This window comes from Cheilinus undulatus, linkage group 4 (assembly GCF_018320785.1).
Source record: "Cheilinus undulatus linkage group 4, ASM1832078v1, whole genome shotgun sequence".
NCBI lineage: Eukaryota > Metazoa > Chordata > Actinopteri > Labriformes > Labridae > Cheilinus > Cheilinus undulatus.
The window spans coordinates 48231075-48299853 of record NC_054868.1 but is presented as its reverse complement, the minus strand read 5'-3'; the positions used below and the strand labels follow the sequence as shown (position 1 = coordinate 48299853).

The following is a 68779-nucleotide window of genomic DNA, read 5'->3' as shown; positions in this document are numbered from 1 at the left end:
TTTTACTCGACTACAACACTCTTGTACTTTTTCCACCTCTGTTGACTACACAGTAGCACATCGCGAGAGAATGATTGTTATTGTTTTTGATGTGTAAAAATTTTGCACCATGAGTGAAGTTAACCATTAAGTTAGAGTTCCCACCTGTGGATTTAGGGGTTCCTAGAGGTTCACCAAAGCTTTACAGCAGCTCAGTCATAATATGAAATATTTCACACTTTTGAAAGTGTAGTCTAAATGTTGTGGGGACAACAATGACTCTTCTAATTTGTTAAATGTAACTCTAAATGAGTTTGATTAGCACTTTCATGTTGCTGTGTATTTTACTTCCTTATAGAGGAGTGACTTTACCTGAACAACCTGGTTAGAGATCTTTTCTCTTGTTACTGATAAGGAAAATTCACATTTTACTGTAAAGCTCCTCAGTAGCCACTCAATATTTAAGGTAGATTTTAAACTGAATACTTTTTATGTTTACTTGAGTAAATTTAGAGATCAATACTTTTACTATTACTTAAGTAAATTTTGGTGCTGTAGCATTCCAGAATGGTCCTGGCCTTGAGACCGGTCTCAAGACCACATTTTGAATGTCTTGGTCTTGTCTCAGACTCGAGAGCATTGTTACCCGGTCTTGTCTCGGTCTCAGACTGGCTGGACTTGGGATTTTCCATCAAGACAAGTTGTTGGGACCGGCACTAATCTGCTATTCTTCAACTTCATTAATGCCATAATTGGAAGAAGCACTTGCTAAAACAACAAATAGCTACACCTGCAAAAACTCAGACATCAGTCCATCTGATATCTAGTCAGAAATACCTCTGAACACTTACTTTAGGCCTCATTCACCTGACAAATCTAGATAAACACTTTCAGGTATTTAAAATAATTCCAGACTTGTCAGTAGCGTTTAAATACATACAAGGATTTATTTTTTACAGGAAGTTAGTTAAATTTGTGAAGATTTGAGACTTTTGCATTTTGTGCTTTAAAAGAGTTGCAGACCCCTTGTTTTTATCTGTCAGATTTATAAAAAAGAAAACTAAAATTAAAGAGAGAATGCTCTTTAACTGTTCAACTTTGTCATGTTTTTTAAAAGTGATTTTCATGGTCTGGTCTCTGCTTGTCTCCATTTTGAGCTCTAAAAGTCTCGGTCTTTTCTTGGTCTCAGTGCACTCTGGTCTCAGGCAAGTCTTGGTCTTTGATAGTGTGGTCTTGAGTAACCAGAGTAACTGAACTTTTACTTGACTATAAGAGTCATGTACTTTTTGAATGAATGAATGAATGAATGAATGACCTTTTATTGCCATTATACACAAGAACAATGAAATTCTGTGTGGCTTTTTCTTCAGTTAAAAACAAAAAGAGGTAGACAAGAATAAATACAATAACATTAAAACAAGAACAGTGCAAAATATTTACATTAAAGCTCGATAAGTTAAGAAAAAATAGCTAAAAAATAGTGAAAAGCAGCACCTTTTGCATGCATGTTTTTGGCAGCATTGTGAAACAAATAAAGTGACTGAAGTGGAAATAAAGTGACTGAGGCATATGAGCATATTTTTTCAATTCTGAGATGCGGTGTTATTTTATCAGTTCTAGTGCAGAGAGAAGTAGGGTGTAAAAACTGTTCCTGAGTCTGTTGGTCTTTGCTTTTATTGTCCTAAACAGCTTGCCAGAAGGCAGCAGGTTAAACAGGGAGTGTCCAGGGTGTGTGCTGTCTCTAACTATGCTGGCAGCTCTCCCCTCCATCCTGGTGGTGTAAACTGAGTCAAGGTGTGGTAGCTCCATCCCAACAATGCGCTGAGCTGCTCAGCAGTTTCCGGGGGAGTTTGGCCTTCTTTAGTTTTCCGATGAGAAACAGCCTTTGTTCAGCTTTACTGACCAGTTGGGAGGTGTTCATGGTCCATGTTAACTGGTCAGAGATGGTGACTCCAAGGAACCTCAGGTGCTCCACAATTTCCACAGCTTCTCCCTGAATGTGGAGTGGGAGATGTTCCCTGACTCTTTTCCTCCTGAAGTCGATGACCATCTCTTGTTTTTGAGGTGTTAAGGACCAGATCATTGTTTTTACACCACTCAATTAGATGGTTCACTTCCAGCTAGTAGGCAGCTTCATCCTCATGGGAGATCAGACCAACAACTGTGGTGTCGTCTGCGAACTTGATGATTGAGTTTGAGGTGAAGAGAGGAGCGCAGTCTGATGTGAAAAGTGTGTAGAGCATGGGGCTCAACACACAGCCCTGTGGGGTTCAAGATGAGTGTGGAGTAGGTGTACTTGCCGACTCTGACGTGCTGTGGTCGTTCTGTCAGAAAGTACATGATCCACTTGCACAAAGAGGGACTAAGGCCCAGGGTGTTTAGCTTGCCTAGTCATACATGTACTGGCCTGACGTTGGTGCTGCAGTCAACAGACTCATAAACATAAACATAAACAAAGAGAGAGCCGAGCCGCTGCTGCTGTTACTGGCGCCGCCATCTTGCTGCCACATACAGTGCTTAACAAATTTATTAGACCACCCTAACAATAACCAAAGTAAGGTTTATGCCACAGCTGCCCTAAATGAACAGCATTGGTAATTACCAAAATCATTTTTGATGTTTCTGCAATGGTTAATACGCTAAAATATAAGTATTATTGTTGTCCATGAATTTACAAAAATACTGAAAAATAGTAAAGCACATTAATATTTCTTGATTAATATGTCAAATTATAGTTATTTACTTGCATTCCTGAAGAGAAAAATGAGTTTTAGTGGTTGAATGTTATGCTTGATTAATTTCTGACTGCCCAGTGAGCCGGCTCAAATTCGGGTGAATTCAGTTTGAAATCTCTCATTCCTGTTGAAAATGGTTAAATGTGGAGAGCTCGCTGAAAATGAAAGAGTCTGCATTAAAGCACATCATGATGCTGGATGGTCTTTGAGACAACTATGACAGGTGGTCTAATAAATTTGTTAAGCACTGTACATCTAAAGAGAAGCATCTAAGGACCCTGGAGATCCAGCAGGGGCATAAAAAGCCAGTAAATCAGTGACATAGGGATGAACAATGCTGTTTTCACTCCTGGGTAAAATGACCAGCACCATTTTATTGCAGGTTGATGAAGATCAAGGTCGCTATCAGCCAGCATTAGATTAATTACTGGTTAAAAAACAAATTCCTTTGTGTATATATTTTAGGTTCAAAAATCACAATCAAGTACTGTGTAATTATGAACAGCAGATAGACAAAAGCTGTGATTTAGCAAAAATGCTCTCTTGATTTTTATTTGTTACGTTTTCCTATTATCACACAGGCTGAAAAGACATTACAACATACATAGTAATGAGGTTACAAAATCAATCAGTCAAGAAATGCCAACCAAATGTTGAAAGATGTGAAAAAGGAGGAAACTTCATGTAAAGCCAGACTAAACAGGTCTGATGTAAGAGTGTTTATATTCAGTGATAAAGACTCGTCTAAGTTGACATACTTTACTGTTATGAAACAGGTTCTGTTAACAAAGATGGTTCAGGCATTAAATATAAACCTTTTAATGAACAGCAGGCATCAGTGGAATTTTAAATATGTAAAGCATCCATGAATGAAATCACTTCTTATTACTATATTTAAATGTTTAAGTAAAGGGTGAAAGGTGAGAACTGTTCACAGGCACTAAAAACAAGGGAAGGAAGTCTAGATGCTGCACTGAATGTGAAGCATTTTATTCAGTTGATCTCTGTTGTTGATTATCCACACCAAAACTTCAAAATGAAGAAAATACGTATCATATGCTGCTAAAATGAATATTATTAAATTGGTTGGCCTCCAAAGCCCTTTGGCCGCATATTTCAATCAGGAGAGACTTCATTTTCACTGAATTATCAATGTACAAATATAGAAACTAGTAAGAAATGCACAGTGTCTGTGGTGGTTACAGTCTTCTGTGATGTCTTTTTGTATTCTAAGGCGTAGTGAGACTGTGTGCAGGATAGGAAGCCTCACTTACAGAGTCCAGGCACTGGTTGTGGTGGTGAAGAACAATACAAAACATGATGTGGGTTTGGCCATCTGATGATCTGCATCTGTTCACTTAACTGCTGGAACCCAGAAACTGATGATCTGGACAGGAGGTGGCTTGGGTGGAGGAGGGTCACATGTCTACTCACCGTAGAGAGAAGACACTGAGAGAGAGGAGAACCAGACACACAGAGAAAGACAGTCAGACACAGGGCCAACTATAGCATTAAGATACACTATATTGCCAAAAGTATTCACTCACCCATCCAAATAATTGAAATCAGGTGTTCCAATCACTTCCATGGCCACAGGTGTATAAAATCAAGCACCTAGGCATGCAGACTGTTTCTACAAACATTTGTGAAAGAATGGGTCGCTCTTAGGAGCTCAGTGAATTCCAGCGTGGTACTGTGATAGGATGCCACCTGTGCAACAAGTCCAGTTGTGAAATTTTTTCACTCCTAGATATTCCACAGTCAGGTGTCAGTGGTATTATAACAAAGTGGACGTGATTAGGAATGACAGCAACTCAGCCACAAAGTGGTAGGCCACGTAAAATGACGGAGCAGGGTCAGCGGATGCTGAGGCACAAAGTGCGCAGAGGTGGTCAACTTTCTGCAGATTCAATCGCTACAGACCACCAAACTTCATGTGGCCTTCAGATTAGCTCAAGAACAGTGCGTAGAGAGCTTCATAGAATGGGTTTACATAGCTGAGCAGCTGCATCCAAGCCATACATCACCAAGTACAATGCAAAGCGTCAGATGCAGTGGTGTAAAGCACGCCGCCACTGGACTCTAGAGCAGTGGAGACGTGTTCTCTGGAGTGACGAATCACGCTTCTCCATCTGGCAATCTGATGGACGAGTCTGGGTTTGGCGGTTGCCGGAGAACGGTACTTGTCTGACTGCATTGTGCCAAGTGTAAAGTTTGGTGGAGGGGGGGATTATGGAGTGGGGTTGTTTTTCAGGAGCTGGGCTTGGCCCCTTAGTTCCACTGAAAGGAACTCTGAATGCTTCAGCATACCAAGAGATTTTGGAAAATTCCATGCTCCCAACTTTGTAAGAACAGTTTGGGGATGGCCCCGTCCTGTTCCAACATGACTGTGCACCAGTGCACAAAGCAAGGTCCATAAAGACATGGATGAGAGAGTTTGGTGTGGATGAACTTGACTGGCCTGCACAGAGTCCTGACCTAAACCCACTAGAACAACTTTAGGATGAATTAGAGCGGAGACTGAGAGCCAGGCCTTCTGGTCCAACATCAGTGTGTGACCTCACAAATGTGCTTCTGGAAGAATGGTCAAAAATTCCCATAAACACACTCCTAAACCTTGTGGAAAGCCTTCCCAGAAGAGTTGAAGCCATTACAGCTGTAAAGGCTGGGCCGATGTCATATTAAACCCCATGGATTAAGAATGGGATGTCACTAAAGTTCATATGTGAGTCAAGGCAGGTGAGCGAATACTTTTGGCAATATAGTGTATCTGTAACAATAGCTCAACGTTACTGTGCATGTAAATGTCCTAACTGTTTTGTTGTCCATCATCCCACAGCATCTTTTTATCCCCCCAGAGTCCAACAGTGGGAGTCCCCTTTGTGAAATACAAGCAGGTCAGAAAGATTTACAGGACAGCCTGTCCTAAACTTTTGTAGAAATCTTCATGTGTAGAAAATCCTCTGGTAAACCACTGTGCGAGATGTCATTATGCAGCAAGAACACAGAGGATGCTGTGGTTGTGATCAGTTCAAAGGTGCAGCCACAGATTCAAACATCATCAGTCATGATTTTAATGCACGCAGAGCATGTTTATGCACATTCACTGAAGAATCCTCTAGCAGGCAGCACTCTGCTGACACACACTGGTATTTAAACTGTATCCTAACCTGCATCTCCTGTGGCCTTGAGCGAGCGGTTCACTGATAACACCACTGCTGCTGTGGAGAGGATCTGTCCTCTTCACTTTTCTTTATCTCATCCATGAAGCTTTTCCGCTCTCTGACTTTTAAATAAGCGCTTTTGTGTTTCTTTTGTGCAGGATTTCACTTTTAAAATCAAATCCAGGGCGGGACAGAAAACCTTAAACATTCCCAGAAACCCCCTGCTGAGATGGGAGGTCAGTGAACCTAGACCTGGAGAAGAGCCAGGCTTTGCTCTGAATTATCAGGTGAGGACGAGAGAGGCCAATGCTAAGATAAGGGATGCTGCTGATAAGCTGCAAATGCTTTTCCCTCATTAAGATAAAAGCATATGCAGCAGAGGAAGAGCACACTTTTGTTTGGGAATAGTTAAGACTTAATGGTGAAGACTGTAAGCGGCTGGACATCAGAGAAAGAAAGAGGGCCTGCTGTTATTTGTGGCTCGATGAATGAAGAATAAAAACAATATGGGAGTGTAGAGCAGACGAGGGGGAGAGGTTAATGAATAACTGAGAAGGAATGAGAAACATTAGTTACTACTGCATGTGGAAACAGATACTGGAGTCAGCTCTGAGTGTACATGGAGAGGTCATGTGATCCTCTCATGGAGGCAGAGAAGCCCAGCTCTTTGCATTCTTGTTCAGCTCCTCTGGTTTTATGTCTGTAGATGGAGAAAAAAAGTTCAATCATATGTGGACTTATCCACAGAAAAAAATATCAGCTAGCAAATCCCATTTAAGCATATTGATTTATTAAAACAAACAAATAAATAAAACAGGTCAATCCACATAGGTGGTAACCAAGATCATCACCTTCTCTACAGTGTTCAGCAGCAGGACGCTTCTTGCCCTTCAGCAGGGGAGTGGCACAGGGGAAAAGGGTACTGATTACCCGGGCCTACAGGAGGGAGGGGCCCTTGAGAAGTCTGCAATGAGAAGTGTATTTTGATTAATTTTTTTCTCAGTAATTAGTGACATTATTAAATCAAAAGTGACTAAAGCAGTGATCCTGAATTCCCATTTAAGCTGACTTGTGCAGATAAATGCCACTTATTTCCTATTTTGCCATTCTTTGATGCTTTTTGCCCATTTAAGTCACTTTTCATTCATTTCTTGCCATGTTTTTGCCACTGCTGGACCATTTTTGCCACCTTTAACTTATTTTTTGGGCACTTCCCACCCATTTGTGCCACTTTCTGCCCTTGTTTTTGCCATTTTTCTCCAAGTATTTGCTGCTTTAAGCCCATTTTTGCCAATTTTTGTTGGTCACTTCTTTCCCATTTTTTAAAACCTTTATCCTGCTTTTTGCAATTTTTTGCCCCTTTTTGCCTTTTTTGCCACATTCTTGTCCATTTAAGCTGCCTTTTGGTATTAAATGCCACTTTTTGCCCATTTTTCCCACCTATTTTCTGTTTTTTGCCCAGTTTAGTCACTTTTCACTCTTTTTTTTTTTGCCACATTTTGCCACTTTGGGACCATTTTTGACACTTATAACTCATTTTTTCGGTCACTTCCCACCCATTTGTGCCACTTTCGGCCATTTTTGCCATTTTTCTCCCAGCATTTGCTGCTTTAAGCTCATTTTTGCCACTTTTTTTGGTCACTTCTTGCCCATTTTTAAAACTTTTATTCTGCTTTTTGCAATTTTTTGCACCTTTTTGCCTTTTTTGCCACGTTCTTGCCTGTTCAAGCTGCCTTTTGATATTAAATGCCACTTTTTGCCCATTTTCCCGCCTTTTTTCTGATTTTTGCCCAGTTAAGTCACTTTTCACTCTTTTTGCCACGTTTTTGCCACTTTGGGACCATTTTTGACACCATTAACTAAGTTTTTGGTCACTTCCGACCCATTTTTGCCACTTTCTGCACTTTTATGCCACTTTTTTTCCCATTTTTGCCACTTTTTTTCTCAGTGTTTGCCTCTTTTAGCCCATTTTTGCTACCTTTAGCCTATCTTAATTGCTACTTTTCACCACTTAGATTGTGGCTCTTGCAAATGCATTTTTTTAACAATTTGGCTCTTTGCCTTGAGCAGGGTTGAGTATCACTCGACTTTGAGATTTTCCTTAATGAAAAGTGCATTATAAATAAAATGTGTTATTATTATTGTTAAATGAATTGGTCAGCAGACTGAAATCTGCATAAACTGAGTACAATACAATTCTGCTTCTCCCTTAAAAATGTCCAAACGGTATCATCCAGCACTGCAAAATATTGCAAGTAAATTTCATTTAACCATAGTAAAAATGTTGCTCACAAATGGGGACATTATGTTTCAAAAAAACATTAAAATGCATAGATATTTGTAAAAAAAGACTCAACATATGTTGCTTGTCTCACTGGTTAAGGGGGACCCTGTGTAAATTCTTTCTGGGGGCCTAAAATCCCTAGCTACGCCCCTGCCCATCAGGAGCAGGTTCCCTGACTGTGACTCCACATGAAAGCCATAAATAGTGAAGCAAAGACTTCAGCTAGCAAAGCCTAACAACATAGTGAGCCTAAATTATACAATAACAAATCAATACCGTCACAGAAGTGCTTGACAGTGATTCCAGAGACTCTCACAAGCACATCACCGCAGACTTGGCCTCGCACACCGAGCAATGGGTTCATAGAATCAGAGCTTGCAGACAAAAAGCTTGGTCCCCCTGGTCTTTCTTTACTCTTGTGAGACCTGGATGATGATTAATGGCCGAAGATGCTGGCTACACTCCTTTGTGATGTCACCCCCCTTTGGTGCATTTTTAGATATCTTTTGCAAGGCTGTGTGTGTAATGCTAACATGCTCAGCAGAGCGTGTGATGGGAAGGTTCAGCTGCTGGATACAGGAGGGACAGTTGTGCTTCTACAGGGATCTGAGCCTGAGCCAGGCCCAGCTCTCAGCATAGTGTCTGCCTGGGACCTGGTGGGTTGGACCAGGACTCGGGGATGGCCGAGTGCATTTCGGAGTTGGTCAGCTGGGAGGATACCTGGAGAGATGGGGCATTTGCTTGGTAGCCATTAGGAGGCTGGAGCAGTGCAGGGCCAAGGTCGACGTATATTACACAAAGTACAAGCTCGGTGAAAGCACATAAAAACTTGTTATAACAGTAATAATTTGGGATGCACAATTTGATATCTTACAAACATTCACAATGCCAACATTTCCTCATCCTTTATATCTGATACTGATATCAATGCCAACACATAACAGGGCTGTCAAAAGATACTTTTTTAAAAATTACAATTAATTACAAACTTTCTGTAGTTAATCACACCCTTTTCATAGTATTTTAGAATTGCACTTAACCATAGAAAAAGGATTTTGTGGTGGACTGAAAATGAAATAAGAGAACATTTAAAAGGGTCCAGATGACTTCTGACATGTCCACTGAGCTGTCTGTGAGTTTTTTAAGGTGAAATGAGACATTGAGGAGTAGTGGTGGACTTCTTTTACATCAGTGGTTCCCAACCTGGGGTCCGGGACCCCCTAGGGGGCGCCTAAGATTTTAGGAGGGGTGCGAGGTTTAGTTTTTGCTCCGAGGTTGTCAAAATTAGATTCGCAAATATTAAGTAAATCATGTTAGAGCACGTAATGAACAGTTTATACAACAGTCTTTTGGTAAGAAAAACCTGTGAAGAGCAGCTTCCTCAGGGTTTTGTCAGTGAAACAATTAAATAGATGTTGGTTTTTTGGCGACAATATGACAATATTATTTTCTGGTAGGGGCTTGAAGGGATCAACCCAATCAAGCCCCATCCGATTAAAATTATAATCAGTTGCAGAGGGATAGTCTACACCTTTTCACGACCCGATCAGAGTGGAAATTCTTCCATGTAAACACCTTCACCCGATTGATCTGACACGTTCTTTCTGCACATGCTCTTCATCTTGATGTAACTGCGTGGTGACGTATTGTCGGGAGCCATCCTCGCCAGGAGAAATGAGGCACTAGACTCAAACGCCGGTAGTGGAGAAGCCAAGACCCAGGGGGATGTTGGCCTCAATGGGGGACAGAGAAATAATGAAGCAGTGGGGCTATATACCACTGGAAACCAATAACAACCATATATCATGTGACCTGTGTATCACATGATTTATGGTTGCTAGTGGTAACTGTTGACGCAGTGGCACATATAAACACCCGATCGGATAGATCACACACAATGTAAATGGTTGACCCAAAACATTTATTCAGGTTGATTTCAATCAGATTGGAATAAGTGTCCATGTAAACGTGACTACTGTCTGTAGGGAGTGGCTGATGTGCCCTAAACAAAATGTGTTGAAAGTGATAGTAAAGCATGTGATTCACTGCGAAAAAAAAATAGTGACCTAATTTTGGACCTTAGTTAATCGCAATTAACTTGATTATGACAGCCCTAATATGAATGTAACTTAGCAAAGCAAATGGATAGGCCAGATTCATGTCTGTCATGAGGCAGATCCATTTTGCAAAGCTCAAATCTGGACAGATTTTGCCAGGTTTAAGATCGGACGGACCAGTCAGCATCATCCGAGAACAAATTAAGTAACTGTAATGTTTAAAACGCTATCTTGTATGGGTATGAATAGGGTGTGCCTTGAGATTTTGGCTGGATCTGAGGTGTGCCTTGGGCAAAAAAGGTTGAAATCCACTGCTGTAAACAATGGCAACCGATGTAGTGATTTGCTTGGATCTAGCTGTAGTATTGCAGAACTGGGCATCTTTCAACAAGAAAAGCAAAGAACCACAGTGAAAGCTTTTGTTGGCAGGGAAGATGTTTTTGCTCTTCTACCTACAGGGTGTGGCATGAATTTGTGGTTATTTCAGGGGGGGTTTAGTTGACCTACAAGCCAGTATACAATGGTTGCCAGTGGAGCGAGTTGTTTGGATGTAGCTACAGCTGCAGTTTTAATCAGAACTGGACAACCGACTTTACCAAAAGATGAGCAAAGAACTGCACTGAAAGCTTTTCTTGGCTGAATAAAAACAACATTTTTTGCTCTTCTTCTAATCTTCTTCAGCAAGTTTGATTTCAGTCAAGAACACTCTTGTCATGCACTTTAACCATTTTATTGCAAAATGGAAGTACAGTTTTACTTGGCGGAGAAGGCGCTGCATAAAAGATGCTCCCTGAGTTTGTCAAGCTGCTTGACTTTGCGGGAAGTGCATTGCTCGAAATCCCCATATGGATACACCGATGACAATGCATACTGAATACAATAAAGTTAGCTCAAAAGCAATTAATCCATAGTAGCATGAATCTCAATATGAGGCTGCAACACGCTTTATGCTATGAAGGAGGAGGCTGGGGTGGAGGAGGTGAATTAATCAATGCAAGCAGGGGATCAGTGAGAAATACATCATATTTAAATGGGCTGCTGTGTTGAGAGAGAAAGCTGTGATTGGCTGTTGGAGCTGGGAGGTTCCACTGATAGTAAACAACAACACTGCATCGAGTTTACTCTGGAGCTGTGTATGCCCTCTTTATCATATGTTTCGTCGTTCCGATTGGCCTGTCAAGAATGAGGATTTAAAATTTACCTCCCCAAAATACACAATGGATGGCTGTTCAGATTGAAGTGAGACATTTTCTGTTCCACAGATTTGTAAAGCAGTCCAACTGGAATGTCAGATGGTAAAAATGTAGTTCAGACCTAAAAGTTAAGTCCTTAAAAACACACTTTAAAGTTTAAGTTATGAGGGTTAACAAAGAAAAGAACTTCAGCTGATTCAAGCCTGTTGGTCCTGCTTAAAAATAGACTTATTTGTGGTTATATATCAGCTGAAATTTTCATATCTGCTGGTACCAGTAATGAACTTTTTATGCAAATATCTGATACTGATGTCAAGCCTAGATATTCTAGTATTAACACAGTCAAAAGTTCGGGTTAAGGCCATGGATGGTGAGTAGAGACATTAACACTGTTGCTGTTTGTTGCTATGAGGGGAATACACAGGATGTATCTGAGCTGTGCTCACACAAACACTTCGTTGTTGTTCCTGGATATGCTGTTAAACAATACACAAAATTGCCGGTTGTTAAAACAGATCTACGATCTGAATGACACTGATGTGTTCTGGTGGAGTTGAGGGGAACTCCACGTTTGGATGATTCTTTGTGGATTCGTCACTAAGAGTTGCCCTGATCACATTTCATGGATCAAGTACTTTTCCAGAGCTGCACTTTATATGGCTTTTTCCACATAAATGAATCAATAGCTGTGAAATAAATCCAATTTTCAGCTATTTTATGTTTACATTACTGCACATTGTCTGGGCTACACCAAAAATCCATGTTGTCTCTTAAGTCTAACAGGCATGACTTCAGGAAAGGCTGCTTCTACTCAGATACTTTTCTTGGGAAGTGTGATGTCAGAAAAATGTGTGCATGTCAGTGATGGGGGGATGAAGGAGATTTAAAAACACAGATGCCAGCAGCTTGTTCTGCTCATGCACGGTTTCCCCTCCTCGTGTACATAGACTAAGAGCTGCTGCAGCTTTCCTGTTAATGGCATTAAGAGCGGTCGGGGGTGGAAATCAGTGATGAAGGCAATCATTGGGACATCAAGGCTCCCTCCGAAAAAAATTAAGGCCAGATGACAGTAAACAGCTCCACATGGGATTTATGCACACGCAAACACTTAGAGCCACAATCCAGACTCAAACGCGTTGCACAAGACCCCACATGGTTCTGACAAACACCAAACTGCTGCACGCTTGCTGACACACTCTGCTGCTCACACGCAACTCTCCCTCATGTTCTGGATCTGTGTTTTATGGTGCACATGGCGGCCTGTGGGAGGGGATCTGGCTGTTGTGAGGATGTTGGCTGAGTTTTCCCGCTCAGTGTCTGCAGTTTAACCGCACTCTGGTGAAAACGTTCACGCCCTCCTCACTAAATCACTGCAGCTCTTCCTCCGTTGTGTTAGGATGCACGCAGCATTTCCTTTTCCTTCTTTCTCTGCTTCCTCTTCCTTTTGTCTGCTTTCAAAATGCAGCACACTTATTAGAGCATAGCCTGTTGGCCGTGCATTGTTGTTTTATTACTACTTGGTGACCCACTGATTGCAGAAACAGCACCAGGATATGCAATTTACTGTTTGTGTTGAGGAAATACCAAAAAGGATAGCAGGAGGGGTCAGGAACCTATGAGTGAAAAAACTTGTCATTGAAGATTTGTCTTTAATGCCAATATACAACCTTAATTCCAAAAAAGTTGGGACACAGTGTAAAATGTAGGTAAAAACCCAAATCACAAACACATATTCTATTCACAATAGAACATAAATAACACATCAGATGTTGAAACAAAGATGCTGGAGTTTTGGTTGAGGAATGTTGTCCCATTCTTGCCAATTAAAAATGTTTTCTATTGGTGAAAGGTCTGCACTGCATGCAGGCCACTTCAGCACCCATCTTCTATTGTGAAATCCTGCTGTTGTGACAGATCTGGTTTGTGGTTTAGCAATGTCTTACGGGAATCCACAACTGAGTGCGAGTTCACAGGTTGACAGGGGGCGGGTCAAAGAGTGCCTGTCATTCTACAACAGAAGTGGTCTAAGTGATTGTAGTGGTCTTTTGCTTGTAAAAAAAAAAAAAAGGAAAATAAGAAACATTTGTTGATTGGATTATGGATGGCAAAAATGGCAAAAAATAGGTAGAAAGTGGCAATAGTTGGTTAAAAGTGGCAAAATTGGTTAAAAGTGGTGCAAATGGTTTAAAGTGGCAAAAATTGGTGTAAAAATAGTGAAATGCAGTTAAAATTGGCAACAATAGGCATGAAAAGTGGAAAAAATGCATTAACAGGCAAAAACAGGCAGAAAAAGTTGTTGAAGGTGTTGAAAAAGTGGAAAAAATGGGTATCAAGAGGTGGTAAGGGGCAAAAATGGGTAAACAGGGCAGAAAGCAAGCAGAAAAGTAGTGCAAGGGGTTTTAAGAATGTCAAAATGGCTTAAAAGTGACTAAATTGGCAGAAATTGCATTGAATGGGAAAGTAGCAAAAATGTGTTAAAAGAGTCAAAATAGGTCAAAAGTGGCATAAACAGGCAGGAAAAGTTGTACAAAGTGTTTTGAAAAAGGGTTAAAGTGGTAAAAATGGTTGAAAAATATACTGAAATGCATTTTAATGGGTCAAAAGAAGATAAAATGGGTAAAAAGTGTGCAAAATTGATGAAAAATTGCCAAATAAAGTGCCGAACATGCAGAAATAAGAGGGTAAAAGCAGTTGAAAAGTGGCAAGTTGGCAAGTTTATTATTTTATTTAGCCACTTGCCAAGTGGTACAAAGAGAAATTTTAACATCAGAACCCAATTAAAGCTCGAGACAACTCCAAAAATAGGGTAACTGTAATTCAGGATACTAGCCCCAATGTTACTGATCCAACACACATACATTGAAACTGTCAATACATCACAACAGGACCCATTCTCTTGGTTTGTCAGGGGCCCAGCCACTTCTGTGGGTAGACTTGCTCCAGTGTTGAGAAATGAAGGCAAAGTGCAGAAAAAATAAAGAGACCTCAGTTAGAGCCCACATTAAAATGCTCACTTTTGCAGTAAAAATAAACAATTTAACAGCTTGGAACACAATCTTTTCTGTAGGGATGGGGAGAGTTTTCTAAAAGCCATGCATTTTGTTTTAACATTCAATATTTCACAAGTCGTGAGAACAACAATGACCTGTGACTTTGGAAGCTCAAAGCTGCAGCTCCTTGTGCTCTGTCATGCTGACTAAATGATCATTTTGATTATATTCAGGCCAGAGTTCTGCATATAAGGATGTGTTGGATGCATATTTACTAGATGGCTGAAGGCCTCTCTAAAATCTACATCTCTGTCTGATCTCCATCAAAAATGAAGAGAATGAAGATGGCATTTAAAATATGGCAACCAAAAATAGAGGGTCTTCATAACGCATGAAAAGGAAACAATGATGTGAATCTAAATGTAACAGAGTGGTTGGTGTGGTATACAGAAATATCTGCCTCAAGTATAGACTGGAGGTCCCTTGGGTAAAGATGGTCGACACCCTCAAAAGTGGCCAAGAATACCGGAGCTAACAGAAGAAGGCAGTGGAAGTGACCTCATCATCAGTTTTAGAAGTAACAAGAGAAGGACAATATGAACTGGCTCTCCTTCGGATAGAACTTAAGGTATGCATGTAGTAACATAAATTAAATAAAACAAAATGTACACATTAGTTTTAGGAAGTAAAAGGGGATAAAAAGTGGTAAATCTTGTAAATGATGATGCAAAGATAAGGAGCAAATGCCCTCCTACTGGTAGACGTCAGGGTACATGTCGTTAGCGTCGGGTCAGGGTCTTAAACTAGACGATGATGTAAAAATTCTGACATGTTAGTCTTGTAGAATCGTGGTCTTAGGCGTCTTGGACGCGTTGTTAAGTATGTCATACTACAATGTCGTTTGTCATTCCCGACACTCTAAATCAGGCTGGAGTTTTGACGAGGAGCTGTCCGTTGCAGTCAGGCTTAAATCTGGCTGATTTCATGTAGTCTCAGCCGGCCTTTAGTTGCTGTTTTTCTGATTGTTGAACCTCTGCCCATCTTTATTTCTAAGAGACTCTGCCTCTCTAAATGCTCCTTTTATACCCAGTTATGTGACTGAACTGTTGTCAGTTATCCTAATTAGTTGCAAAATGCTCAAGCTGTTTTTTTATTAGTACCACTTACTTTTCCAGCCTTTTGTTTCCACGTCCCTACTTTTTGTTGCTGCCATCAAATTCAAAATAAGCTAATATTTTTCATATCAGTTTCAACATCTGATATGTTATGTTCTACTGTAAATAAAATATGGGTTTATGAGATTTGCAAATCCTTGCATTCTATTTTTATTTACACTTTTTAAAGTGTCACAACTTTTTTGGGTTTGCTGTTGTAAGTGTAGCACCCCAAATACTCTGCACTAACCATTGTCTTTTTGGTCTTTACATTTTCAGCTGAATGCTGACATTAAAAACTGCTGCTGTCTGGCACACTTCCTGTTGAGCAGAAGTGAAAATGTATGAAATGGAGCATAACCACAAACACAACCACTGACTGCTGCACTTTCAGTTTAAATGATTCTTTTGTTTCACAGTTTAAAGTTTTGCAATTAGTTTTTACTGCATCTTCAGTTTAAAGCATATGGACACAATTATTTGGTTCACACGTGTCAGCTCTGAATGGATCATACTGATGGATAGGTAAACAAATCCTGCTCCCCTGCCACTGTTTAATGTTAACTCTCATAAAGAAAACTGACATCAGATGTGATTCACGGTGCAATAAGAGAACATTTCAAACATTGTAATTTAATAGCATTTGTCTTTGGCCTGCTGCTAACCCAGGTCTGGAAGGTATTACATCCTAAAATGAAGGAAGCGTTTGGACATGTACACTGAAAAAACAGGTGTGCAAGGCATGGAGGGCAATCAGCATCCTTGTCTCCATGGCAACAGCAGGCTCAGCTGTTGGTGACGCTGAGAGAACAAGAGATTGGAGAGGCCCGATACAGCAGACTGGAAACTCTGACCGCTGGAACACACCGAGACACGCAAACATGCATAGAAGGAAAGCAGATTGTTCATGTTGGACAAACACGCCTGTCACTTCTCTCACACGCTAACATCAACATGCTCCACCGTTGTGTAAACAGGAAAGTGTGTCCGCTTTTCCCTCACCCCGTCTCTTCACTCCTGCTCCATCTGTGTCATCTCCTGCCATCTTCCTGTCATTTCCTCCTTTATCTTCTGCCCTCTTTTCTACACTCATTTTGTGTTTGCTTTTTCAATGACCCTCTGAAGTACCATTAACTTTACTGCAGTGGGCTGAAGAATAAATAGCTCACCTGTATGGTTCATCCTGGTTATGACCAGAGACCGAGGCATCTTGTCTCTGACATACAGTCATAGCAAGTATCAACTTTGGCATTATATCATACATCAACAGAGAAGACAACAAAATTAATACAAACAACGGTAAACTCAAGCAAGACAAAATAAATGGTTCTTAATACACTTTAACTGCACCGACAAAATTTAAGAAACACAATAGGTAGAATAAATGAGTCAGTGAATGAATGAATAAATTAACAAATAAATGAAGCTGAACCTACTAATGTGGTTACGATACTATTTGATACATTACTATATTAACGATACGATACTTTACTAATGATACCACACAATACAATATGAATGATTTGAAATGAACAAAACAATATGATACTTTGTGAACAATACAACATTTCATGAATGATATGATACAATATGATTCATACGTCATGATACAAAACTATACAAACTATATGGCACTATACGATACAAACGTTACAATACAAATGATATAATATGATGCAAATGCTATGGTACTTTACCAATGGTACAGTCATGGAAGAAAGTATTGGCACCCCTGGAATCTTTTTAGAAAATACACCATTTCTCCCAGAAATTGTTGCAATGACAAATGTTTTTGGTATACACATTTATTTTATTTATGCACAGTGGAACAACAAAAAAAAGGCAGAAGAAAAAAAGCCAAAACTGACAAAATTATTGGCACCCTCAACTTAATATTTGGTTGCACACCCTTGGGAAAAAATAACTGAAACCAATCTCTTCCTATAACCATCAACAAGCTTCTTACACCTCTCAAGTGGAATTATGGACCACTCTTCTTTTGCAAACTGCTCCGGGTCTCTCAGATTTAAAGGGTGCCTTTTTGCAACAGTTATTTTGAGATCTTTCCATAGGTGTTCAATGGGATTTAGCTTTGGACTCATTGCTGGCCACTTCAGAACTCTCCAGAGCTTTGTCTCCAACCATTTCTTGGTGCTTTTTGATGTATGTTTGGGGTCATTGTCCTGCTGGAACACCCATGACCTCTGACACATATGTAATGTGGTGTCGCTGTTTCCCTGCAGGAGGCTATATAAGGGTGACGTAAACAGGGCTCTTCCTCTCCCTCTCCCTTTGCTGTGGGTCACTAAAGGAGGAAGTGCTGTGAGGAGCACATGCTTGACAAACATTTGCTGGCAGTAAGCAATCTATATAGTTTAATTGCAACTCTGGCCAAACAATTTAAAAGCTCATGTAAGACAACTCATTAAATTAAGTATATTTATTCTGTAGTATCCAGAAAACATAATGAGTGACGGACACTCTGCTGCAATGTCGTTGTGAAGCGTTACCACCGGTAGGCTGTTTCACATGTGATATGATTTATTAAATCAGTGTTGCACTCTCTGGTAAATGATTGCATAGGATGAGTTGTTTTAATGTAGCCATGGGTACTAACGGTAAACTTCATCTGTCGATTGCAGTAAATGTTTATCGGCTTTAATCAAATCAAAAGAAAGCTGTTGAATCATGCGGCTAGAGTTGTAATCTTGTTTTTTTTTTGTTTGTTTTTAGCTGGGTTCACCATAATACTAGTCAACGGCCAATTAAGTGCTTGGTGTATTAATTCAAGGTATGTTTCCAGTTGCTTTCTTTAAAAGAATCGTTATTTTTTCATACGTGTATATAGTATTTTGATGCATTGTTTATTTTCTTTTAGGACTGTGGTGTTATTTTCTGTTGCTGTTTCTTTTCCCACTCTACTAATATTAGTTCATTGTTGAACGGGCTACGTGCAATATTAATAAGCAAAGTGCAATCCTCAAGTCATAGTAAAATCCAGAAGTGTAGTTGCTCTGCCGGCACGATCCCTTTGTTTGCTGTTTGTTAATTGTAGTGATTTATCCAATTTTGCCGTGCAAGTCTGGTCTTATTTTGGGACAGTGTGAAGTATTAAAGAGCATCTACTATTAAGATCTAAGTTTTTTTTACTATTGCATCAAATGAGATTGTAGAAGCAATTTTGCACATTCCTGTGGTAGCTGTGCTTATTTTTATTGTTTGACTGCCTCTAATCATATTGGTCCAGTTGGACTTCCTTTTATACGTTATAACTGTAAATAAATGTAAACTTAATTTGAAGTTACCAGCCTCTCGTCCTCTTAACTGAGACACCTACCTTTGTATACATTGTCTGTGGTAAAAATCAACACTTACCTGTGAGTAGGCAGAACTAAGTACTACACATACTCAGATTTCTGACACTAGGCCCTACGTTACGGCCCAAAATCTTTTGATAGTCGGATTTCATGATTCCTTGCGCCACAGTCAAGGCACCCAGTGCCAGAGGCAGCAAAATAACCCCAAAACATCTTTGAACCTCCACCATGTTTGACTGTAGGTACTGTGTTCTTTTCTTTGTAGGCCTCATTCCGTTTTCTGTAAACAGTAGAGTGACGTTCTTTTCCAAAAAGCTCTACCTTAGTCTCATCCGTCCACAAAATGTTCTCCCAGAAGGATTGAGGCTTACTCAGGTACATTTTTGCAAACTCCAGTCTGGCTTTTTTTATGTCTCTTTGTCAACAGTGGGGTTCTCCTCAGTCTCCTGCCATAGCGCTTCATCTCATTCAGATGATGACGTATGGTCCAAGCTGACACTGAGTCTGCAGGACAGCCTGAATTTGTGTGGAAGATGACTAAGGATGTTTGTCCACCATTCCAACTATCCTGCGTTGCATTCTTTTATCAATTTTTCTTCTGCTTTTTTGTGTAGGTCCAATGCACATAAAGGAAACAAACATATGTATACCAAAAACATTTGTAATTGCAACAATTTCTGGGAAAAATGGTTATTTTCTGGAAAAATTCCAGGGGTCCCAATACTTTCATCCGTGACTGTATTACGCTATATGAACAATAAAGTACATTGCAGGACACGTTATAATGCAATACAATACCATACGGACAACATGACACCACAAAAATGATACATCACCACGTTAATGACACAATACAATACGATTGATGCTATGGGATACAAAAAGATACTATATGAATGTTATAACACTATACAATATAATAAGAATTATACCTTACAAACAGTATGGTATGATGCAAATGATACCTTTTAATATATTTTATGAAACTACAGGTACATCTCAAAAAAATTCAGAGAAATTCAAAAATGTCACTCATTTCAGAAAGTGAAACCCATAGATTATATAGACTCATTACACATAGAGTGAAATATTTCAAGCCTTTATTTGTTGAAATGTTGATGATTATGGCTTACAGATAATGAAAACCCAAAATCCAATGTCTCAGAAAATTAGAATATTACATAAGATCCTTTTGCATGAATTACTGCATCAATGCGGCGTGGCATGAAGGCGATCAGCCTGTGGCACTGCTCAGGTGTAATGGAAGCCCAGGTTGCTTTGATAGTGGCCTTCAGGTCATCTGCATTGTTTGGTCTGGTGTCTCTCATCTTCCTGTGATAGATTAAGTTAGGATCCTATAAAACAATATGGTACGATATGTGAAGTGACACCATATGATATGTTACAGTATGATACGGTACAATGCAGCGCTGTATAAAATGAAACATGTTACATTGTCTTGCCTTATGATGTGACATGATGCAGTGTGGTACAATGCATAACAATACGGTACAATACAGTACTATATGATATGATATGACACAACACATTACAGAATGGTAATGTTGGTGTGTCTAAAGCCACACTAAGACCAGCAACATTCTTTTACAAGTCCTCTTAAAAGCTGACTGGATCCAGACCTATGAAGTGAACATTATCCAGGGGGCGAGTGCTGACATTACAAATCCAATGTTTAACACTGTTAAATGTCATCCTGGGAGGGCTCATTTACTGGGCCTTTTGAGGGCCAAGCCATTTCTGTGGTAGGACTTGATGCATTATTATAAGATAGGACAGGACAGGAAAGGACAGGATAGGACAAGAGGATAGGACAGGAAAGGACAGGATAGGGTAGTACAGGATAGGACAGGACAGGACAGGACAGGATAGGGCAGGACAGGGCAGGATAGGATAGGATAGGACAGGACAGGACAGGACAGGACAGGACAGGATAGGATAGGATAGGATTGGATAGGATAGGACAGGAAAGGATAGGAAAGGGTAGGACAGGACAGGACACGACAGGACAGGATAGGATGAGCTACAAAAAGGTAGGTTAGGGTAGGTTAGGATAGGATGGGATGGGATGGCATAGGATAGGCTAGGATAGGACACGACAGGACACGACAGGACCACACAGGACAGGACAGGGTAGGTTGGGTTGGTTGGGATGGGATGGGATGGGATGGGATGGGACGGGACTGGATGGGACGGGACAGGACAGGACAGGACAGGTTTAGATAGTGGCGCTTTTTCAATCAGAGCTTCAGAGAGAGTTTGAAGTTTATGGACAAAGCCAGAAAAAGGCAGGATAGTGATCCTCCAGCAGAGCAACACTTGTCATATTTAGTAGGAAAATGTCGGTCAGTGTTGCTTTAAAGTCAGATTGTTGTTTCAGACATGTGTTTGATGTTAAAACATCCTCTCTGGACTCTGCCCTCTCACTGCTGATCTGTGCCGCCCACAGGCCTCGTGCCCCCATCTTCTGAATTAAAGATGAGCCTGACAGCCCATTGTTTCTGGTGCTGTTTCTGTGGCTGTCACTGTCCCTATTATAACGTACAAGAGGATGATTTGGTTGAGATAAGACAGAGGATATACCAACTCATCAAAAGTTTTAGATTTTAAAGTTGATTCTGCATTTTTTAGTGCAATTTATCATACTAACTGAGAATATATGCTTTCATGGAATACAAGGCAACAGCCTCTATTTTTTTGCATGGATTGCATACTTGGTTTACAATTGTAAACAACAAACATTTCCATGCTTTTTCACCGTTTTTCTCTTAACAAAATGTGATTGCATGTGAAGCATAAACCTGATATTACTTGTGCAATCAAACATCCATGTTTTATCCACTTTTCGGTTACAGAGGAACAATGTTATCAGCATAACAATGATCTGCAGACACACAACAACCTGCACAGATCTCTTTCATAAAATGAGAGCAAAATGAAGGGATTCAAAGCATGAAAACTGATTAGACATGCTTTGCACCGAAAGAAAAGCAGAAACGGCAGCTGCTGGAGAGGAGCTTTTAAAGCAGAGATTTATACAGTGTCAAGTGGTCCCTCACAGTGGAAAGAGACCCTAATGTAGAGTGGTTGATAAGAATGCTAAACCAACATTTTGAAGTACGGGCTCTGTTTTCCTTCTTTGGGGACTTTCTAGTCATTAGTTTAAAGCAGGAGCAGCAGATTAAAGTATTTAAGGCATTTCCCCTGTATTCAATAGAAGACAGTTGAAAGATGACAGACAGGAAACATGGAGGAGAGACACAAACACAAAGGTCCACAGCTGGAGTCGCTGCAGTCATTTTTATGTTGTGTGTTTAACCACAAGGCCGGTAGGACACAAAGGTCAGCGTGTAAATGTATAACCTTAACATGCTTTTATTTCTATTTTCATCTTTTATCAGTCCTTTGTTTCTGGCATGTATTCTTTCTTTTTAACTGAGACCCGACCTTCTGTTTGTACTGAATTTTTAGTTTCTCCCACTCATTTAGGATCAGGACCTGATAAGTAAACATAAGTCCTGTCTTTAAACAGGAAGTAGTTTTCCTCCAAATATGGTGTCTGCGTATGAGGACAACAGGCTTACAACATTCAGCTTCACTGATTATTGCTCCAAATAACAAAGCAAATTCCAATTAAAAAATGTTAAGCACATTTCCCCAAATTTACAAATTAATTCAAAGGAACCCCCCCCCCCCCCAAAAAAAAAACATCTGAAACATCCAAACAAATTCCCTAAAAATTCCATGAAATTTCTGAAAAATTTAGAAGGAAATTCACAACCCAAATTTCCAATTAAATTTCCCAAACTTTGAAATTGTCCTAAAATGAACAAAAAGTAAAACATTTGTAAGAACCCCAAGGAAAATTCTCCAAAAAAAATCTCCCAAACATCTAAACAAAGTCCCTAAAATTTCCAGGAAAATTCCAAAGGAAATGTCCTACCCAAATTTTCGTTCAAACTTTGAAAATTCCTTAAAAGGAAAAGGAATTCTGTAGGCATCCAAAGCAAAGCATCTCAGAAATTCTAATAGCAGAATTTATTCCAATTTTTAAGGAAACCAAAATGTGACAGTGTCTTCATATGTGCATGCAGGGTCTCAGGACGTTAATCTTCATAGATTCAAGCCTTTACAACTCTAAGATTTACTGGTAAGAATGTAATACTATGGGCATAATCATTAAAAGACTGAGTGAACTTTACACAGATGCATTCATGTTTAAATATTGTACAGACAGCTGCAGACCCCTATATGTATGCAGCTATATGCAGCTCACAAAGCAGCATCGACTGCAGTGAGCAGCTCATCATACCTACCGTTCGTTTCATATAATTTATGTAGTTATGAACAGAAGTCATGGAAGGATATGCATAATAAAGTTTTATCTTAATCCATCTTTCTTATGATAATGAGGTTACGCTCTTTATGGAGCAAAAAATGTATGCATGTACAGCAATCTGCGGAACTTTTAGGCACGTTTGGGTCAAAACTTGAGGCTAAAGTAAGGTGTTTAATGTCAAGTAAGCCCACCTGAGGGTGCAAGGGTTGACACAATCCTGGTAGTCCTCTGGATGTCCTTGCATATTACCAGGGACATGAGAAGGATGTATCTGCAAGCTCACAGGCAGGAGTTTCCGGATCTCAGATTCAGGAGTTTATGTATCCATGTGTGGCGCTGAGTGTTTGTATTCATGCGCTGCAGCAAGTTTTTGTATTTGTGTTGTGAACTTTTATTTTTGTGTTTTTCTCAAATGTCGTGTTTTTTTCTTTTTGCAAAGCGTTTTGAATTTGCATTCATGTGAGACCTCTCAGCCACCGTAAATTGTGGCTAAAGGTGTTGATTTATTCACAAAAATGCTGAAAATGTAATTTTTAGTACAATGCTTTAAATTATTTTTAAACTGCAGTGAGTGCATACATTCTCAAATTCTAAAGAGATTGGAATTTTTTAAATTAAGTTTGGCTTTAAGAATTTAATTTCCATCTTGTGACCCAATAGTTTATAGCTTATTTATTTTTGGATTTATCTATCATAACACTCACAAAAGCAACATACTTAGAACCACCTGAAAGATTCAGGATTTTCAACTAAACATTCAGGGCTTAAGCCCCTTAAGCCCCCCTTAACTCCGCCTATGGATTTATCAGAGGGACTACTAAAGGTCTACTGCCTAGTCAGCTGCACAGACCTGAACACAGCTACAGGATGCGGGCAATAATAAGTAAAAAAAAAAACAAAAAAAACAAAAAAAACGACATCCTGGCAGTGAGCTGCACCTATCTGGCTGGATCTGTTACTACTTTTGTAACTGTTTATTCTAAGAGCAGTTTAAATTATAGACTCAAGGCAACCAAAAAGGGCAGTATTTTGATGTGGTTGTACTATAGAAATGTTGGTAATATTTTAATGTCCCTATTCTGATATTTACTGGCACAATGAAACATTTGAGCTGGGTGGCTTCCCCACCTTCTTTTATTAAAATGAACCATTTAAAGCTCATGAGTTGGTATTTTCCATTATTTAATTCAAATTATGAATGAAAATGAATCAGAATGAATGAATGAATAATATTGCTGTACTTACCAACCACCACAGACTGGGAAACACTGCGCTGACCTCCAGCTAACCTTGGTCATAAATTATTTACCTCCCACCTTTGTCAAAATCCTCCAGAATAACCCCCCTCCGTGCTGTGTCAGTCATCCTCAGCTCCACTCTCATTGGCTGTAATCCTCCTCCTCAGCTAGGGGGGGCAGACGGGGGCGGTACGCCGCGCACAGGTTGGCAGAAGCAGCATACCAAAGATCTCCAACCCGCTCCTTTGTCACAGAGCAGCAGCAGCAGCACCAGCAGCAGTGGAGGAGCCGTGCCGCACCCTTTCTACCCGTGCTGGGATTACTGCGCGCAGGTAACAACCGCCCTAAAGTACCGGAAAAGCGCAGAAAGTACAAATACAGGTGACGGACACTTTTACCCAAAGTTTGGCTGTTTTGGAAGGGAGAGAAATGCCTGGAATGGAGCTGTGGTAGAAGCAGAAGAGACTCCGAAAATTGTTTTTAAATTAGTCGATTTTTTTAAAACTCGGAGATAAAAGTCCTCGTGGAGGTGGCTACAGGTACGGCACTACTTTGTTCCTTTACTCGACGAGGATCTGGATTTACTTGACGAACGAGTTCATATTCACACGGAAAGGTGAGTGAAACACTTCTCCCTCTTACATAATTTAATTGTTAGATGTATTGTAACTTTAAAAAGTGCGCAGTTTGAGAAAATGAGTGTGTTTGTGAGCTTTTGTTGTTCCTCCTCATGTTGATTAGCATGCTGCACTGTCTCCAAAGTCTGGAGCTCATTATAGCCTGAACATCCTCATCACTGTCAGTTAGATCATGCCCTTTCTGAGAAATGATGACATGCTGTAATGCAACAGATTTATGTCTCAGAAAAGGCGGTGTTAGACTTCGTTTAAGACAGTCTAAAAGTTATTATTCCTCCTCTCCTTGGATAAACCTTGCATTTGTCAGAATGAAAAAGTATAAACTGGCTGTCTGATTCCACACATAGCCTAGGAACAAGATAAGCTTTGCCGGTTAACATTTTATAGTAGCACAGGTGCTACCTGTACAGTTGAATGAAATCCTGTACAGCAGTGCTGTCATAAATCCAGTCATTATGGAGGATGTGCAGTTCATCTTCTGTTGACATTGTGTTGACTCACCTCTGTGGAGTTTTCTGAGGCTATAAATAGTGATGGTAATGTGCTTGACCACAATAAATTAGCATGTGTGGTTGAGTTTTTTTATACTACAGTCATGAGACGTTGTAAAACAATAAACTATGAGCAGCTATGCAGTGTTTTAAACTGTTTTTGCCCTTTTAATTGGCTCAATCATCAATTAAATGTTTAAATTCAAACCATTTTGAAGTTTATTAGAGCTTCAGTTTTTAGAATTCTGGGTAAAATAAGCCCAAAACGCCTTTCCATGAATACCTACATTAAAATGAAAGCTGTGTTTGAACCATTATGAGTAAAAGCACAAAGAAGGTGTCTCTAGAAAGGTAACACGCTGAGGTTTTTTCCCAAACTGTAACTCACTGTAGCTGCTACTGGTGTTGAGTAATACAGCAAAAAACACATTTATTTTTTATCTTGTGTGAATTCATTTAGTGAAACAGAGGCCTGTCGATGACTGAAGCTGAACAGTATTAGCTGTAAAACTCAACTCAACCAAACAGGGCTGGGAAATTAATTGCAAATTAGATTAAATTGCAATATGACTTGCTGCAATTTTCAAATCGCAGACAGTGCAATATTTTTTTTTTACCTGAAATGTGTCAAAAATACCATTTTCTGCTCCACAGATTATGCATACATTCAAGTGTCTTTTATTGGAATAGTTTACAAAAATCCTACTTTTGCTGTTTGTGTATGTGATTTTCTTAAACAATATTAGAATAAAATGAAAAAAAGTATCATTCCTTTCAGTATAGCAGTTGATATCAAATTTGCAATATGAGCCAGATCACATTTAGAATTCTTTAAGGTCTTTCATGCCCAGTTTAATTGATCTAATATTGTGCTGGTTATAATTTAGAATGACTTATTGCTTGTGTTTGCTGAACAATGCATAAGATTACGAACCTTAAAATAACCACATATTAAATCACACTTGCAATATTGGAGGAAAAATCACAATTAGATTATTTTCACAAATCATTTAGCCCTACAACCAAGGCATGAAGCCTTAGCTAGCTCAGGCTCAAAGTTGAAAGCAAAAGAACAGAAAAAGAGGATTTCATACCTTTTATTTGTGTGTGTTTTTTATATATATAAATGCATGCATCTTCTCGATGCCTGAAATCTTTACATACTGTAAGGCTGTCAAATTAGATTAAATTGCAGTATCGCCTGCTACAATTTACAAATCGCAGAATGTGCAATATTTCTTTAACTTGAAGTGTGTTTAATGCAAAATTTTGTTCACATTATGCAAACATTCAAATGTCATCTTTTCAGAATGGTATGAAAACATCCTCTTTTTCAGTTTTTATGCATGTTTTTCTTAATCAAACTGAAAACTAGGGCTGGGCAATTAATCTCAAATTAGATTAAAGTGCAATATGGCCTACTGCAATTTTTAAATCTCAGAAGTTGCAATATTTCTTTAACTTGAAATGTGTCAAAATACCAGTTTAATAAATCAGTTTTTTTTGCAATGCTAGAGATTTTATGCACATTGTGCAAACATTCAAGTGTCAATTTTTTTATTATGGTTTACAAAAGTCCTCCTTTTTGTGTTTTATGTATGTTTTTCTGAATCAAAATGAGTGACGTAAAAATGGTAATGCCCTTAAACAAAGCAAATGACATCACAATTACAATACAAGCAAAAGTAGTTAGCTCATTCTATCTAAAACTGATGAAGCCTAGCGTTACTTCACGAAAGTCATAGCCCAGCCTCACCTCCCCCACCTCCTCCTCCTTTATAGCTTAAAGCTTGTTGCACTCTCATATTCACACTCAGATTCTGAAACAATTTCATTGTTTTCAATACACATGGTCTTATATTTCATAAGATTAACCGAAGAATAATCACATATTAAATGGCAATCACAACATTAGGGGAAAAATCGCAATTAGTTTATTTTTGCATATCGTTAAGCCCTACTGAGAACACAGTGGTGTTTTTAGATATGACTTAGTTCTCACTAATCCCTGCTTGCATTAATGCTGATGCATCACGCTGCTGCTGCTGCTGCAAAAGCTTAACCTCCTCCACCCCAGCCTCCTCCCTTACACCTTAATGCTTGTTGCACCCTCATACTCAGATTCATACTATTATGGATTAATTGCTTCTGAAATAATTTCAGAATTTGAATACACATTGTCATGAATGTGTCTATCCATATGGTGGATTCTAGCAATGTGCTCTCTGGAAAGACAAAGCATGCAGCTGACTAATCCAGGGAGCATTTTTAGAGCAGAGCCTTCTCTCTGCATTCATGTTACTGAATGTTGGTTACATATCGGGTGATTTATTGCTTGTATTTGTTGAAAAATACATAAGATGAGGAACCTAATAATAATCACACATTAAATCCTAATCCCAATATTTGTAATTAGATTATTTTTGTGAATCGTTCAGCCCTACTGTATACCGGGGTCATCAAGTCCATTTGCACAAGGGTCAGCTTTTTTTCTTGACAGATGCTGTAGGGGCTGGACATTGAAATAAACTTTCAAAATACTGTTGAATACTAAAATAATTACTTTTTATAGAAAGGTTCAATAAACAAAGATAAATAGAAAATCTATTTGGTGTAGATAACATATTCTTGTAAAAAATTGTTTTTTTCCATCCAAAATAATGGAACTTCTGGCTTTGACAGTGATCTCAACCTATCACCTATACCACAGCCAGCCACAAGGGGGCGATTGAAATATTTTGGCCACATATTTCTGGAGTCCTCTTGATGTCTATGACTGAGTTAATTCTAGTGTCCTGTGTCGTGATTGGCCAGAAACATATGCGGGACATAGATCTTCAGATCAGGAAAATTGCTCTCTCAAAGAGTCTTCTGTGGAAATTTGATGAGAAAAAACACGGTTTTAATCAAGATTAGACTGATAAGTTTTCAAATCCATAGTTTTCCTTCTCATGGTTTTGATTTAATAATCCTCTGGGGGCCGGATGGGAGCTGTGGGGGTGCCTGATGTGGCCCCAGGGCCAGCAGTTGATGATCACTGCTGTATACCATGGGGTGCAGAGGTTCATTGCTAATCTTGAGTCCTTAACTCATCTTTGAACTCTGTATGATCAAGTCCAGTGGCCCTCGTTATCAAAGCGCAGAGGATAAATCATTTGCATGTCCTTATTTATAAGGCTATACTTAATCAGACTCCATCTGGAAGTTCTGGAAGTTTCAGTCTTTGCTCTGTGACTCAGTCAAAGACTTACTTTTGCTCTCTGTACCCAAAGTCTGTCTTGTCATGGGTAAACGGAGTTTGAGGTACACTGCTGCTGCAGACTGGAACGTTCTACAGGAGACACCATGTCCTAGGGAGTTAGTCTCTTTAAATCTTTAAAAAGTAGATTAAAGGCACTGGAGGATGATGCTTCAGACTGCAGATGTTTTGACCCCTGGAGCTCTGTGACTCAGGATTGGTTGATGTGTGTTTTCAACTGTTATATTTCAATTCTCTGTTGACTGTGATGCTGCCTGCTTTCCTGCCTTGACCAGGACACCTTCATAAATGAGATTCTTGATCTCAGTGAGGTTTTCCTGGTTGAAATCATTTGAATAATTCTTTTTCTATGCAGCATTTCTGGTGATTGCCTGGAAAAGACATAGTTACAGCAAATACAGAGGACTATTTAGAACAACAATGTCAAATCTGAAATTATATAAAACCAGTCCATGGATCTTTATGGATCTAATTCTGTTTTTGGACAAAAGATTTGACTGGATATAGATTGTGGGGACTATTTCTGATGCAGTAGGACTGTTTCTGATGGAATAGTCTGGTCAGGGGAGCACAGGAGAGCTTCTAATGGAGTGCTGTGTCACTTTAATGCATTTATTGTGGCTGCTGTGTTTGTTTTATCTTGGACTGGTCAGAATCCCAACAATCAGAACGTTCTGTTCGTGTATTCACCTATGAGCAGTCATTTTGTAAATAACTGAATAGGAAAGTAAAAATCTGTCAGCCTGCAGGTGGGCCATTGGGGTTTAAAGGGTTAATGTTATCTATAGCCACATAGTGAAACATTAGCAAAGTGTAGAATCTGAATCAAGCGTCAACCTCGGGTCCTGAAAAAAGAAGCCAATGAGGAAGTGCAAAAATTGCAATATGGCGAGTGTCCACTTGAGGCTGGCTGCAGGAACACTGGAAGTCCTGTGTGAACACCTGTTAAAAAGCCATTTTTACTACTACTACTACTGCTTTCTAATATGGAAGCAGCCGCGGATCGGCTTCAAGAGCTGTTTGAGTCTGCCAATTGTAAGCAGACGACTGACGTCACACAGGGTTTGTCCAATTCTTTCTACAGTCTGAGCTTTCACTGTTTTTTTGTATGTTGCATGCTTTACAGAAGATTAAAAACACTTACCAAATAAGCCGATGATCAAACAAAAAGAATGATGCACTAATGTGCTCATAAATACTTGTACAAACAAGATAAATGTGTCTCTGGCCCATGTTAAACACTGACAGAATGACCACAGTTTTCCTCTCAGTGTCTTGTCACGTTTTTATTCTTGCAGTTTTTCTTTGACAGTTTCTTGCCATAAATCTTGTGTTTTGGGTTCACATTTCTGTTTTCTAGTGTGCACTTTTTAAAGAAAGGTTTAAAGAAGAGTTGGACTGAGTCTTGGGTATTTTCAAATATCATTTATCCTAGCATTAGGGATGCACAATATTGGATTTTTGCCAGTATCAGATATGTTGTTATTTTCAAACTAATTTTTTCTTCACTACCACTATTTATTCACATTTTTCAGTGTAAAGAACACCAAGGATCTCCAGTGCAAAGAGAAGATGAGTCAGGCGGAGAGAGGACCAGAGAAGTAGACAGTCAGGAAGTTGTTTTACCTTTGAGGTTTCGTTCAAAATGTTCAGGGCTCACAGTTGGCCCCCTTTGGGTGTTTGGCACCCTGGGAAACCACCTGTACCTGATTGTACAGTTATATATTTTGCTGATATTTAAGGCCATCATATGATTTATACTGCCTAGATATACAGCTGATATATTGGCACAAAATATCTGCAGAAATAGACATTTCTGCTGATACCAATATTAAATTTTTTTAAGCTAATATCTTAAAAACAACAACATTCATCCCTATGTATATTATGTGTGACCCAAAGACAAAATAAGACCTTCAGACAGGCACAGTTAAGATTTAACACATGAAAAATTGAGTAAATTAAAGAAGGTTTTTATCGGCATCCAAGATCATAAATAAACCCGTATCAGACTGATGATAGACTCCATTCACTGGTAGCTCTGTAATATGTCAAACAAGCACTGGAGTGTAATTTCATTAATATTTAAAGAAATCTCAGATGTCTTAAAAGTTTAATTTGTCCCACAAGCAGTTAAAAAAACCACAAAGATGTTAGACTAAAAATGACAAACCAATAAGTAATAAATCTTCTGACCTGAGAAACTGAAATTAAAGGATTTGAAGACTTTGCTCAGTAAATTGACTTATGAGATGAAGTGATTCCAACAGCTGCTGGCTATGCTTGTTGTGGTTTTTTTCAGTCACCAAAAAATAAAAACAGAGTCCTTGTGTAAACACAAATAGCCATGAACCTGACTCTGATTGTATGTTTGTGCATGATGAGGGACAGATGAGCCAGGAGGGTGTAAAACAACTTCTTATAGGATTTAAAAATGAACCAAGGAGATCACTTTTCATGAGATTAGAATAAGGTACATGTGGGACAAAGAGGGGAATAATACTGTCATGTGAACTATGGTTGTTTGCAGTCATTTGATCTCCATGACCCGTGATGTCAGATGGGATACCAGCAGTAATAGTTCAGTACTGGGTTGCTCCAGCTCTGTGTAAGTTCAAATATAGCCTAGTTTGAGCAAAAATTCACACTTTTGGTGGAGCTTATGCATTATTAACTAGCACTGAGCAGTTTGGGAAAATAATCTAAATGCAGTTTTTTCCCCCTCAACATTGCAATTGCAATTTGATCTGCATTTTGCAACAAACAGACAATAAATCATTCTATATTATAAAGAAACCATAATCTGGTAGACTAAACTTAGACTGAACAATTTTGAAAAATATTAATTGCAATTATTTTGACTTATTGCAAATTTGCTATGAATCAGTTTATTGAAGAGAATGATGATTTTATGCCATCATTTTTATTTTTGTCTCATTTTTAATAGACATACAACAAATGGAAAGTATGATTTTTTTTTAATAGTTTTTCTAGAAACAACTGACACTTAAATGTTTACAACATTGCAAAAATGAATTAAACTGGCATTTTGAAACAAATTTCAGGTCTAAGAAATATTGCACGCTCTGAAATTTGAAAATTGCAGTAGGACGTACTGTGATTTAATCTAAATTTTGATAAATTTTCCAGCCCTACGATTGACATTTAAGTTGTTGCACTAGCTGAGACAGCCCAAACATACAGGCTGAAGTTCCAGGTTAAATCCAACACCTATAAGGTTCTAGAAGGTGTTAAAAAAAGTTTGTAGTCATTGGTATATATGATTTTTACAGGGTAGATGACTCAGAGGATTAGGAGTTACAGAGGGTTTTTCCAGCTTCCTGGTTTCAGCTGTGTGTTCTCTGTGGTAAATTACATAATTGAAATGTTTGATGATTCTCCTGCTTTTGTTTTCCATGAGCAGATATGATTTCATTCATCTGACAATGGCATGCTAATGAATTATATCACATTGTTTATGATTTAACCACTCAGTGTCACTGTTTTTCTAATTTACGTTGGCTGTAGATCAAAGGTGTAGGCTCCAGTTACCACCTAAGCATAAAATTTGTCATATTTTATGAACATTTTTGTTGCTGTCTGAGGATTAACAATAGTTAACAGAGGTTAGGTTTGGCCTCTTTAATTAGACAGGAGGCAGCGCTGTAGCAAACGCTGCATTTAGAAAATATAGGGATGTACAGTTTGGGATTTTTGCTGATATCTGATATACTGATGTTTCCACATATTTCAGCAGATGTTAATCTAGATACCAATATGTTCATGTAGTTCGGACTTAAAACTAAAGTCTGCACTCTTTACAGTTAAGGGTTGAACAAAGAAACAAACTTCAGTCCTTGAAACACACTTTAAAGTTGAAGGAATCAGGATGAACAAAGAAGAAGACTTCAGCTGACTCAGGTCTGTTGGTTTTGCCTTAAACTCCACAAACGTATTGGTAAATGGTGCCGATATTCACACCAGATGCATCAGAAAATTTTAGATCTGCAAAACTTTTAAAAACTTTTTTAGCTTTTATCTGCTGATTTATATAACATGGGGATAATATTGTACATTTCTAGAAAATTCTCCTCACTGTTTGGATGTTATGCCCTACAACTAAAGCAGAACCTTGTCTTTGTGCTGCATCACTGTCCTCCTGCTGCTGAGATGCAAAGATGTCAGCTTCAGTGATTTTAGTTTATTAGTTTCTATTTGAAACTGTGTTAACTGAATGTATTTCTCTAAAGTTGATAAGCTTGCTGTTTAAGTTAGACTCTGGAGTCATGTTTGATAAATAAGACCTCTCTTAGATAAGCATAGAAGGTTTCAGGTCTATAAGAAGAAGTGTCTGTCTTTGCATGTGTCTGTGTGATTAAACCGCTAAAGATAATCAGATGACACCCCGTTGGTCCCACCAGTTGCATGTCCACACTTCACAGCTGGATGGATGCAGTTCAGAGGAGGAAGTTAATTACAAAAAGTGAACCTCTAAGAGAAAACCCCTGGGGGTTTGAGCCGAATTTCTGTTTCTACCTGGAATTAGAGGTCAAAAACGGTCTCTCCACGCAGCGCCACCTCCGCTGTAGTTTGGGTTTTAGTCACGGATGTGTTTGGAGTAAATCTTTCCTCGCTGACGTGCTGAGGATCTACTTTCAGAGAGAGGGAGAGAAAGCGAGGAGGAGGAGGAAGAGGAGAGACTCGGGTGTGGCTGCTCTTGTAATGACTGGTTTGCATTCAAACTAGTGTTTACTGATTCAGCCCAGTCCATTCACACACAAACACAGACATATGGTGCATAAAAGCACACAGTCATGCAAATGCAAGCCACACAGTGAGAAAGCCCTGCAATGAACCTGGTGACTCATGGAGGCAAAAAACTCAGGAAGTTTCTTTGGAAAGAGACACTCATCTTGTAAACATTGAGATCAAGATTAAAGCAGTGTCTGTCCTAATACAATGATACATGATAATGCCAGCAGATGTCTTAGCTTAGCACAGTTACTGGGAAAACAGAGAACCGAGGCCATGTTGTGCAACATGTTAACAAAAAAAGATGGAGTACTACAACTTTTCTTGGCCACAACCAGTAACTGAAATTTCTGCTGTTTGCCCAGCAAGAAGTCAGAGCCGAACTGTTTTTAAAAACCTTGTGTGACCAGCATAAACCATACAGAAGCACCATGTAAATCAGAGCTTCACTCTCAGCAAAATAGTGTTGATGATGGTGGGAAGTTAACTATATTAGTATATTAAAGGCGTAAAGACAGGACAATCTTAGCTTCAGTGAGAAACAAAACCAAATGGTTATTCAACAACCAAAAAATATTTAAAAATGCATAAACTGTATGTCGTTTCCAATAAAGGTAATTAAACTCTGTGCTAGCTTCAGTATGAAACAACAGGTAGCAGCAGCAAATGCAATGTTTTCTATAAAGATACAGGAAATTATCGGCAATATGATTAGATATGATTCACCCACTTCCTTGCTCTCCAGATTGCCTCATGATATCAACATCTGTTCAGTGGTGATGGTTCAGTAACATACAAATAAATTGTACAACAAAAACAAGACGCACAAGATAAATAATTCTATAATTCATATCTAGAAATCGGTCCACTGATCTGCACATTTTCTACTGTTTGGTGCAAAGCGTGTAATGTGGAGTTGTTTTTTGGACTTTCTCGGTTAAAACCAGCCTCCTCTGCAGCTGGAAACAGGTGTGATGAGATCATGGTTTCTATGGGGACTCTTTGCCGCTGATTTAGATCTGTGGGTCTCACATCCTGTGATTGCAGCTGCAAGAGTCTTAGACCTGTAGCAGCATGTCCTGGTTCCTGTTTCATCTGTGTCTGAGAAAAAATGGTTAACTTTTAGGATAAGGGTGCACCGTCAATAGATAAAACAAAGTCACTCACAGTTTGTTCAGCCTCTCAGGAGCTCTTGGCCTTAAGTTGGAGTATGCTGACCAACATTAGTCCATGTAATGTTAACTCATAAAGGATGTCTTCATCCCCCATCTTTATACTAGTATGTCTTAAAATAGGGCAGTAACAAGAGGTGTGTTGACCTAGAGCTTAGTGACCTTTGGTACACAATTTACACATATTACTGCTCTGAATCAGCATTTGTCTGCATGCAAAGTCCATCAGAGAGGATGGTCTGTTTAGGATTTGATTTAGCTTTGAGATGGACAGGGAAATACAGAGCTTGTTTTGGCTGAATATGCTAGGGCTCTGCAATATGTCAAATTTCTGAGACGTATTATTAACCTCCTAAGACCCTGCATGCACATATAAGGACATCACATCCGAGATTTCCTAAAGCATAATTTCCACTTTTAGAATTTATGAGAAAATTGTTTGGACTCTCCACTAAAGTCTAAGTTATTCACTTGAAATACTGGGAGAATTTGCTGTAAAATATTCAGGAATTTTCATGGATATTTTTGTGAATATATCTATGAAAACTCTGGGAATTTTCTTGGAAGTTTTGGGATATTTTTGTTTATTTTCAAGAGTTTTTTTGAACGTTTTTTTCAAGTAATATTTTTTAGTGTTTACATGAAAACTTAAGATTCTGATATGAATGTTTGGGGATTTTTTGTAATTGTTTTGTTAGTTTTGTTAATGTATTTGTATTTTTTGAAGAATTTTAGTTGAGTCTTTTGGGAAACATTTTCTTGGAAATTTTTAGGCATGCTCATGGAAATTTCAGAAATATATTTTCTCAATTTTGGGAGTTTGATTGGGAATAAGGAGGTAGCCTTCCACTTAAACTATTTCTTTCCATATACTGACCTACATCAGTATATACTGCATCCTTACAGTGTCTCCCTTCCCGTCTTTCATATAAGTTATTTATACATTTTAATCCCAACTTAAATTGACAACCCATATCCTCACCTTCCCATTATGTCCCCCAAAAACGGGGACGGGTTTATGTACTTTCACTTTCTCATAAAACATAAACACAACTGTACCTTAATTTCTTCCAGGATTTCATCCTGATTCTTTTCCTTGTTTTATTATTTTTGCTGCACCTGTAATTCATGCCAGGACAGCAAGCCAAGGATATGTTTGATCTTGCAAGAGTCTGTGAAATTTTGTATGTGGGGAATCTTCACTGTGAGGTCGTTGGCAGGCGTGTGGTCAACAATGGTGTAACGGTCAACCTCAGGCTATTTATTTTATTTAGGCCTAACCTTTATTTAACCAGAATTTATTCCCATTGAGATACTAAAGTCTCTTTTACAAGGGAGTCCTGGCCAAGACAGCAGCACAAAAGTTTCACATATATGACATTAAACGGGACATAGAACAAATTTACATCACCAAATCAGCAGCTTTCAGCACAAAAAACATGTGCACACACTGGTCAAATGTTCCCTAATTCTAGCTTTGAAATCTCCTGAACTACACAGTGCTCAAGTTTAAGATGGCCCCATAACTCAGACCAAGATGATGGAGCAAAAACATTAAAAGCTCTTTGACCAAAGACAGAGCGAGTGCGAGGAATCTCATACATGATGAATCCATGAGAATGAAGATTACAGCTACTGGCAACTTTAGGGGTCAGTAAAGAACAGAGATAAGAAGGTAATTCATGTAAAATAGCTTTATAAGGAAAGATATACCAATGTTCCATCCTCCTGTTGTATAAGGATGAAAGAGGAACAAGAGGAAAAAGTGTTTAAAACTGTCCTTATGTCTGTGGTCTCCCATATGTGGCCAGCCTTGGATTATTTTGCATTATTTTCCCAAATCATTCAGCCCTACATCCAGCTGTTGTTTCTTGTCTCATTTAATTCATTAAATTTAATAGTAAAGTAATAGTAAGTAATCATAAATCTAAATGTTGGACTATGGAATGGACTGAAGTTGTGCGGGTGCAGATGTGTTTTGACGCATGTTTCCATGCGTGCTGTAATGGTCAGAGCAGGAAAAAACGTACAAGACGGGGATTGCGCTCTACTTCACTGCACGATAAAAACAACACAAGCAGTGTTATGTTCAGTGCATTTTAATGGGGTGCATAACCTCAGATATTGCTCTTTGTATAAGATATTGTTTGAGAACATTGTGATTTCTAAACTAAATAGCAAAGCACAATATAATAAGCATGACATTGATATCACAATTAGATATGAAAATTTCTGCTGGTATTTAAAACGGAAATTTTAGCTGTAAAAATCTGCCTAAATCAGCTGTGGATACTGGCTTTACTAACATTTAAGTTAGTAGAGTTGATTTCAGGACTGAAGTTTTAGGTTTGAACAAGGGGTGGGCAATACAGAAAAGAATCATCCCAATTTATTTATTTATTTATTTATTTTCATTTTGATTTGTCAGGCTAATTTTTATGTTACTGACCAAAAACAAGCTTACTCCCCATATTTATTTTTTCACTGCACAAATACTGTGTTTCAAAGTGAACTATAGTTTTTAATAACTTTATTCAGAAACAGCCTGTTGGTCAGTGCAAGAAATATTAAAATATTTGACATTCAACAGTTGGCAGGAGCAGGTAAAGGGGGTCTGGAGGTCTTCTCCTGAATATTTTAAGCACCATTTTAAGCAACGTTTTTTTTTTAATCTCCCTGCATTTATCACTATAAAATCATGATTTTGTTGCTTCTCCTCCTTTGTGTTTTTAGATCTATTTTAGTTTTTTCATCAGGCACAATTTTACAGTTATTTTTTTAAGTGGACTTTAAGCAGATTCTCACAGATGTAGTTTTATACAAGTAACCAGCTCATATTCAGTATTATTTAGAAGACTTATGTTGTATTTGTAGATGTGAATTGTAAAATGAGCTAATTGAAACATAACCCAGAATTAGATTTATTTCTGTAACACATGGTCATGCAAAAGTGGATTTATGATGACGTTAGTCACACCTGCCTGCAGCACTCTGAAGCATACAGAGAGCAGCAGGAGCTGCATGCATGTTTGTGTAAATCATTGTTTCCCAGCCTGGGGTTCAGGACCCCCGGAGGTGGCGCCAATCTTAGGGGGGATCTTTTGATAAGAAAAGCATGCACAGCCTTTTTTTAGGATTTTATCAGTGAAACAATTACAATCCATATTGATTTTTTTACCGCATATGTAACTTTTTCTTCTCTCTTGGGTCCTGAGTGGCTTTGCTTTTCTTAGGTACATACAGGGGGGGCGCCAAGGGAAAATGACTGGGAAACACTGGTAAAAATCAATAATTATATTGTCTAAAAATGTTTAAATAACAACCAACATCCAGACATTGCGGACTTCAGCACTTCCCTCTGTAAAAAAGACTCAAGTTTCACTGTTACCACTGTTTCACTGTTTCTGATGCTATTATCTCGACAGATTGAGCCTTGTGTGGAGAGGTGGAGGAACTTGTAAAAATGTGGTAAAACATGAGGACAGCAGAATAATATCAGCTATAAAAAATAAAACAACAATCTACCTCCACTACTCTCTCTGTGATACATGCTAATGTAACAAAGACTATGTTGAGACTGCGGTGTCTCTGTCTCTCACCTGTTGACTCTGAGGTTGCTATCTCTTGAGGTTATAAAAAAAATTCAAACTTTGTGCAGATTGTGCAAAGGAAACTGCTCCTTGCACCCTTACAGTTTAGAAAAACCAGAACCAGTTCCATATGAGACAGTTAGGGCTCTTTTTAAGGTTGAAATCTTTGTTTCACTTTCATTTTAAGTCGTCTATCCCTGCTCCATCAGAAGCAGGAAGGGACAGGGTGAGAGAATAGATCCAGTTGAGTAGAATACAATTCTCCTGGTCTCTCAGCCTCAGCAGATCGCAGATACATTCTTTTTCTTCATGATCAAAGATAGTCCTATGCCCCTAGTTTGATCTACACTGAGACACGTCATTATTGATATTGGTAAGAATTTCTGGTTAAGCAACGGAATTTTTGCAACCTTGTTCATAAAAATGACAGACAGCAATAAAGTCTAGTGAAACCTCTGCTCACATGTGCACATTACCAAATATTTGTTGATGATGATAGTACTGGTGAGGCTATAGGCTCCACTTTACTGCCCTTTAATATCTTTTGCTTTGGGTTTATTGTGCATAGTCATAAAAACAATGAAAAAAATGATTTATTATGCCAACCTACTACCCTGTTCATAGAAGCTTCAAGAAAAATACTGTCAACAGTTTTTCAGGAGGAACGACCAGAGCAGAGCGTCTCTTGTCAACCTGACACTGATGGGAAATGAAAATGCGTCTGGGTGTTAGAAGTGGACTTCCTGTGTGCTTCCTTTCCAGCGATGTGCATGGTTTTTTTCATGTGCTGTCTGACAAGAGTGCAGAGGTGAGGTGTGCTTGTAAAGACAGTTAGCTTTAACACTGGAGAGATTATCTCTGAAAGCTTGTATTCAAACATAACATGGTGATAGTTACAGAGGCACAGAGATGATCAGAACGGTCAGCCAAAGAGGGAAGGAAACGGAGTGAGTGTGTGTACAGCACCACTTTGATCTGAAGGCAGTGATGTCAAAGATCAGCTGTAGTTCTGGTGCTTGATCGATGGCTCGTGTACGGGAGGAAAAGAGGCGTTTAACAGAAACAGAGACAGAGAGAAGTTCCTCGCTTTGTCTCAAAACCACACAGATGAGAAATTTAAATCAAGCTTTGTCACAGAAATACATCTGCACCCACACACCACAAACACTTCATCTATTCCTGTACAGTAAGTACCTCCTCTTGTTCTGCACTTCCCCCAAATGCTTCATATTCCTCTAAATCAGACCCTCTTCTCTGAGCTGTCTCCTTTATTTCATTCTCAAGTCTCTGAAGTTTTCACTCTTTGCACATTTTTCTGATTTCTCTCCACACACCCTCCGCTGCAGAGTGGGTCACTGAGGCTCCCTCCCTGTGTGTGCGTGCATGTCTTGTGCATGTTTGGATTGAGATAGAGTTACATAGCTGGATTGTGTAATTGTGAGGTGTGTCTCTGCTGTAGGGAGCCGCTCTGCTGTTTCCATTGTCGACAGAGTTGAACTTGAAATGGACAGTGCACTGCAGTGTAGTGAGTGTTGTTGTTCATAAGAAAACTTAAGGACATGTGAGGAAGAATGTTGACTCAAAACACACCATACAAATTTACAGTAAACGGAGGATTAAAGCACGGTGTTGTTTTTGGCCACATTTTGATGCGTGAGTTGAGTTAGGCTCTGCCCTGAGCGCTGGTTGGTTCCATTACAGCGTCACAGCCATGAAGCTCTCAATGTTCCTGCCCTGACTTGTCGTAAGCCTGTATAGATGCTGCTCATTGAGCTCTATAGTAATCAGATAATAACTACTGGTTCTGCTTGTCAAGATTTTCTGGTTCTTACATCGCTGACTCATCACTTTCTTTATGGGTACAACATTTTTTGACATTGGCGCAGATGTCATTAACAGTTTTTAAAGATTTAAAAGCAGAAACGACAAAAATCCTCAAGGAATATTTGGCATGCTGCATTTCCCATTTTTTATTCTGTGAGCCTTAAAGACTAGTGTAAGCGTTTAGTCATGTGAGCCAAAATTTAAACTTTGGAGCAGGTGTTGCATCCCTGATCATATCCTTTTTTTACGGGCTAGATTTAAAACAATAACTTAAGTAGGTTACAGACTACTATATAATCAGCTGATTTAGGGTCAGATTCCAAACAAAGTCAGCAAAAGGCCAGATTATTAGTAGAGATGGATGGTGTTATCAGCAGATAGTTGCTTAAAAAGTGAATTATTGGTATTGGTAGTTCACAGTAGGGCTGAACAATTTGCAAAAAAATCTAATCGTTATTTTTTCCTCCAGTATTGCAATTGCAATTTGATATGCAATTATTTCTCAAGTTCCTTATATAATTTTTTTTTTTTTACCAACAAACACAAGCAATGAAACATCCTGTATTATAACCAACAAATATATGATAAAATCAGAGCTGAAACTTTTTGAAAAAATATCTAATAGTAATGATTTTGACTCATACAAGTTAAAATCATTGTTGTTCTCATATTTAATAAGAAAAAAGTAGGATTTTTGTGACTATTCTAAAAAATTGCCTGTGGATGATTGCATGATTGGTAATGCATAACCCCTCTGCTGCAAAAAAAAAAAAAGTTTTGAACTGCGATTTTGACACAAATTTCAGGTTAAAGAAATATTGCCATTTCTGGGATTAGAAAATTGCAGCAGGACATATTGCAATTTAATCTAATTTTTGATTAGTTGCCCAGCCCTAATTAACAGATGAGAACATTTCTGAATGATTTGGGAAAATATTCGAATTGCTTTTTTTCCCCCCAATATTGCGATTGCAATTTGATATGTGATTATTTCTGAAGTTTCTCATCTTATGTATTTTCCAACTAACTCAAGCAGGTAATCATTCTATATTATACCCACAATATTACATTAAAGAAGGGCTGAACAATTTTGAAAAAGTAAGTTATTGTGATTATTTTGACTCGTATTGCAAATCGGATATGAATTCTTCTATTAAAGGGAGTGATCATTTTTGTCATTCTCAAATTCAATAAGAGAAACGTACAAAAATGAAGATAATTAGATTTTTTGCAGACTATATTAAAAAAATGGCACTTAAATGCTGATCCAAGGAGGAAGCACAACAAACACAGCCATGGTAAGGATAATAAACGTGACACAAGTTACGTGGACATCAGAAATGAAGGACCATCTTGGAAACAACACAAGAGTACTATGTGGGCTGTAAAAGATGCAGAAATCAAGCTGACAAGGCAACATATTGGGGCAAAATAGTTTCAGCCGTGAATTCAGCTAACAGCTAGCTGTATCCATGTGAGCTTGTTTACTATAAAGACACGTTTGACCACACAGGATTCGGTGTTTATAGAGTGGAGACTCTGGTTGTTTGTGAATAAATCTGTTAGTGTGGGATGTTTGTGCTCAGGTCCAGAGGCCTTGGGGCCTGAGGGCTGTGTGCCTTAGATTAGCAGACAGAGATCTCAGATGTTCCTGGAATCCGTTTAGGGCGAACAGCCCAGAGCGCTCTAATCACCTCATCTTCTCTAGCTCCATGCATAGATGTACTGTTGGTCTGGCCCACCTTTACTATACACAGGTTTTGTTTGAAATGATACATGTCTTATCTTGTATTATTTCTCATCACAAGTAAAGGCAGGGTCATTTCATAGACTAAGGTAAATAAATTGAGAGGCTTTTTAAGTTTTAACAGCAGATTGGAATAATGATAAGTAGGGATAGGAACCAGAACCGGTTCTCAACGGGAACCGGTTCCAACTGGCTCGATCCATCGACATCATTTACATTTTAACGATTCCCTTATCGATGCCTCACTCTCATGTGCCATAAAATACAGGCCTTACATCTGGCAGTCAGCAAACATGAACAGAGAAGTTGAAGAAATAAACATTTACAGCACTATACAGTATCCGCAAGGTGTTTAAAAAAGGCATTACACAAGCATTTATCAGCATGCATGAGCACGCACGAGGGGAGCGTGCACCTCTGCTGCGCTTCATCTAATCCTTTATCAAAATGTTTAGAGTCTAAAATAAAACATAATTTATAAGGAGACATTTACAGGAGCGGAAGAAGTGAATTATTTAAGTAAAACAGGTTAAATCAAGGCAGGGGATCAAATGAAGTTTCTTTTTTTTCTCTCTCAATGACACAGACGTGTGCTCTTTTTCCTCCCTACCCTGCACTCCTCTAAGAGGTCATATAGGAAGTGATAATCGTAATCTAATATCATAGAATCTGTGAATGTGAAGTAATATTCTGTTTGCTTTTAAACAGATTAAGATTGGACTTTATTATCATTATGTCCGCGTTGTGATTCAATGGCGAACTCCGTCCTGCCGAGAGTTTATTTTACGACAATCTTATGAAAAGTGGGTAAAGATAAGTTTAAACGTTTTAAAAAACCCTCAGTGATTCTGATTGTACCTGTGAGTGTGTGTTATAATTTCTCATCACTGATGTATACACAGAAAGAAGAATTAGAGCGTTTTTAAACTCATGTTGTCTTAGATCACATTAGAGCCAGCGGTGCACGTTTAACAGTTTGACTGTAGAGAAGACAATACTGCGGTGCCAGAACTGTGCCTGCGCCATGGCGTGCGTGTATCGGTGCACCGGTCTATATGTGCGCGTTCATCTTTTGCAAAACTGTCCTGACATGATTAACAGGAGTTCTTTCATCACCTTTAAAGTGTCATACAAAGGCAGTTAGAGCTGTGGAAAAATACTGATACGGCAAGATATTGCGATACTTTGACATCCAATACAATATCGATACTTCAACTCATAATATCGATTTTTTTGGTACAAAATAAAAATTTATATTTTAGCTGAGTTGTTAGTAAAATATGACTTGCTCACATGTTTGTGTGAGCACAAACAGCGAGTTAAAGAAAGGAAATGCCGTTTACAAGCTCTGTCTTGCTGCCGTGAAATAAAGCGGGAACACCACCAACATATTGTGTGATTTACATATACATCATCTCTATATTTTTCTTAGTTAATTGTGTAGAACATTGCATAATATCACAATATCATGATATCCTGATATATCGTGATACTATCGTATCGTGACCCAAGTATCGTGATGCTTATCGTATCGTGAGGTTCTTGCCAATACTCACCCCTACAGGCAGTGGTGCTGTGAGTGGAAAAATATACGTTTTCTCGAGGAAGTGATTATTAATGGTGTGCTCATCACACAGCCCCATCTTCATAATGGTAATCAAAGCAACACCGTGGCTATTTTTAGTACCCCAGGGTACAGTATTACCATATTACCACCCATTTCTGTTGAACTGTCATTAACACAGACTAAAGCGGTAAAAAGGGTTGCTTCATTTCTCCAAAAATGACTCACACATGGTATTGTGAAACATCTGTCAAACAGTGATGTCTGATGCATGACATGCATCTTTTTGCCCAAGAACTGTTAATTTTGCACAAGAGTTCAATTTATTTTGATACGTCTGGAGATCTAGGATCCAAAGACTACTTTTATATTTAAGGTTGTACCTTTTAAAGAAAATGAGCAGTAGTATTGTATTCTAATTCCATGTTCACAGATTAAAGATCCAGAGAGCAGTTTGTTTTAACTGAGACATATCGAATGAAAAAAGATTTTTTTTTTGTATATTTAAGGATGTTTTTCTCCCAAACAATTGATGCTTAATGTTTTTAGCTATCGCCAAAAAAAAATCAAAGAAAGGAATCTATAAGGGAATTGATAATTGAATTGATAAGAAGAACTGATAACGGCATCGTTATCGATAAAATCTTATCAATCCCCATCCCTAGTAAGCTATTTCGAATGTATTTGGCTTGTTTGTCATGGTCATGGATAGTAAGTTTCTTCTTATTTCTTAATGATGAATGGGATTTACCTTTATTAGTTTAAAAATGATGAAGACAGGAATGAACTAAGAGATATTTCAGTTCTATTTTTCATTTTAATACCTCTTTTCTCCACAGATTGAAGACCACTGACTCCAGCCACCCTGTTCAGACCTCAGACTTTAAACTGGATCCCTCCAGTCCTCACCTGTCCAGCTGATGGCATGCCGATCTCCAGCCTATCAGAGAGGGCGAGTCTGAATGCCGCCCTGAACCTTCCTCCCTGCTTCCTCTCTGTGACACAGCTCTCTTTCGCATCCTCCCTTCCTCTTCTCTGATCAGCAGCCAGCCGACACCTCACCATGGATACACTGACCGAGGACACGGCGGGATGCTACTTCAACAGGAGCGTCAAGTTTTTCTACGAGAAGAGTGGGAAGAACATCAGTAACTTCTGGAGAACACGTGACTATGTCATCGTCACTTTGGGAATGTCGGTGTGCTTCGTTGTCATCTTCTCCAACCTTTTGGTGATAGGAGCCATTCTAAAAAACAGACGCTTTCACTTCCCCATCTACTACCTGCTGGGTAACCTGGCTCTGGCAGACCTCTTCTCAGGTACAACACCTTTACTTTCAATATTCCTGTTCTTATTTTAAATGGAGGGCATAGACTGTAAACCAAGGTCTGGATCAAGACCAAGGTCTTCGTTGTCATTTTCAAAATAAGAAACCAAGTGCGTTTAACTGGAGCAGCAGACAAAAAAGAGACGAGACATCAGAGTTAGGGATGTGCATTGTCCCAACCTAGTAAGAACAGCCTGTTTAAGCCACTGTAAGATGAAGTTATAGTTTAGTTTGTTGTTATCTTTGTTGAAACAGCTGATCAGGACATGATAATAAGCTGAGGTGGAAGAACACATAGCAGCAGGTTTCATTTCAAAATAGTGCCTAACACAGAGGGGGTGAAAAATAAAACCCCTTAAACTTTTCCGGTATAGTATGCATTTAAGGCAACAGTGCTTTTTGACCCATTTTTACCTAAAACTTAATAAATTGCAAGGAGTGACTGAACCCATCTGGAGTGCACTCTGCTGAAAGAGCTCACTGGAATCTCTAAAACCGAGGTCACTAATAAGCACACTGCGGTCCAGGTCCGGACCCAGTTGTAATCCTATCTGGACTCGTGTGTACCTGTTATACCATTCTGACGAGCACTCCTATCAGAACCTGTGCAGCTTTTTTTCTTTCACTTGCATCTTTGTGTTAAGTGTTAAGTGTTAAGATGTTTTTATATTAAAAATTGGCTTTGAAAATGAATATCCAAAAAAAAACAAGAAATGGGTAAACCCACACTTCACCCTTTATTTTCTTTTTCATAATTAAACTGCTGATTTGAATCAGACTTTTTTCAGAGTTGTCTGTAGTTACCATTTTTTATTTAAATAACCAACAAAGATCCTTATACTTGCAAAAACAGTTTTTTTTTATTAGAATGGGTTTAACTGTTGCTACCTCCAGTTTGTACAAATTTTACTGTTTTCAGCGTTTTTTTTTTATTATTATTATTATGAACTGGACTGATTATTTTAGAGGTTAGATTATATTATGTTTTGGACCTTCACTGAAGGGAACTTTTTAAAACTGAGCGTTGTTTGATTTTAATTGATGACCCCTGCTCAAGAGCGTTGGTTCCCAAAGTAGGGGTTGCAAGACACTGATTGTGCATCACAAGATGCCTTCCAAGAAACAGAGTGTTTTTAAATGGTTTTAAACTGTATATTTTGTACATTTATGTAGGAATATATGCATAAAATTGGTTCAGTTGAAATAAAAACATGGTAATTTGTTGAGATTTATGCTGAAATCAAAGCAATGTTTTAAAAAGTCATGCACATGGCTATTCTTGAATGTGCATGGCTGTGTTAAACTATGCCACAACAATCTTAAGGACAGTGGGGGTCCCCCGGTCTTCCTCACTGTTATTTTGGGGGTCACGGGCTGAAAAGTTTGGGAACCCCTGCTCTAGAGGGTAACGCCATTACTATTGCCAAGTACCTTATACAACCCAACTTCTGAAATACCAAAATATCCCTTTAAGCCAGCATATTTGTGTGATTTTCTGCAGATTCAGACAAAATTTTGAATAGTAAGATTAATCTGGAATTTGGGCTTACTTCCAGTCTGAGCCTAACCAGCTGCTCCTGATTAGTCAGATGGATTTCAGGCATGTTGATGTTTTGGTCATGTGACTCTACACACTTGCACAGTGAGGCTGAGCTACGGGCAGATTCACCAACTTTGGGGCATTTTTTTTATTTGTTAACTGTTAAGACAGTGTGTTAAATCTCCATGAAAACAGCAGGAATGATTTTCAGATGTGTCTTCCTTTTAATAAAGGAAATAAACAAGCAGGAAATAGGCCTACCCACAGACTGCCAGCTGATATTTGTTGTTATTTAGCTGCTTGTGGTGTTTGCAGTTTTGTCACCGTTTGTAGCTGTTTGGAGACAATAGAGCTGACTTTAACATCTCTGTTTGAGACTCTATAAAGAAAACACCACTAACATTTGTGAAGGACCAGCCCGACTTCACTCAGATCATATAGTGTGAGGATATAACCCTGTGAGCTGGCTTCCACCATGACTGTTTAGAGAGTCGCCTTGAAATCACACAGTGTATTCCTGGCTCTAGAAATAAAAGCTGCTGGTATTTCATCTCATATCGTATGCCCTCAAGGCATCAGAATCTGCTTTTCTTTTTCAGATGAATCCTTTTTTGCTTTAGGGTTGCAGTTTTTAGATCGATAGTGTTGGTTTATGTTCACAGTTTTTCCAGGTGTTGTTGCATCTAATTGTCTTTTTCTCTTTAAGCTTTTTTTTCTGTACTGAAGGCTTTGTGACATGCTCACTGGTGTTTGTTAACAGGAATAAGGACAGAAGTTCAGATAAATGCTGTATAACTGGAGCTTGACTCAACAGTGTAAACTAAGTGACTGTTGGAACATGCACATGTCCTAACACAGTGTAAACACTGAGCATGCAAAGACAGGAGACTCAGAACTCTTCCCTGAAAATAGAACAGTAGGCCACTGTGTGAATGTTGTTTATCTGCACAGCCTGTAGTCTGGTATTCACCTTCACTTTCCTCCCTCCAGGTGTCTCCTACCTGCACTTGATGTTTCATACTGGTCCCTGGACCATTAAGCTGTCCAAGCACCAGTGGTTTGTGCGCCAGGGGCTGATCGACACCAGCCTGACAGCGTCGGTGTTAAACTTACTAGCTGTAGCCGTGGAGCGACATCAAACCATCTTCAACATGCAGCTGCACAGTAAGATGAGCACGCGGCGCGTCTTCATCCTAATGCTCTTCATCTGGCTGGTAGCGATCATCATGGGCCTCGTCCCCACCATGGGCTGGCACTGCCTGTGCGACCTGGAGAACTGCTCCACGATGGCGCCATTGTACAGCCGCAGCTACCTGGTGTTCTGGGCTGTCCTCAACCTCATCACCTTCTCCATTATGGTGGCCGTCTACACCCGGATCTTCATCTACGTGAGGCACAAGAGCAAGCAGATGTCGCAGCACACCACCCAGATGAGGCACAGAGAGACGGTGTTCAACCTGATGAAGACGGTCTCCATGATCCTGGGTGAGGAAACGCACACCTCTTACAAAAAATCAAGGGACAAATCTTAATTTGAAAATAACTTACAAACAACACATTATGTGTTATGTGTTAATTTGCAACAGAGAAGTCTAGGGCTTCAAGTGGCGACTTCAAAATAGAACTGAATAAAAAAGGATTGATAAGGGTGTTTTTGAGGTACAAGGTTAACCCTCTGGGACCTCAAATGTTGTGAGCACAATATTTCAAGAATACGTTGAGTTATTATTGTAAAATTTGGCACATAGGTGCACTTGAAATTGAGGATGAACTGACTACATTTTGCAGGTTGAAGGTTATTGCTGCTGTCTGTCTTGGCCCACACATTCTTAGAAAAGCCAATATTAACCACAGCAAGTTTGATTAAAATATTAAATATGGTTAAACAAAATAAAATTATTATTTTCACAACAAAACAACAGAAGACAGGAGCCGTTTCGTCCTCCCGGTTGGTGCTATATGAATGCTTAACCAGTCCAATATTTTGCACTGTCTCTTTACTACTTAAACACTGTAAGAAATCTGACAGTAGGAAAATACCTCCCCTCATGTACACATTTGCACTGATTAATGTAAATTATCTTCAACCTGATTTAAACCTGCCCTCATCATTGCAAATTTTATACTTTTGATCATATCTGTTATGGCGGAAGAGCTTAGTGTGGATGCTGCTAAAGCACCAGTTTTATCAAAACTTGATGACATTTATTTGTTAAAATACGAACAAGGAACAGCAGTGAGTTGTTTTCTTTTCAAAAACGACCAAAGTCGAGTACTTACATGTCTATAGTGGCCATGTTTCAAGTTATTCCTCCATAGCTGCTCATGCGCAGCTCAATAGCGGCTACTTCATGTATTTTGTTGCTCTGATTGGCACATAGAGATTTGACAGACAGAACATTCATCCAATCACACTGCGAGTTTTTTCAAAGCCTCTGCCTTTTCCCAAACGCTTCCTATTGAAGCTTTCTGGCATGTCAGATTACATCCACACCACTGAAAAAATAAGATCTCAAATCAGTTACACAGACTGCTCTTTCACTGTCTAGTAACTGTATGCACTTGAGGACAAAGTTATTAGCCCCTCTTATGAAAGTTTCATTGATTTAAATGTATTTCTTCAGTGCTGTTAAACAAAACAAAGAATTTTTAACACAGGATACGCTTCCAGTATTCATAATCCTTCTCCAGGTTGTCCTTAGCACACTTCAGTAAGACTTGAAGGTGTCTCTTCTGCAAAAGTTGAGTTTTTCTTGGTCTGCACCCTCGCAGTCCATTCCTGTGCAGGGCTCTAGTGATGGTCTTCTTTGAGTCTACGATTGCTGACTTGGCTAAGTCCTTCACCAGAGTCTTGTCAGTTGTTCTGGGGTCTTTGGACACACCTCTCACTAGTTTTCTTTCCAGAGTCTTGGAAATCTTTCTCTTCCTACCTCTGCCAGGCTTGTTCTGGACTGTGTGGCTCTCATTGAATTTCTGAATTATCCTTCTCATTCCAGTTGTTGACTCTCGGTGATAATTTTGTATATCCTTCCCCTGCTTTGTGAGCATCAACAATTCTTTTTCTCAAGTCTAAACTGATTTCTTTTGGTTTTGGCATGGTGCCTTCTCCAGTGACAGCCTAAACTCTTTCTGGGACTTTCATACTGTGTGTAAATTGGGAAAGAACTTTTGGTTTTATCTTGATTTTACGAGCTTTGAGCTTTGCAAAGTTAAGGCACATCATTGACTAACAGTGGTTTTTGCTATGGCCCGACTAAAAGGTCAGTTCTAAAGGCAGCTAATAATTTTGCCCCTGGTTTTGGTTTTAGTGAAATCATTTTGTTTCTTTGTGTCAAGTAAAATAATGTAAGCATTCAAAATAAAACTAGGATGTTTGAAAAAGCTGTGTTAAAAACTCTCCACTCTGTTTAACAGCACTTGGGAAATATTTGAGAAAAACTGACATTTTCACAGGGGGGCTAATAATTCTGTCCTCATGTACCTTGCAGAGGCTTATTACCACCAGATGGTAGTTGTAGATTGCTTGTTGAACCAAGGATCCAGGGCATTGTTAGGGAAAAGGTTCATCTGAATCCTGACAGAATAAATACCAACTGTGACAGTCTCTTAAACCTTTAAACCTGTAACTTCACACACAAACACACACGCAGGCAGGCATGCAGGCTCCTCTCTCAGCATGTCTTCACTTGTTAAACCAGACTTTACTCCCCCATCATCTCACTCCTTCTCCTCCCTGATTTCTCTTGTTTTCTGCAGAACTTTCTTGCTCCTCTGCTCTTTTTCTCAGCCTCCCCTTGCTCCAGCTCTCCTATTCTGAACTTTCGATTAAATTCCTCAAAGTTTTCACAATGTTACTTGTCTTTCTCCGTCGCCCAGCAGCCGGTACTCAGCACCTCTGGCATGTGAGGAGGGCGAGGACAACCCTGAGCGTGTCCTGACAGGGAGCTGCATAGTTCAGTTTCTGTGACAGAAAACAGCTCCTCTCCTGAACACATGACACCTATAGGAGCATGAGGAGGGTGTGAACTTGTTCTATTTTGAAGACTAACTTAAAAGTTCTGACCTTGACTGTGAAGACTTTTTATGCTCAAATGTTTTGGCTTTTCCTCATATCGACACATTCCTCTTGCAGGGTTAAGACTTGGATTTAGGTTTTAATGCGAGGTTCAGCATGTCATTGTGACACTTAGGGTTACGGTCAGGGTCTGAGGAATGCATTACACACTCATCATGTATATGAGCGTGAGTGTGTTACCACATCATTTCCATCTGTCGCTCATACATGTGCATTCATCAGCGCTGACATGCAGAGTGTGTGTGGCTAGGGCTGGAAATTATATAGAGCTTTAAAAATGGATCAGTATATTTTCAATCAATATAAAGGTAAAGATATTGTTTGTTTTGATATTGTTTATGTTAATATTGGTTTGAAAAAAGAATGCATAGGTGCCACGCTGAATGCTCTGTAAAAAAAGGTTGTTTTCAGTAGGAACCACTGACAGTAATATGCTTATCAGGGCTGTCAAATTATTACAATTTTTAATAATGATTAATTTCACAATTTCTATTGTTAATTGTAATTTATACCATCCTTTTATAATATATATATATTTTTTTGCATTTTAAACTGTTTGTACATCATTTTAGATTTTCTTACTCTCTTAAACTAAGGGTAATTGACTTCCTGTTTGGATCCAGACCTGCTTTTAGAGGTACATCTAAGATTTTAACATAACTTCACTATGGAAAAAGGAACTTGTTATGTACTGAGAAGGAATTAAGGGAAAAGTGAAGTAGTAAAATAAGACATCAAGGAGCAGTTTTGGACTATTTTACATCACCGTGGCTGCAGAGAGATGCTGCAGTGGCTTAACTAAATGTGCTGTTAGTCATGAGATTAATAGAGATTTAAAAAAATGAATGCAGCAATTAAAAATCTCAGTTAAACACAATTAATGTGGTTAAATTTGACAGCCCAAAAGCTTATGGCTCCTGAGATATCGTATCAGAAATGTTTAGTCTAAATGGAGAATTATCATTTTATCTATTTTGTTTAAATAAGGAGCATTTGTATTAATATTAAAAATGAGATGATACTGATTTGTGTTTCTACAGCAACAAAAATAGTGGTCCAATACACCCAGTGCTGAGTAATTTTGACTTTTATCACTAACAAAAATTGCAGGGAAACTCCTGCTGTATTTGTGCGCAGAAGGCCTTTTTGTTAGGTTCCGCTCCATGTACAAGGGCGGCCCAGGTTCAGGTCCGACCTGTGGCTCCTTTCAGCATGTTTCTCCCCCACTCTCTCATCCCTGTTTCTGATTCTATCCATTGTTCTCTTCCATCAATAGAGATGTAAAAGTCTATTTTTTCTCATAAGTTGATTGGACCAATGCTCTGTCTGTCACTTTCCTTATCGGCCAATCAGAGCAACAAAACAAAATGAGGTAACAGGCATGTACATTCAACCACTGCTGCAGTTTTTTAAACAGTTGAGCTTCTTGGTGGATAGAACTAGTGCCTGTGTCAATAAGGAGAATTGCAAAAAAAATCTTCTCCACCAGGAGAAGATTTCAGTGTGGCTCTTTGCTCTTCTAATAAAAAATTGTTGTCCAGTTCTGATTAAATTACCGCTGTACTATAACTACATGTGAGTTAATCGCTACTAGGGCAACAGCCATTGCTCTTGGCTTCCATTACAACTGAACCGTGCCTGACTCATGTAACTACATCCTCATTCTCCTGAAATGATGCTCATTGGTCAGGTCTGTTCTCAGACTAGACACAATCATTTGGATTGGAGCTTTGAAAAATAAATCTGCCTGATGACAGACATGGAGCCTGACCAGTCCATCTGCTTTGCAAGGTTACAGTGCTCCATCTCTCAGCTTGTTGAAATTATAATTAAATATCATGAAGAATAGTTAATGACGACTTTGTAATTTTTAATACCATCATTAAAATAACAGATTTTGGTATTTTGAGCACATGGTACCTGAGAGTGGTTGCACGGCAGTGCAGGGGTTGGTACTGTTGCCGGACAGCAGGGGTGTCCAAACTATTGCCCTGGGGCCAAATGCGGCCCACGACCCACTTTTGATTAGCCTGCAGCAATATTTGACTATAAAATGAAATTAGAACACCAAGCTTTTGCTTGACTGTATTGCACTTCTCAGTTTCAGCACAAGGCAGTGCTACCATGCTAATTCTGTAAACAAACATTTTGACAAGAAGACTTTACTGATGTTTTTATTAATTTCTGACTACACTATGATGACCCTGTAAATGACAAAGATATTGGCAATAAATGTAATAATGTTATCATGAATTATAATGCCCTTATTAATTACCCCACAAAATAGTGGCACCAATAGTGTTCCAGGTGCATAGCCAGTGTTAGCTAAGACCAACCAAGCCCCCCTGAAATCTCACTGACCTCCACAACATCCTTAAATTGACTGGCTGTTTACTTTGTCAACCATTAACTATTCATGTGAGTACACTCAATCACTAAGAATATCTTAATCTAAATTAGACTGGTTTGTAACTGTAATATCCTCAAGGTGTGGAAAATGAAAGTGGCCCCACCATTTTTATATAGTTCAATATGTGGCCCTCAATGGAAAAAGTTTGGGCACCTCGCCATGCAGCAAGAAGGTTCCTGGATCAAGTTCCAGTCAGACAGTGGAGTTTACATACTCTCCCTTGCATGCATGGGTTCCCTTCCCTTGTGGCTTCTTGCCACAGCCCAATAACATTTCCTTTTGGTTAATTGGTGACTCTAAATTGACCAAAGGTGTGATTGCATTGCGTATCATGTCATCCCTGTGACTGACTGGCAACTGTAACCCCACCTCTTATAGTCCTACTGTCCCCTGGCACATCTGCCTGTCTCAGCTAATCAAGACAGCAACCCTCTCTTATCTCACCTGCCATTGGCCCAAGAGATATCCTAACCCCTCTCCAGTTTGACAGCCATGACATTCAACCCATAAGGTTCAATGTTTCTGCAACTTTATGTCTCATTATTTGGTTAAAAAAATTAAACCCTGAATTTTGGTTCGTGTGGTCCAGCCTTCAGTGTTACCACATCGTTTCTGTCTGCAGCTGATGTGTGTGCATAAATCAGCGCTGAACGTGCTGCGTGTGTGTGCACATAATAAATTCCTAAGCTGCCTAATGGAGTGTTATGATAGTGAAATCTGATCATACAGACTAAACCCTGTCCACACGCCGACATGTTATGTATCTGTTTGTGTGTGGGTGTGCACATGGTCCAGAGAGGAATTTACAGTACATTCCCCTTCTCCCTAAGCTCCCCCTTCTTCGTCTTCTTCCTCACATTCTTGACAGCTCATCTGTTCATTTTCTTTCCTCTTCTTTTATCTGTGACTCCTCTTGTTGATTTTCAGTGTTATTACAAGTCTCCTAACGACCTTATGTACCCCCTCGTCTCCCTCTCCGTCCTCCCCGTCAGGCTGCTTTGTGCTCTGCTGGACGCCTGGCCTGGTGGTGCTGCTTCTCGACGGTCTCGGCTGCGACAAGTGCAAGGTGCTGCGCTATGAGAAGTACTGCCTGGTGCTGGCTGAGTGCAACTCCTTTGTCAACCCCATCATCTACTCGTTCAGGGACAATGACATGAGGATGACCTTCAAGGAGATCTTGTGCTGCCGGGGCAGTCGGGGCAGAAGCAGAAATGGCAGCTCCGGAGTTCACTTTAACACCATGGATAACGAGGTACTTTCAGAGAGCAACGGAGCTGAGGACAGCAGTCACACACTAGACAAACACTAAGGACTCAAAAACAAGTTATATTAAATCAGCCTAGCATAGACTGATGACTTTGCTACTTTAGGTCACTTTTAGATTTGGTTTCTTAGTTTCAGTTTTACTTTTTGCCCTTAAAGTACAGTTTTGTATTAACTTAAATCTGTTCACCTTTTCCTGAAGAAAGAGTTCGTAGTATCCAGATGTGGATCAAGTCCAATAGAAACACCATTAGTCTTTTTATGTTATCAGATCTTTTCCAACTTATTATTTAGCTCTACATTGGATGCTTTTTTGCTCTCTAAACATCGATACAGCAGGGAGTTATTTTCTATGACTAAAACAATTGTAAATAAAACAGCAGATTAACCCAGTTAGCCTCAAGCTACTGAACATGTAGTAGCTTTTTGCTACTACTTTGTAGCCAAGGGGCCTTTTTAGTTGATATAAGACAGATAAATCCAAATCAAAGTGACTGTCTTAACTGACTTAGTAATTTAGCAAACAAAAGAGTAACTAAACCCTAAAGTTTCAGATGCATCTACCTTGGAATTTAAAGGAAATGCCTTTTAGAATATCCTTTGCAGAGCTGGGATTGAGGGAGGACAAGACATCCCCACTACCTCTTTAATACTATCTTCATCAGCCACAGCATCATTCAGTCCAAGCTGCTCTTAAGATTTTATTATTAGCCATATTGGCATAATCATTCAAGGTAGATTTACCACAAGGTACCTGAGTCTGCTCATGTAGAGGACACAAGTTTCATATTTTCTGCTTCCTTTTAAGAACAACATGGTTTAGTTGTGATCTTGGGTAATAGCACTACATTAACCACAGTCCACTGGTGGACTCAGGGGGGTAAAGGGGGGCCTGGTCCCCCCTTTTTGGGCCCAAAAGTGCCCTCTTGGATGCCTTTATGGTGGATAAACATGAGTGCCCTGTAAGTGCACAGATTTGGCAAATTGTTCGCTGAGTGGACAAAGTTAATGAAGAGCTCTCCAGGTAGACAAAATTGACTACATGTCCTCCTTTGTACTCTCTAAGTGGAAAATGAATTACAGAATATTCTTTTTGGTGCCCTGTAAGTTGACAAAATTTAAACATGCTCTGTCATTTGCCCTCTTAGTGGAAAAAACTTGGGGGGGGTGGAAATTTACAAAAAAAAACTTCAGTTTCCAAGTTTAAAGAGTTTTGCAAACTCAAAAATATCAAGTTTTTCAAATCCTACATTTAAAAAAGTGTTTAGTCAAATATGTACAAGAAACAAAACTGAAAATAGCAGTTTGATTTTCAACTTCTGTTGTTATAATCGATGTTTTATACATTTAACCAGATTAAGACCCCCTGAGATCAAGATCTCTTTTACAAGAGGGACCTGAGTAGTAGGCCTTTATGTTACGATTTTATCACTGAAAACAAATTAAATTGATGTTTACATTTTCCAAGTGGGTTCTGGGGGTGCTTAGCTTTTCTTAGTTACAAATAGGGGGGACCTAAGGAAAAAGGTTGGGAGCCCTGTTGGTTGCCTTTATGGTAGATAAACATGATTAGTGCCTTCTCAGTGGACAGATTTGATAAGTTCCCCTGTGTGGACAACATTTAGAAAAATGGAAGTGGACCAAATTTTAAAAAAATTCACTGTAAGTCACCCTGTTATTTGGAAAAGACCGTGAAGTGCCCTGTATGATTTTCTATCAGTGGACAAAAACTGAAAATATGCCCAAGAGTGGAGAAATGCGCTCCTTAGCACTAAGTTAATTTTCACTGGCATCCTCCTTTGTGTATTTTTATATTGATCAGTGAGTAGAACATAATTTCTCATCTGTTTTATCACAGATATGAAGTTCGTATAATCAAATGTTTAAAAACCTTTAATCTTAACGAGGGTTTTTTTTAATTTTCACTATTAATATATTGTAACCTTCTTCACCCCTACCCCTCACACAGCCTGAGTCCGCCACTACCATAGTCCTAGAGTGTCACAATGACAATCTCGGATTAGTTGAACCCACCTTTTCCTGTGAAGCTTCTGTGTTCTGCTACTAGGTTTATGACAATAGACGGTTTAACCAGGGAAATGTTGGTTTATGATCATGTAAAAACAATACAAGCTTGTGTGTTCATCAGCTTCTTTTTAAGCAAATTAAGTTTTTCTGCAATATGAGCTAAAGGCACTACACTTCCTACAACCCCAGAATAACACAGCGATCTTTCTGATTGATGGAGCCAACTGTGACCCCTGAATCAGCTGCTGCTAGTGAAGTTAACGATAATGGAAAAAGTGTGTGGCAACTGTTCAGATCTGTGGTGACTAATATTGGCACCAAATACACAACATGCCACCACACTTGCCAAAAGGGAAATTCTGTTGAAGCAGGTTTCTGCCAGTAAAGAGCAGTCACGGAAAGAAAATGTAGAATTTAAATACTTTGTGCTCAGATGTTAAGATCTGGACTGAAACTCCCACTGTTAGTACGACTGAATCCCCATGCACACGGGTTATCATCCGACCAAAGTGGTCCAAGGGTTTAGTTACTCTAAAATGATGACATTGATGCTTCATGTTGTGTAAAGACTTTTACTGCTGCCACAGGTAGCAATCAAAATAAGCTATCACAGCTAAGAGATGACAAAATTCAGAGCTTTTTATTTTTTTTATCAGTTTTAAGCCAATGTTTGTAAGTTACAGGGGTAAGTTACAGTAAAAGGGAACTCATTTTTAATAAAGAACATACATTTTAGATGCAGTGCACTCCAGAATCTGTTTAAAATCTCATTTTCATTTTCTCAGAAACAGCTGATAAAGGCATTGTACAAAAAACTGCATGCACATGATGCTTTCTCACAGATATACAGACAGTCATGAGACGCAAAATTTGTGGTTTACTGTTTCAAAGTGACCGGTTTTGTTTCCTGAAGTTAAACTGTTCATACTGTTCAGTCAATGCAGTTAGGCTGGCTACATACTCGACGATTTTGTGCCCCAGTTATTGCCCTTCTTGTGGCCTGAATCAAGCCTTGATGCAACCAGGTATTTGTCCAAAACATCCCCAAATTTGTGAGGCATTAAACTTCTTGTGATCAAGTCAGAGCCTCTGTAATCTGGAGTCATAAATTTGATGATGGATGTTCATTATGTTAAAATCAGTGAAACTGTTCTTATGTCCGAGCTATCTCGTCTATGATTATTGATAAAGAAATAGTCTTGTGTGTATCCAGCCTTAACTTTGTTTCTGTCCTTCTCTGACCAAATATAAATAAATGTGCTTCAGCTCTTTAGGCGCTCTTAACACTTTGTTGAAGATAAAAACCACCTTCTTTTAACTCTGTTGTCTTGTGGCATCCCAGTGACAACTGATGTTAAGAGAGTTGATAACTGTTCATGTTGCAGAGCTTCACGCTGTGGTTTGTCCATGCTTCTGTAGCAGCACAGCTAAGAAAATCAACAGTGTTCACCTCTGTAGTAGCTGCTTGATACGAAAGCTAACAAATTAGTGAGAAAATACAAGCATGGAACTCACTGTTCTCTAAAAACCTCTATGCACATCCTGATTTGTGGTTAAACAGCGGGTTTTGTTGGAGATTGCAGAGCTTCCTGTCTGTGTTTTGGATTTACGGTTCCTTTTTGACACTTTAAAGCGATCAGATTTAGACTCTAATGATGAATGAGGTCAGTTTAACAGCAGTGGTGCTGCAACTTTAATACAGACAGGAAATTTGGTATCCATAATCATACAATTTTACATTAATTTGTGTATTTGTGCATTTTTAAAGGTATTAAAATGTATAAAAATCATAGACAAGCAAAGACAATATCTACAGATATTTTGTAGACACTTCTGTTTATAAAGGATGTAGGATGAGGTCATAACCTTATTTAATTCCATGCTATCCAAAAAAAAAATGAACCAAAGTAATGCATGTCCAAGGCATTCACCAGAGTTCAGATGATTACACAAGCAACAAAACTCAACATTAAAATAGTTAACATAAACGCCAGTCAGTGGAGCTACAGTATGGATCACAAGTTTGCTCTCTTATTTCATATCATAACAGACAGAGGCTACAGGCTGTGGGGAACTGTGTAGTGTTCATTTTTTAGTCAGCAATTTGCACTGTAGGCTTCAGCCAGATTTATACTGTATCAAATATTTGCGACAGCATGCACCATAGGTCTAACCTTGCAAAGCAGACGGATAAGCCTGTTTCCGTGTTTCTCACTGGCGAAACCATCTTGCAAAGCTCCCATCTGAATAGTTTGGGCCCCGGTTAGAAAGTGACAGGACCGATCAGCGTCGAGGGGCAGTACTTTTGGGCGTGGCTTGGTCGTGACGTAAGCAAGCAGCGGCAAGAGACCAGTGCAATTATGGTGGATAAACATGAAAGCTATACTTTCTATTTTGCCATAGAAGTAATGGCTAAGGGGAAGGATGTCACATTTTCCTCCTTCTTAAGTGTGCAGACTTACTTTGTTGATGCATCAAAACTGAAGAACTGAAGTAAAATTAACTAAACTAAGATTTTCTAAGGAATATCGGCTCTTGTTAGGGCAGTGCTTGAGCATTTCTCTCTTAGCTTTCATGTGAGTTGCATCACATTTGTGTGACAACTCCATGATCTGATGGGACATTTTGTGCTTTTTAGACCCACAAAAAGTGTATTTTTTTGTAAAATTATTATGGCATAAGAAAATGATATTATGAAGAAACCAAAATCACTTTTACGCTCAATAAATCACAGCAGTTTCTGTCATCTACAGCTGTTCATAATAATAATGTTCTCACTCGGTTTCTGGAACCTTCAGGCTCTTGCTCAACTGGTGAAGTCTCTGATTGGCTGCTTAAGCTCTAAATTGATCCGTAGTGGAAGTACTGGCATGACTGGACGGCTTACAGGGTCAGGGGACGTCTTATCCAGAGCCTCTGCTCAAAGACGATGATATCACTTCTTGTTAGAAAGTCAGAGAAACAGATTAACGGCCTCAAACAGAAACAGATGACTAAAAGAGACACGAATCAACAACATAGAAATGTAAAATGACTACAGATAGACACCAGCAACTGTGAAGGGTTGCATAACTAAGACAAAATATGCTTAAGACCTCAAAGAGATGCAAATGAATATGGAAACGATAATCGGATGTACCATAGAGGCAATAACACAACAAAAAGCCACAAAAATATGAAAAACGAGACACAATATTGCAGCAAAGAGACACAAAACAACTATAAAAGATAGGCAAACCACTACAATAAGGCACAAAAATCTATGAAATTCACACAAACTGACCACACAGCCAAACAAAAGCATGCAAAATTACCAAAAGCATACACAATGCAACTACAAAGACTAGAAAATCCCCCACTAATTGACACAAAACAAATATAAAGATATGCACAATGGTCACAGAGATATAAAATTACTACAATAGAAACAAAACAGCCACAAAAGTCCCAAATCACCCTAAAATGGTGCAAAACAGATGCCAAAATATACTTAAATTACATTTAAACACAACGTAAGCATCTACAAATACGTGAAATCTCTGCAAAGAAATTCAAAACAAGTACAAAGACATACAACAGCTATAAAATGGCATAATATCTTCTAACACATTATGTATAATGCACTGTATTTAGACTGCATTAAGGAGTAGCTCTGTAGTAGGCAGGTAAGCTGCCTGTGAGCTTCAAGAGGTTTGATCAGGTAGTAGGGTTACCACTAGCCCCTGGGACCCTAAAAATGCTGGTGGTCTTCAGGTGCATCACCAGGGGTAAAAGGCCTGGACAACAGAAATGCTGTTGAGCTTGACCTTGGCTGCAAGGTGAAAACATGTGTCTAGCTTAAACTTGGCTGCCCTCCCAACACTCTCTCAAACCACAGGTTTTGGCACCTCAGGCCTCGTGATGAATCTTTAGCACCCTAAATCCCTTATGCACATGACTGTATATACAAAATGATGAAAAATAGAAACATAACAACTACATGTATATGCAAAATAACTGCAAAGAGGCACAAAACAACAAATTATTAGAAAATACCCACAACTGACTTCAAATCTCAGTAGAAGCCATGTAGCATCAAAGATGTGCAAAATGACGACAAAGAGGGATAAAGCAACTTTGAAGGAACACAGAAAAATGCAAATACCCTCAAATACAAACGTAGAGCCACAAAACAAAGGTACATACACTGCAAAAATCTTCAAACTAACTTTTATTATGTAATAAATGACCACGAAGAGATAAAACAAGACATGAAAATGATCACAAATATAAAACAGCCAATCAAAAAGGGACAAAAGATCCACAAAGAGCTGCTTAACAACTACTAAGACTTACAAAGTGATAACAAAAAAAGGAACTGACCAACATTAAAGGAACACAAAATATCCAGACAAAACCCTCAACTATAAAACTAAGGAACTAAACATATTTGAAATAACATTAGTGGAACAAAATTTGCAAAAAAACATGCAAATTAACCTCTATTATGCATTGATGGCTGCAAAACACAAAAGAAGATATGCAAAGTGATCCTGTCCAAATCCTGTACAGCCAATCAAAAAAACTATCAAAAGGACTTTAAACTCCATCAAGAGAGCCACAAAACAACAATAAAGTCTTTCAAAATGACCACAATCAGATACAAATGGCTTTAAATAAATGCAAAACAACCTCCGAGATATGCGACAAGAGCATGGAGACTATCAGAACTGCGACGAAACCACTACAAAGACATGCAAAGCGAGTGCAAAGAGGCACATTAATGGCTGCAATCAGCACAATTGTGAGCCTATCACAGATGTAGGAGTGGTTGAGAGCCATTTAAAATAAAAGTGTCCTTGCTTGGCCCCATTTGTCCTCTAATGCACCCATAAATACAGTGCCTGGTATTTATGGGTGCATGTGGTGATGTGCTCAATATATATCCAATCATGTATGCAGAACTGAGACAAAGATATAATCCCATACATCTGGTCTGGATGTTAGTTTCCATGAGGCGATCTTGATCAAAACATGCGGATGACCCCTGAAGAACCTTTCAGATGTAGACTTTAACGTCACATTTCCTCTCACTGTAAACAAGTTTATTTAAATGCCCTGAATCACCCCGCTCTTTCAGTGAGTTTAAATAGAGAACAACATTTCTGCATCCTCTCTGAGCTGTTTGCTGATTTGTGCATTCGTGTCTGCATCAGTCAGATTGCGTGCTCGTGTTAAACGTGTCCAGATGTGTGCTTGTGGTCGAGTGGGTCACGCTCCTCGCCACATTTCCTCTGACTTGTTATTCTGGCATGTGTGTATGTTGGAGACATGCTCTGTGTCATTCCCTCACACACGTACACACAAACACGCGTGCAGGCTGTTAACGCTGTTAGCAGGAAGTGCAGTCATGACTGTGTGGTCCCCTTTGAGTTTTTGTAAACATTGTGTTACACATTTTTGTCAGTAAGGCTGCCAAATGTTCATTATTTCAATACCATATTTTTAGATGGAAGAATTTCTGCTATTTTTATGATAATAGAATCAAACTAACAAAACTTTAAAAACCTACATCTGATCTGTTAGACATACGAGGGGCGTCTGGCATGCACCGTAGGTTTGGTGGTGCAAACACCTCAGCGTCCAGGGCAGCATCATTGAGCACCCCGTAACGTGCCAGATAGACTGTTTTACATCTCGCATATTTGGGAAGGGCAGAACCTGGACAAACATTCTGCCTGTCTCAGTTATAGCCGGCCAATCAGAGTGCTGAAAAGTGCTTCCAGCATAATAACAGCTATTGATGCTATCAGTGGAGACAGCTGGTAAATCAAACTCTTACTGGTCAGGAAAAGAATAGAAATATTTTTTACACCAAAGAAAGTTTCCAGTGCGCTTCTTTGCTCTTCTTTAATAAAGAAATGCGGTTCAGTTCTGATGAAACGGCTACTGTAGCTACATCCAAGCTAATTGCTCCACTAGAAGTTATCATATACCGGCTTACAGTTTAACCCTGCCTGTAGCTTCCGTAAAATCATGCCAAAGTTGGTCAGAGGAGAGCAAGCAAAAGCTTTCCACCAAGAAAGCCATGGCTTACTAGCTTGAAGTACAACCAACCCCACCTGTATTCTCTCTCCTTAAAATGATGCTGATTGGTCTGGTCCATTCTCAGACCAGACACAAACATTTCAAATTAGAGCTTTGCAAGATGGATCTGCCTGATGATGGAATCTGGCCTAGAGAGGCAGAGTCAAGCAGAGCTTAGAGAGGAACAAGGAAGTAGACAGTCTGGTAGTTGTTTTAAGTTTGGGGGTTCATTAAAAATGTTCAGGGCTCGCAGTAGGCCTTCATGAGTGAGTGGTGCTCTAGGCTAGCCTTTCTCAACCTTGGCAAGCTTGTTATAGTTAACTAAAAATAACTAAATAACTAAAACTGAAATTGAAAAAACATTTTAGTTAAATGAAACTAAATAAAAACTAAGCTTTACCAAAAAAATGAAAACTAACTAAAACTGTGTAGTGCACTTACAAAACTAAGATAAGATAAAAATTGAGACAAAATAGCCTTAGTTTTAGTCTTTGACACAACCATACTGACAGGCACCTACACACAAGTCTGGGGAGTGTAAAATTGTCTGGAGTTGTATTCAAACATCATCATTAAGTTAATAAAATGATAAGTGAAAAGTAGCCTGTTTTAATATGTTTTTAAAAATGTATGACGCTCACTCAGCCCCGAAATCCGTATCGGAAAAAAACTAAAACTAATAAAAACTAAACTGAAACCGATCAAAGAAAGTGAAAAGGAAATAGAAATAAAAACTAATGAAAAATCCAAAACTATATAACCTTGAACCTGGGTGCTGCCATCTGGCATTGTCAGGGATGCCTTCAAAATGCTTTAAAATCAACCAATAAGTACTAGAAATGTGCAAATTATGAAGCAGAGTAAATCAAAATTGTCTCTTATGCCCTTCTCCTGTAATTACATTAGCAGTGAATGTCAACGCTTATGCCAGGTAAACAGTTGTCAAAATGTGTCAAAGTGTTTTTAAGGTCTACAACAACCTTTTTTTTTATAATATGGGCATTTTAATTGTCTTTAGAGATTGTTTAAGAGATTTATCATTTTAATTCTATAACTAAATGAGTCCCTCCGCAGTCGTAGAAATCTAGAATGTTAGTTTTCTATCACTACGTATTGTTTCAAACGACTTCAGATTTTAAGGGGTGTCTTTGCAGAAACAAGGTCGAGAAATAATTAATGTGAAGTGATGTCATACGCTCCCCAGTGACTGCCACCCAGGCCTCAGTGTTGATTGGCTGGTAGCTGTGTGACATCAAGCCAGTCTGACAGCGCTGTGGGGATGTAAGCGAGACTGTAGAGAATGAAAACAAAACCAAAGGGGAAGACGCACCTTGCAGTGGAGTTGCACACTTTCTATCAATTATAGCTCAACTAAAATGGTGACTGAAATTGGCTGATTGCCAAATATCAGCCAAGCTGAAAATTGGTCTATGCCTACTTTACATTGTGCATACTCTAGGCATTACTTTGCATGCATTGTACCCTCCTGCGTTTGGTGGTAATTCTGAGGCCGAGATATGACTTCTGCTTTTCTGTGGATGTAGTGGAGCACACATAGATGTCCTGGTGCAGTCTGGGTCTAATTCACATGTAAGAGTAGATTGATCTCCATCTGCATTATGCATGTGCTTAACCTAACTCCAGGAAATTTGTTTTACTATGATTTAAGTCAAACATCTATGCATTTTAAAAGTCTACTTTAAGGCCAGCTAACACAATAATTTAACTTTATCTAACTTCATAAAAAATTACAGAAATGCGACACTGCAGAGCCAAAATTTTGCCAAAGTTCGTGCAATGCAGATTGTTTGCCTGCAATCTTTGATACTGAAGACCATAACATTTTTCATTGCCGTGATTTCAAACTGAGTATTATTTTAATTTCATTTTTATGAGTATCATGTCCCAAATTCCGATTCCAAAAGCTGGCATCTTGACATACCTGTTTGTTAGTTACCTTAAAATTAGAAAAGAGGCTTGAAAGAAAAAGGAGATTTTTTGGACAATTTTGTTTTTTGTTTGTACTGATGGTAAAATGTGCAGTGAGTTGTGCTTGTAAAAGGAAATAAAACATTTATGGATTGGTAAAATCATTCATTCTAAAGGGATTTCCTTTAGATGATAATAAAAGGATGCTTTCTTTGCTTTGATATTTCACACACATCAGCATTTTCTGCTTGTTTTTCACATAAATAAAGGCTAAGTGATGTTTGGTAACATTTTCATGTTTAGGGTTTATTTTTGTACATTGAACTTTGTTGCATCTAATATGAATAAATGCCTAAATCTGCCTCCATTTGTGCTGTGTTTGCTCTCGTCCGTCTGCTTTTCAGCACGATTGCTTTTGTGATAACCAGTGCCATATTAATTTTGGAATCATGCCAGCCTGTGTGGAAATGCTGCCTGAGGAACAAACATGTTCTTCATATTTTTCTCTCTAAGCTTGTTCCGTTCTCTTGCTAGTTCAAACACGACTAACCCAGTTTCTCTCTTCTGTCCTTGTTTTCTGCCTCATCTAATCCCCGCTCCTTTGTTTTTTCTTCCTCCCTCTCTTCTCTGGATTCCTCCCTCCATTCCTACTCCCACCTCTCACTCTTATCTGTCTCTCCACCTCTTGTCTTCAGAAGTATAAGTCTCGTGCCGCCGAGTTGACGGAGAGGAGCAACGGGACGCTTCTCATCCGCCAGGGCTTGGAGGAGACGCCCATCCCCTCAGAAAAGTGGAATTAACACAAACAACCATAAACTTTCAGCACAAGGGAGACGGACTGCAGACGGACACTTGACACTGAAATCCTCCCAGCTGGGTATGAACACATAAACACAGCGTGAGCCCTTAGTGGGGAGTAAGGCAGGGTCAGAGACTGTTTATCCTATAGGTGACGTGTAGATTTACCTCTCTTGAAGCACACAATGGTCATCCTGTTTGTTTCTTCGTCACGGGATGAGAGGAACCTCTTGTAATCGACTTAACGTGACCTCAGTATAAAACTTAATTGTGGTAGCAGAAGAGGCTCATTTGCACTCATTAATTGACTTTCAGGTGAAGAGAGAAGACAAACCGTCCATTATTGGTCCATTTAAAACAAACATGAGGAGACGATAGAGTGCTCATATCCTGTGGAGACGTAAATGAAGCACCATTTTTCCTGCTCGCCAAGGAGGAAGGACACAAAACAAACTGGCAGTACATGGAAGAACTGACAGTAATAAGTTATTAAAGGTTCTGTAACACAATGGTTGAGCTTATGCCCGGCAGTAATGAAGGTAATAATGTTTACCAGAGGTGTTTGATCCACTGTGTGATTGTTTGAAGCTGCAGGTCTGATGGTGAAATATTCTGCAGTTCTGTCATTCACTCATACATGCAGGGTGAACAAAATAGTAGAAATACATGAATGCAATCCAGTTAAAACTTAGGAGAGGCTCAAGAGTACATGATAAATTAAGTCTGTATGTCTAAGTATAGGTAAGTGTGAGTGCAGAGCCACATTATTCATGATATAAACAAGCTGACATCATAGGCCACTAAAAATTCATCCAGTCTAGATATTCACAAGCAATCCAAGTTCAACTTAAAGGGGACATATGCAAAAATCACTTTTTCAGGCTTTTCTAACAAAAAATGTGCGCCTGGCCTGTCCACAATCCCCTCAAGTACCAGAAATTCCCTCCCCCGCTCTCTTTCTCCACCTTTCAGAAAATGTGTGCTAAAACAAGGTGTTCTCAGATTTTCCCCTCATGATGTCATGTTGGGAGTTAGCCCCACCCCCAGGTTCGATTGGCCTTCCTCATTTGGAGAAGGTTCCTCCCTCTCCTGATCAGGAGAGCTACATCCATTTCCTGAGAGGGGTGTGGTCAGGGGCAGAGTCAGACAGCTTAGTAACATTTAAAGACACAGACGCAGAAACGGCTCGTTATGAGCAGGGCTGAAACAGAGGGGTTTTTAGACATGCAAAAATCCAATACTGGAGTGTTTTTTCAGCAAAAAACTTCACAGGCATGCTTTGGGGACCTCTGAGACAATATAAACTTGTCTTAAAATACCTGATTGTAGCAAAATTTAAAAATGGCTTATTAAATAGAAAAAAAGGATTACAATTTTGGATTGGATCGGGAAATGCAATCTGTGCTGTAACCCAAATAAAAACTGTTAGTTTGAGTTCAACACTTGAGTCGGATCAGGATAATGTTGATCCAAAATGTCTGGATTTTCTCATCCAAGCAGAGGGCTTGATTCAGACTGTGTATAGGTACAAATATTTGCAAATCCATCAGATTCACACACAATGGCACTTGAAAAAATTAGCAAGTTCTTCATGGCATGCCATGGCTGTTTTACATATTTTGAACTAGCTTCTGCACCAAGACGTTACGTCACTACACCACACTTTCCTGTGATGTTAATGTCTCTGCAGGCTTTCTGTTAATAGGGGTGGCAGCAGCACAATTCCAAGGTTAACATGGATTGTACTGGACTATCACCAGTTTACCCAGCACTGAGTGGACACTGATAGCTGACAGGAAGCAGTTGTTACACTTTGAGACATTCATACAATGGCACGATGGTGTTTCAGCTTTGCAGAAACTCAACAAGCAGATTATAATCTGGACGCTGTAAAAGACTGCAAGAATGGGCCCTCTCAGAGGCCTGAGGTGTTCCCAAATACAGTTTGCTACCTCCTTGAACCACCTGGTAAAATATGAACTTTTGCTGTAGGCATGATAAATTACTCTCCACTTTATAAATGAAACCAACATTCATGGTAGCTCTGAAAAAGTTCACCCCTGTGTGGTTATGGTAAACATAAATAAAGTTAGTTGAGATGCAGTCCCTACTAAAGATCTACATGTGTAGATTCTGGCTCCCACATACCAGAAAACTCGACCTCCCATTGAATGGCCTGCAGCCACAGTGTTCTCCCACTGGCCTCTGTGCTTATAATCTAAAACTAAAGTCTAATAGATTCAGATTTGTGCACACAGCAGCTCTTCAGCATTGTTGATAGTTTGTTTTTGAAGCAGATGTGTTGTCTAGTCAGTCCCCTTGATGCTGACTCTGTTAGATCCTGTTTGTGCCTTAAAGCAGTGCCGAGTTTTAAACTCAAACAGTCCTTCTGCAGTAACAGACTGTACACCGTTTGCTCCCTAAGGCTCGTCAGTTTTGTAGTTGTGTAAACTCTCTCTATGCTTGAACAACAAATAATGTTTTATTGTGAATTGATTGTGATATAAAGCTTTATTTATGACCACATTGTAACTGTAGATATCATGTACAGTATTTAGTGCACTTAGGCAGATTGCCAACTCAAAAAAATACATCTTTAAGGGGGATAAATCTAGTCTTTTTATAAGGAAAGCATACAGAAATGTGTTTAGAAATTATTTTGGTTGTTGAGCAAAACTGAGCAAACAAGACAGTGAGGAAAGTTATGTGAAGCTTTAAGGGTTGATGTATTGCAGCTAATTTATGCTACAGTTGAGTAAAAGTGATGAGATGTTAGTAAGAGGTATAACAGATGTGTTTTGGTTTGATGTGTCTTGTTTTAGCTCTGATAGTCTGCTCTCAGTAACTGACAGTGACGTCATTAAAAACTTTGAATAATCAAATGTGTCAGACTCTTCTTTGGCCTCTTTACATCTAATCTGAGTTTTTTCCTTCTGTTTTAGCTGCTTTTGGACAAATAAAATCCCACTGAGTCTGTTCAAAGAGACTTTGGCCTCTTTTAATCGATTGGTCTCATTTTCTTGCAGTCCTTCCTGGATGGAGGTAAAGAAAACCTGTCGTTGAACACTGAGCTCTTCCTAGTCTTCATCTCCTCTCCTGCCTCCTTCTCCTTCCCTCCCGGTGAATTTTTCTTTGTAGACTCCTTCCTTATGTTACCCAGAGAGAATCTCTTCAGTGATATCGGCTCTTTCTTGTCTGTTGGCAGAGAAAATCTCTTCTGGGAGTGTTTTTCCCTCCTCAGGTTATCCAGGTTCAGTTTCTCCAGAACACCCTTCTTCCTGCGTTTCTTAAAAGGCAGCGCCCCCCTCAGGCGACTCCAGGCTTTATTCAGAGGCGACCTTTTCTTCCTCTGCCAGAAGAAAGCTTTCTTAGAGGATGAACCTCCCATCGCTGGCTCACCAGCTTGCCTGCAGGAGGAGAAGAAAAATGTCATGAACCTGGATACAGAGATGGCTGTGGAGGGATGTGGATCATCTCAAACTGAAGCATGAAGGAAAGAAAGGAAACTTGAAGGTATGCAATCATGAGGTGTTTAAGCCAGTCTTGTTCAGTGGAAGTAAGGGGGAAAATAAATTTAACCAAAAGTATGATAGTTTTGTATTTTCAAACACACCAGCAAGCCCAAAATTTAGATTTTAATCAATGCAAAAAAAACCAAACAAAAATCTAAGTTAATGTCATTGATAAAGTTTTTCTTTTCTTCCAGAGAAAAACTTGACCTATTTGTTGGTTTGTATGGAGACAATTTAACCTCCTAAGACCCTGCATGCACATATGAGGTCATTGCAGTTGGTCTTTCCTACTACAAAGTTATAATTTCTGCTGTTGTTATTTAGAG

At 39.0% G+C, this 68779-nt stretch overlaps 1 protein-coding gene across 1 annotated transcript; it reads left to right on the top strand.

Moving 5' to 3' along the window:
* The first annotated feature begins 24727 nt into the window (after nucleotides 1-24727).
* On the top strand, nucleotides 24728-66135 carry lpar2b (lysophosphatidic acid receptor 2b). The gene is made up of 5 exons (XM_041785168.1): nucleotides 24728-25084; nucleotides 44345-44824; nucleotides 47363-47857; nucleotides 53850-54109; nucleotides 64839-66135. Exons 2-5 carry the CDS (start codon nucleotides 44569-44571, stop codon nucleotides 64941-64943), a joined length of 1116 nt encoding a protein of 371 aa, XP_041641102.1. The 5' UTR covers nucleotides 24728-25084; nucleotides 44345-44568; the 3' UTR covers nucleotides 64944-66135.
* The last annotated feature ends 2644 nt before the right edge of the window (nucleotides 66136-68779 follow it).

Bases quoted from the DNA above. Each gene is read 5' to 3' on its own strand.
- lpar2b (XM_041785168.1), top strand. From the start codon at position 44,569: ATGGATACACTGACCGAGGACACGGCGGGATGCTACTTCAACAGGAGC. The intron at 44,825-47,362 runs GTACAACACCTT...TCCTCCCTCCAG, and splicing joins TCTGGCAGACCTCTTCTCAG to GTGTCTCCTACCTGCACTTG. The intron at 54,110-64,838 runs GTACTTTCAGAG...TCTTGTCTTCAG, and splicing joins TTAACACCATGGATAACGAG to AAGTATAAGTCTCGTGCCGC.